The sequence below is a fragment of the Saccostrea echinata genome, unplaced genomic scaffold, assembly GCF_033153115.1.
Source record: "Saccostrea echinata isolate AGI-Se365-2 ecotype Australia unplaced genomic scaffold, CSIRO_AGI_Sech_v1 ptg000027l, whole genome shotgun sequence".
Taxonomy (NCBI): domain Eukaryota; kingdom Metazoa; phylum Mollusca; class Bivalvia; order Ostreida; family Ostreidae; genus Saccostrea; species Saccostrea echinata.
In genome coordinates, this window is record NW_026889776.1 from 12,994,639 (window position 1) to 13,066,727 (window position 72,089).

A 72,089-nucleotide genomic window follows, 5' to 3' on the forward strand; every position below is an offset into this window, starting at 1 on the left:
CAGTAGCCTAAGTATCTTTTGTAAGATGATTGGTCGTGTCCTGTAGACGAGCAATAAGGTTTCAGAATTTGCATTTTCATCTGCTGGTCAAATGAGGCGCGAACAATGGTGTTTGAAGTATTAATGTCAAAGAACTCATGAGTTATGGTCTGGGTTTTTTTTTATTCTGACCATGAATGAAGAAGGGGTCAAGGTAAGAAAAATGATGCAGCAAATCTTGTATCATTGTCTTCTATCCATGTTCCAAATTTGAATTAATAATGTCAAAGGTTTCTCAGATTATGCTTTGAATTATAATTTCAAGTAAAAGATTGACACTGACTTTATAAATGGGTCAAGGTAAAAAAAAAATGTTGGCATGCACCCTTTCTCCATACAACCTCTCCATGTTCCAAGTTGAAGTTTTAATGTCAAAGGGTTCTTAAGGTTTGAAGGTGTTTTTCTCAAGTTGTCCTTGAATGAAGAAAGGAGTCAAGGTCAAAATTTTGGTGCAATGCATCCTGTAAATTTCTTCTTTCTATGTTACAAGTTTGAAATCCTAATGTCAAAGGGTTCTCAGGTTATAGCCTAGACTATATTTTGATGTAAAGAATGACCTTGACCTTTCAATAGGTCAAGGTCAAACAAGTTTGATAGCCTAAACTCCACTTCCATACCGCCTCTCCATGTTCCAAGTCTTGATGTCAAATGGTTGTCAAGTTACGGCTTGGACATGTACAAAATTTGATGAAGAAGAAAACCGACAAAAAGGTCATGATTTTGACAAAGTTGAATATACACTAAGTAAATTCTTATCTCCCCTTGAAAAAAGGTTTGACCCTTCATTTGAACAATTGTTTTACACAAGAAAGAATATTTTGTATGAGAAATAAAACTCTTTGTGTTTCTAAATATTTCCTCACACCTCTAGTGTGTTTCTTTTTATTTTAACTAAGAAAATGGTGAAAATAATGATGATTAAATCCTGACTGTTCAATTTTGTACAGGCCTATGTATGATAATTATACCCTTAGGGGTATGTTTACCTGTCTTCAACAAGTCAGGTGATTGTTTACAGTGAGTACCTTTCAGCATTATTAATGGACTTCGTGTCTGCCTACTGAATATATTGATCTTGAGCAATGGGAGTTCCATGTAAAATTTGTAACAAACCACGTTTAAAGACTTCTGGCTGTGTCCTTCTGTAGTTATAGATATACATCAAAGACAAGATAGTGAATTTTTTTTTTTTTTACATATCTGGGAGGGATATCATTCTAGCTGCAGTATGAATTACACAGTGTAAAATCCTTAAAAGTCATCAATTTAAAAAATAAAAAAAAACTTTCTTATAATTCCATTTTAATTTTTGGCCCAAGTATATGTTAGAAAGAGAGAAAGAGGAGAGAGAGAGATTACCCCAGGTATATAGCCCCATGCAAAACTTTATAAACTTGTGATAGCAAATGCTCAGGAGACACAATATTTGAACAGTAATGTTTTTCATGCATTTTATTTCAGAAAACTCAAAGCTGAAAATTTAAAATTTATACCCATGTCAACAGAGTGCAGCTTTTATCCATATTGATAAAAATGTACATTTTAAAAAAAATGATTAAATAGTTTAATCAAAGTGTTTTGAATAGCAAAATCAAGCTATACCAGTATAGCTAAATCAACTACAGAGCTTAATCAATTTTAAGAGATTGTGTAAGAGCTGTATTAATTCTTAATCATTCTTAAAATATCTATATCACCATTCCTGATTCAAAGGAGAGCTAGGCATATGACCAAAAAGTCCATGATCTATTGATTTAATAAATATATATGTTTAGAAGATCAGTAAATAATGATGACAAGTGGGAAACTGCCGGGTTAATATTCACAAATTTAGGAGTTGTCAATATTTAAGACCATGCAGACATAACTCCTTTCCCTTTCCCCCCTTCCCATCCCCCGGGTCGTTCATGTATACAAATTATTTATAACTTGTTTTGGTATAAAATAAATTGTGAGTAATACAAAAATATACATGTACACAAAGCTTAATGAGGGGTCTCTGAATGATTTTCATTTTCTAATTCTAGGAGGGTGGGCCGACCCTAAGGAATCATGAATAAAATGTCAAGCAGATTTTCACTAACACACTTTTGACGCAGGTCATATTGTGATCATTTCCAGTTTCAGGGTGAGGATGACTTCAAGGGGGTCATAATCTTTATATCATGCAATGCATAATGACTCAAGGGAACAATATCATGTATGGCTAAGGGGAGAAGTTTTCAACCATTTCCAAGATATATAATCATTTTAAGATTTAGGGGTTGGGAATGACGTCCGGGGGTCATGAACCCTTATATCCTATTGTGTGTAATAATACAAAGACCACTTAAGGGCTTTTGCTTTAATGAAAGCTATTTAATTGTTTCCGGTTCCAAAGAGTGGGAATGATCCCCGGGATTTGCTTCAATGTTTAATTTGCATGTGGCATTCCAATGATCTTTGACCCTTTTCAAACTATAGGCCCCTAACCAATTTCATTTCTGATTATTTTACCCCGTTCCAGGCCCGTAGCAACGGTTGGAAAAGTGGGGGGGGGGCAACCAAAAAATCCGACAAGCCAAAAAAACCCCTAATTAACTGTCTAAATCCTGGAATTTGCCAGTGCTCGATCATAAGCAACCAAAAGTGATAGATAAAGGAATATAAAGGGAAATTATAATGATAGGCATATAAAGGAAACTTTACCATAGCAAAATACTATACTCAGAAAAAGTGAGATCCTCCTTGTCGTTCTACGGGCCTGCGTTCTATACTAAACTTTTATATTTATAATGTAATTTCCGAACACACACAATGAATATTCCTACTGGTAATAATGATGTACAGATAACAGTAAAAGTAGTGCTCGTGATGTGACGTAATTCCAACGCCATGCACGGGTCTAGAAGTTTTCCAAAAAGGTGTACATTTGTAAAATTTATATAATAATTACATACAATGTTTTTTTAAAATAAGTTTGTATTTATTTATCTCTTCCAAATATGACAGGAAAACAAGTGAATCGTGGGTGGGAATTGATTTTTGACAAAGTTGATCGGGTGTAGGTTTGGAAAGGGGATTTCCTTTCCTAACACTGATAAAAATTTGCACAAGTTGTCATTTTGGCCTCTACTTTTTTTTATTTCAACAAAAAAGGTATGCACGAAAATTATAGTATTTTGTTTTTGACGATAAATTCAACAAGTTCCAATTATGGACCAAAAATTAACCCCCCCTCTTCTTTTTTTTACACAAATCTTTCAAAAATTCTCTCTTTAACAGAATTTACATTACTAATTAATTAATTTTGTAATATCAAACTGGTTATGAAATATTTACATAAGAGGCCTATGTGGGTTGCATGTTCACTTGAGCATTTTATGCTTGATTTAAATGTGTGCTTAACTCTTCCCTGGTTACTGGAATGGAAGGAGAGCGCATTTAGAGGCAAACACCTTAGTGCTGGTATAACTGTCTTATGACAGCATCTATTTTTAAATATTTGATAATATTTAATAATGTACACTTTTTATTTATTTCAGGATAATCGTTTCTGTGTCTGCAATTTTTTTTTTTTTTTTTTTTTTGCGTGGAACAAACAAACGTCACATGAAATTGATTTTTTTAAAAAAATTTCAGGATCAACCACAAAAAGAAGTAAGGATCGGAACAATTATAAATCTCCTGATATAAACATGATAAAAGAAACAACTAAGAGAGGTCCACCAACGAAGAAACTGATTCCAATAAAGAATCTGCAAGCTATCATCGCAAAAATGACGGCTGCTGAAAATGCTGGTTTTAAACATGAATATCATGTACGATAATTGGCAATTCGAAACTAAGTGTAGGGAATATTCCTTGGTTATTTACAATTCAGAACATATAGCATAAGCACAAATAAGCTTTGGACATGTTAAAATGCACTGAATTATTTGTTGTTGTTTTTCTTTTACTGTGCATTTATGCTTTGTGCAGTCAAGTTAACATCTGATGAATTCTTTAACAAATGTTCAACAATAATTATAAATCAATGTATTGAACTAAAACTATTCTTTTTGAATATGATAGGAAATTCCTAGAGGTGAAAAGTTTCCCTGTGAAGAAGCCAAAAAGCCTGAAAATAAACCTAAAAATAGATACACGACCACATTTCCATGTAGGTTTTACAATTATAGCACATTTCAAAAGATTTTACTTTTTGTTTGAGGAAAAACAAGTTATTATATCTCTAAAGGTGAAAAATTGTTTTTAGTTTACTCAATGCAAATGACATTTTCTTAGAGTGTGAAATAATATCAAAGTAGCATTTTATCACTGTGTGAACAAATATTAGATGTGCGACTTTCCTTTACTGCGAAGAAAGTTGTAAGAGAAACTCCCTTGCCTGTTATGAGATTGAGTAAATAAACCATCCTGTAAAAGAAAGAAACTACCAAAGTCCCCCCAATATATATATATATATATATATATATATATATATATATATATATATATATATATATATATATATATATATATATATATATATATATATATATAGATATATAGATATATATATATATATATATATATATATATATATATATATATATATTAATTCCATGTTTACACTGTTTTCAATCTCACGAAGGCAAGTTTGACGACTCAGCTGCTCAAATATGACATTGCAGCCTGTGAAATTGTCTTTCGAAAAGACCAAGGAAAAAGGAATTCAAAGAAAATGTAGTAAACTGATAGTCAATATTTTTTTAGTTGAATATATAATTTATTTTACTGAAAAGACCGCATTCTTTGAAATTTTCACTCGTCCTTTGCACTTAAGAAAATCTAAAAAAAAAATATGTGCCACTCGTTTAATGAATTCCATATTCAACTACGAAACATCGAATATCTCCTATATCCTATAAACTATATATTGTTTTCATGCAATGATACAGATGACCACTCGAGGGTTGTTTTGAAAACCCCATCTGCAAACGAAAATGACTACATCAATGCTAATTACATCGAGGCAAGTACATTTTTTTCATTGCCATGTTTAAGCACTTAATCGAACAAAACAAAACAAAAAAGGTGATGAAAGTGAGAATTTAACAATAACGGGAATTTAAGTTAAAGATGAAAAAAATGACAAGAAAATTGTTGGTGCATTGACCTTCGTGCAAGATTAAACAAATATCACCTTTTCTATGCCTTTAAGGCTTTTTCTTCTCAGAATACTTAAAAATGTCTCCTGAAATTATTTTGATGATTTTTCCATATTAGAAAAAAAATTTAGATGTTCGATAAAGCTTTATTTTTTTTTTTACATTCATCTTTTTACTAGGATACACAGAGTAAACGAAATTACATTGCAACTCAAGGTATGTTTTTCGACGATTTGAGAAGTGTATATAAACCGAACATATATATTTTGTCAATTTATTTGCACAATGTGGTGGTGATGTTATTTCAATATATATATATATAAATATATATATATATATATATATATATATATATATATATATATATATATATATATATATATATATACAGTGAAACCTGTCTTATCCGACATGTACTGGGAGACGGATTTTGTGTCGGAATAGACAGGGTGTCGGATTGCACAGTGTAGAAAACATGGAAAATAGTAAAATGGGAATGAAATTTAACGTCGGATTTCACAGTGTGACGGATTGCACAGGTGTCGGATTAGACAGTTTTCACTGTATATATATATATATATATATATATATATATATATATATATATATATATATATATATATATATATATATTTGCAGGTCCAAAACCAAAAACAGTGGTTGACTTCTGGAGGATGGTATGGCAGGAATGTGTAACTACCGTTGTTTGTCTGACAAATCTTAAAGAAGGGACAAAGGTTTGATGATTAATGATGAATTGTAACTAAATCACTTTAACGCTTTATTGTAATGTTTTGGTTTCCTTGAAGTTATTTTAATAACTTCCTGTCGGTATGAATTAAGAAAAAAAGAATGCTTTCATTGCCACTGCCAGTTATGTCATAAACTTAAAAGGAAGTTTACGTCTTTACAAGAGGCCCTTGGGCCTTAATGGTCACCTGAGTATCATGAGGTTTTTAGGCTATATCCACTTCGAGCCCACCTGGAACTGGCTAAATAGACTTATATCACATACATTTAACAGTTTGATTAGAACTCTGTAATCGTTATCAAATTTATACACCTTGTCTCTTATAAATTGATGAGTAAATGAAATAAACATTGTACATGTATAATAGATTTAAATACATGACACCCTCTAAAAAAATTGAAGATTTTCTCCTACCCCTACGTAAAATTTGATCCCCAATCGTCCCCCATCCCCACCTCCTACTATGATTAGAAAAAAAAAAACTTGAATCTGCATAACCTGAGAATTTATGCTGGCATTTCATGACCCAGCATAAATCCTCTGTTCTAAACGAGCAGAATTTGATGATTTTTTTCGTAGTATATATTCCCATGTAAATATTTTTTAATCCTTTATTGTGGCCCCATTCCCAGGGTCAAGATTTGAAGAAAATTTAATCTGGCATTCTGCACTACTGAGGATGCTTCCATATAAATATGATCGTCGATGATTCTATTGTTCTTGAGAAGAAGACTTTTAAAGGTTTTGTCCTATAAACTCCTATATTTAACCTTGATCTCCCATTGTGGCACCACCCTACCCCCAGGGGTCATAAATACAAACATGAATCTGCACTACCTGAGGAAGTTTCCATATAAATATGACCATCTGTGGCTTGCTGTTTTTGAGAAAAAGATTTTTAATGATTTTACCTACATATTACTCTGTAAAACTTTGATCCTCCATTGTGGCCCCACCCTTCCCCATGAGGTCTTAATTTAAACAAACAAGAATCTACACTACCCGAGGAACCTTCCATATAAATATGACCATCTATAGCTCTGCTGTTCTTGAGATTTTTTGAAATTTTTCCTATATATATATATATATATATATATATATATATATATATATATATATATATATATATATATATATATATATATATATATATTCTTATGTTAAACTTGATCCTCCATTGTGGCCCCACCCTTACCCGGGAATCCCGATATTTGAACAAACGTAAATCTATACTACCTGAGGATGCTTCCATATAAATATGACAATCTATGGCTTTGTTGTTCTTGGGAAGATTTTTAAAGATTTTACTAAATATAGTGCTATGTAAGACTTTAATCACCCATTATGGCCCCACCCTATCCCCAGGGGCCATAATTTGAATAAACCTGAATTTCAACTAGGTCAGGAAGCTTTCATATAAGTTTGGTTCTTGAGAAGAAGATTTTTAAATGACCCCAACCTATTTTTGCCTTTTCTTGATTATCTCCCCTTTGAAGGGGGTGCTGCCCTTCATTTGGACAAATCTAAATTCCCTTCAGCCAAGGATACTTTTTGGCAAGTTTGATTGCAATTGGTCCAGTGGTTCTTGAGGACTTAAAAAATGTGAAAAGTTTACGCACGACGCACGCCCACACACCCACACGACGACGGACGAAAACAGATAGCAAAAGGTCACCTGAGTAACTCAGGTTTTTAACAGCTGACATTTTATATTTTGGAGCTCAAACATTTTTATCATAATATATTTTTCTTCTTTTATAAAATATACCTACAGGTTAGGAAATGTGTTATACAGTGTACCTAACCTTCTGTACTCCTGAATCTTTAAGTGCACGCTGCATGAATATGATAATGACCATATAATAATGATAAAAATCAGCCGTTAAAACATGTCCAAAAGGAAGTTTATATCCGCTGCTCGAGGACTTATCTCATAATGTGTTCTATATTGTGTCTCAGAGTTATACCAAAACTAATAAAATAAAACGCCTATGGGCATCGGTGAAAAAAAATACAATGTGTTCAGGGGTCTTTAACCATTATCGTGTAATTTTACCACCATTATGCAATGTGGATAAGCGCTTATGTCATACTTTAGAGTAATCTAGGGTTGAGCGTTGTTACCAATTAAACAATTTGTTTTTCTTGTAGATTAAATGTACACAATATTGGCCCAATCTTAGCGACAAAGTGCAGCATGGTATTTTTATAGTAAGAAACCTAGAAGAGAAGATATACGCGAATTACACGTCAAGACGCTTCAAAGTGTACAACAATCTGGTAAGAAGGAAGTATATATTATAATAGACTAATATCAACCTAAATCTATAACACAGTACATGCGAGTTTTTGTAAACAGTTTCCATTCCTATATATACTACTAGAAAAGCTTGCTGTTAAAGTTTGATGCTATTTGCTTATGCTTGAAATTCAAAATCCTATTTTAATCTGATAATGTTTGAAATATTTAAATTACAGAAAGAGCTCTTTTTTTTTTAATTTATTTGTTTTGTTTTTTATTTAATTTTCGTATTAAACATAGAGTGGTATAACTTTCAATGCACATACAAATGCAACAATCAAATACATTTTGTACAATACAGTGAGCAAAATTGCTGTGTACTTTTCTCTAAATTGATTAACATGTATTTTCCCACATTGTAGTAAATTAACCTTATAGAAAGTTTATCTGGTTCACCACCATTCTCGGACAGGCCAAAAGTTGAATCTGTTTTTGCTGTTACACATGCAGTGCAAATACTCTCCAAATTGATTGCAAAACACGTATGCTTTGAAAATAAAGATCAAATAAAAACATGAGAAATATTGAATTATTATTATATAAAACAAAAAAGACGTCAAAAATGTGATCGTTCTCAACAAACAAGTAAAATCAACATACCCCTCTTTAACATGTTCCTACTTTCTGAAATATCAGTCTCCCACGGAATTTTTATATAATTTTCATTGACAAACAGAGTGTTACATTGACACCATTTGCAAAAATTCCTCGTATAATGGTGTTGTTAAATCCAAATAGACAAATATCCGCTGTTTGACCAATACTCAGTTAAATCAGCCTGTTACTATTAGAATAACACAATTGGAAGAAATGAAAATAGTAGTTCGAACGAACGATATCGCAATAAAATGCTTGGTCCAAAAAACGATATTCACTCTAACACACTTCTTATATACTCCCTGTGGAAGGGAAGATGCCATTTTACAATAAATGCGCATGATCAGAATTATTCTTATTGGATGAAATGTAAATCGATTCAAAACTTTCATTGATACCTTTAAAACTGTCTCGAACTCTCAGCGATTCCAATTATCTTAAACTTAAATGTATTTTTACTGCATTTAATGCATGATAATAAGCACATAACGTGTAGTTTACGTTTAATTTAAAACCATCGTATATATATATATATATATATATATATATATATATATATATATATATATATATATATATATATATATATATATATATATATATATATATATATATGATGCAGAATGTTAGGCATTGCAAAATGTATAATCGTCTTTCGTTCATAAAATTTTGCCTGCGTTCAAGATCGGAGAAGCTAGGCTTCACTTAGTCTATATTCTTAGCAGCTAGACTAGCAGATCGTTTTATACCACAGCTCTCTGTACATAGCGCTGCATAGCTACTACGATCATGAAAGCACCCTATGATATCAGAATTATACGTCAAATTTGAAATTACCTGTGATCATCATATGGGTAATACTATTATTAAAGAGAAGTGTGGGAATGCGGGGACTGATTCAAGGAATGCATTACTAATCAAAATTATACTTTTGAGAAATCAAGCTCATTTTTCTGAATAGTTTTTATGAATAGTCCTGATATACCTGTGTGCAAAGATTTTTTTTTTTTAAAAATATATGAATAAAACAGAAATATAGGTTAGTGAGAATCCCTAGCTAGATTACAGAAAGTATGTCAAACGAGCATGAAATTTGTTGATTTAGTTTTCCCTAGCTTTAATTATTTAGGGCCTGAACCGAAGTAAATTTCTATATTTCTATATTTGTTTTATTTTTTCTATTTTAACAATATCATGTTTCTATTATAGAGTAGTATCTCATAAATCTAAACATTGTTACGTCATACTCATTGTGACATCACAGTTACAAATATGCAGCACATTTAAGGCTATAAAAAGGAGACGGGGCATAATTTTTACAAGAAATATTTACTTGACACGAAAATAACAATTCCTCAAATTACCTGAAAATAAAATGATCTGCGATTTTAAACTTTCGAAGCTTTAAACTACATCAAAACTTAATATAGCATGCAGTTCTGTATTTAAATATATCCCACACAGTACGGTACAAACAATTTACTGATCGCAATGCACTTGTTAATGTAATGTCATATCGTAAAATTTGACGCAGATTGTATGCAGTGTCAGGCGGATTAAGTAATATTTTCTCAATGAATAAGCGCATTTTGAAATGAAATAAAACATGTAAGAGGCCATAAACTTCGATGCGATGCCTGTTTCATGATTTTATTCATGTATTTTCCGTATATTCCCTAGTCAAGTGATACTGCCGAATATTTGTATGCAGATTCATTGGAGAGTAATAGAAGATTGTATGCTGTTTTACGTCCCATTGGAGATTTTTAACTCATATAGAGAGGTCTGTTGCCACCACTATTGAAATAGTTCACTATTGAAATAATTATTTCAAAAGTAGTTGAGATTGCATTTCAAATCCACACACAGGTTGTAACCACTATTGAAATAACGTTCACTATGGAAATAATTATCTCAATACAGGGATGGGGTCAATAACATAGGAAAGTAATTAATTAAATTACAATTACTTGCCCAAAACCTTCAATTAAATTACCATTACCATTACAAGGATTTTGAAATGTAATTAATTAAATTATAATTACTTTGCAAATGTAATTAATTAAATTACATATTACATTAAGAAAAAACACATAAAAATAAACAATGATAAATAATCATGAACGTTCATTTATATTCATACAGATTCAGTTACTATTTTTCATATTATTAAGTAAACATTGTTTAGATGTTAATGAAATTTTAAAATACTGTGTCCCCTAACCTACATCTATCAGGTTTTTCTGCCACAATGAAGATATTTTACACAGTGGAGCATTTGTGACAGAAATAAATACTGACTAATATACAAATTTCAGGGCTTAATTGACCGTTTTCGGTACAGGGTCCTGTACCCTTCTAATTGTAAAATTTTAATCGAAAAAGTGGCAAAATTGGGAAATGTTGTTGACATAGATTTATTTGTTGATTAAAGAGTTAAATAGTGGACTTGTTCCCCATATACACATGATATGTATCTTTAAAAATGATGTTATTTCTCTATATAAACAGCATAAAAAATGAATTTGGTCATCAGTGGGGAATTATTACCTGAATTTGGGGGGGAAAAAGAGCCAATTTTCAACTGGGACATGGCCCTTTTTCAGGACCTGGATGCTGTTTTCCATTAATTCATGTGTCCGTTTTTAAGCATTCTGATACATTTATGCAAAACAATGAATGCTTTTTTCCTTGTTACATGCTTTTTTCATCATCCTAAGTTATACATCTCAAAATGTTATAGTATTTGACATATTATGTGTTAAACTACTGTCTTCCCACAATATTTTTGGAAAATAGAAAAATTGGTGTTATAACACCAAATTATATATTTAAAAAAAAAGATTTGTTGGAAGACATAGTCAATGTATGTGTATAAAACTACCATTAGGTAAAGTCAGATTGAGTGTTAAATCTCTATTTAAGTTAAGTATATATTGTCAATATGTACATGACCCTAGGGCACTAATTAGCACCTGTTAATCACTTCTTACACAAGCTGTAGGTATGGCAAATGGTGAACCATAGCAAACAAAGGATTAGAAGCCATTGGACTAGATATTTTAAGTGTCAATTAATTCATAAACAACTTAATTGAAATTATTAATTTTATTTGATATATTTATAAACAAGGAGATAAATAATATGAAAAAGTTTTGAAGAAAATGCATTTTAAAGAGGAAACAGCAATTCACTAAATAAAGAAAATGTATATTTTTTAAAATATATTATAGAACAATTTTTCCTAAAAATCAGTTAACCTTTCTTGAATAAAAGTTTAGGATTTGAAAAAAAAAAGGGAGGGGGTTATTTCCCATTTATTAAACACCAGTGTAATTGAATGTAATTGAAAAGTAATTGTGAATTACATGCTTTTCTCAAAAGTAAATAATTAAATTACTCACAAGTAATTGAAAATCGGGCCAATTACACATTACTTTCAATTACATCGAAATTTGTAATTAATTACTGTCAATTACCATTACACATTACCACTACCCCATCCCTGTTTCAATAGTGGTTGAAAGTGCATTTCAAAACCGAACACAAGTTGCAACTCCTATTGAAATAACGTTTACTTTTGAAACAATGATTTTAAAAGAGGTATTAAAAACATTTAAAAACCTAAAAAAGGTTGCAACCACTATTGAAATAACGTTCAGTATTAAATAAAGATTTCAAATAATGATTTCAATACTGATTGAAATAAGTATTTTAAGAGTTGCTGACAATGTTTTCAATACCAAAACTACATTGCAAGCCTTACTGAAATACCCCCACTTTTAAAAAAAAAATATAAGAATTAATTGCTCATTATGTTTTCCAACATAAAAAATTAATTTATTGAGTTTCAAATATGATTTTCCTTTCTTTTCTAGAAATTACTTTTAATACACGGACATCTTTGATTTAACTGATGTACCTCAAATTCAAATAAAATATGCAAATGTTACAGTACCAACCAGACCCAACCTGACGCCTAAGCAGTTCCAGAAAGCAGTCCCCGGGACTGCTTTGGGACCGCTCTGGAACTGCTGTGGGACTGCTCTAGAAAGCAGACTCAGCAGTCCCAGCAGTCCACGGGACTGCTTTCTGGGACTGCTTTGTTCACTCATGCGTGAAAAATGTTTTGACTGACATGATAGCTCCGCCCATTGTGCATTCTGAATTTGCAGGCTTCCTGTTGTTGTTTTCTTTACTTTCAGCAGAGAGGTGTTTAAGATAAAGAATTTAAAAAAAAAACAAGGATTTCTTACAAAATGTTAACAAGTAGAGATAAATATACATGTAATTACTATATGTCTCCAGGGACTCTAAATTTACAGAATTGTGGTCTAGAATTAATTTTTTAAAAAAGAAAAGTAGTTAAAAAGGACGTCAGGAGATGATTTTTATCCCCTAAATTAAACTTTAATGCAGGTTTTTTAAGCAAACATATGTAGGCCTATTTAATTAATTAATGCTATCAAATTATGTACTCAAAAGTTTGCATTAGCACTATTTAAAAAAAAAACGTGTTTTTACAGTAAGATATTCAGAAGGACGTACTGTTCTGGATTTTTTTTAATTGAAAAAGCTAAAACCATGCTTAAAAAAAGCGCATTCTATGCTATTTTTAACGCCCTCAAATAAAACCTAATAATTTATTAAATGATCACTAAATAAAATTATTCTACCATTCTTCCGTCATATAAACAATGTCAACAAGTATTGGGGGTTATTTATGAATTTGTTTTTAATTTATAAACAAGTAATTAAAAAGGTACAATTTTTTAAAAAAATAAACATTTGAAAATATCGGGAATTGTGTGGTCTCAACATTTGAGGTTTCAATCGCCTTTGGGCATGATTAGCAGAAAGTCAATGAATGGTATCAGTGTTTTACACGTCACTGAACATGCTGGTCAACAATGACACTATTTTCAATCTATGTACTACAAAAAAATTTTTGTTACAATAAATGTGTATAGATTAATTAATTCTAACATAATCTGAGGATCCCATTCGCGTGATTTACAAATGTACACTCCAACGTTCATATAATAAAACACTTAAAACTGAGTGTTATTGTTTTCTGTTACATAGAAAATCTAACGATAATCAAATTGGCAAGTCAGTGAAAATAATCATGACTGAAATATAATACACGGCAAAATTTAACAGAGAATTTTTAGGTCACCTGAGTCACTCAGGTGACCTATTGCTATCTCTTTTCGTCCGTCGTCGTCCGTCGTCCGTCGGTCGTAAACTTTTGAACATTTTCAGCTTCCTCTCTGGAACCAGCAAACCAATTTCAACCAATTTTGGCATATAGCATCTATAGGTTAAGGGGAACAAAAATTGTGAAATTCGTGGCCCCTGCCCCCCTGAGGCCTGAGGGATGGGGCCAAAACCATCAAAATTAATGCAATCTTTAAAAATCTTCTTCTTTACTCCTGGACATCAAGCAGTTAAACTGTTGGCATGATTGTAATAAGCATTGAGCCCTCTACCAAAATTGTGAAATTCATGGCCCCAGGCTCAGGGGTTCTGGTGCTAGGGCGGGGCTATATAGATCATATAGTGAAAGTGCATGATTTCTTTGAAAATCTTCTTCTCTACTCCTGGGTATTATTGAAACAAATTGAATACATAGTTATGATTAGCAAGAGTGACTCTACCAAAATTGTGAAATTCATAGCCCCAGGGTCAGGGGTTCTGGTGCTAGGGCGGGGCTATATAGATCATATAGTGAAAGTGCATTATTTCTTAAAAAATCTTCTCTACTCCTGGGTATTATTGATACAAATTGAATACATAGTTATGATAAGCAAGGGTGACTCTACCAAAATTGTGAAATTCATGGCCCCAGGGTCAGGGGTTCTGGTGCTAGGGCGGGACTATATAGATCATATAGTGAAAGTGCATTATTTCTTAAAAAATCTTCTTCTCTACTCCTGGGTATTATTGAAACAAATTGAATACATAGTTATGATAGGCAAGGGTGACTCTACCAAAATTGTGAAATTCATGACCCCTGGATCAGAGGTTCTGATATTAGGGAGGGCTCTATTTATTATATAGTGAAAATGCATTAATGCTTTAAAAATCTTCTCTGCACCTGGGCATATCAGAGGCAAAAAGAGTAAAAGTTTTAATAAGGAAGGGTTTTTTTTACCAGATTTTTGAACATCAGACCCATTTGATCAAGTGTTCTGGTCTAGGCCAGGGCTCTATTAATTTGTATTCTACTGAGAGGAGTTATTCCCCTTTGCCATTTACTTGTGATAATTAATCACTGTAAATAATGTACTTGAAAGGTTAATAGAATAAGAGAATTATGCAAGAATTTTTATTGTATAAAACAAAAAGAACTTTCATAGTTTTAATGATCAGGTAGACTTGTAAGTAACAGATAAATAAAAATGAGACAAAAATAACTTGTCTTATTAAATGTTCATCAAAGACCAAGAGAGGCCAATGTAAGAGATTTCAACAAGGAATTAAAAGAGTACAGAAGCACTGATTATAAGTTTGTTTATATACTGTCTGGTGAGAGTGATAAATGGGGAACAGATTAGAACCTAAATTTATGTGCTGTTAATGAACACTAGACTAATTATTTTGTTTATCCTGATCACCCTATTTTTCTTGCTTTTGGGCAACAAAGCTTCACCTTTCAGTTCATTTTATACTCTTTGGATCCTCTAAATTGTTGTATTATACTCAGGTGACCGTTAAGGCCCTTGGGCCTCTTGTTCAAAAGCCCCAGTACTTTCCAGTAAGGAAAATGCATTCAGGGAATAGTATGGGACTGCTCTGGGACCGCTGTGGGACTGCTTAAGCAGTCCCAGAAAGCAGTCCCCGGGACTGCTATGGGACTGCTTTGTGTCAGGTTGGGTATGGTAGGTATACTGTATATGCAAGCTTCCGCTGAATCTGGCCGCCTCGGCAAAAGCCAACAGACAATCAATCAATATATTCAAGTTTCAAATACTTTCGTCATATAATGTTCTTCTTTGCTATTGATTGTGAAAAGTAGAAGATTATGAATACAGATAATTGTAGAAATTAGAATATCTACATTAAAAAGAAGAAAGAAGACTGATATCTATCTTTACAAACTTTCTGATGAAAATATGTTTATTTTTAAATAAAAGGATATAGAATAGAAAAATTTCTTCCTTATATCCATTGGCTTGCCAACACTTAAAACGTGGATAGTAAATCCAATGTTCCTACTCGTCAAGACATTGAAAACAACATTAAAACTAGCTATTTCCCTGAGAAGATACTATTTCCCTCATCTGAGGACTACTCCCTGGGACTACTCCCTCATGAATATCTATTAATAATTTAATTTTGTTTGTATTCTAGCCTCTGATTGGTTAATATTCAAAAAGGAACACAAATTATTTCTGTATAACCTGGTTTGGTATGGGGACAACAACCCCCCCCCCCCCCCCCACAACCAGCTGAATCATCTGTATCCATACGATCCTCTCATTTTCAGTCCTCGGGATTCATGGAAAATTCTAGATTTAATAAATGTACCTTTAACTTCAAACAATAATTCGATCTTACCACATGTAAACAAACAACAAGGCTGCTAAGCCCATGCATCAGTTTTTACCTCCCCTCGCTTCCCATCACTTCCGTTACTACGGTTGTATTATTGAGCGGCAAATTTGAACTAATAAAAAGCAACGAAATTTTACACCCATAGTTATTTAATGATTTTAAAATTAAATTATAAGGAATGACTCTAATTCTTGGCCAAATTATTCGAGTATAACCTGGTTTGGGTCAGTTTACGCTGTTTTATAATCCGCTTCGCGGATTATAAAGCGTAAACTGGCCCAAACCAGGTTATACTCGAATAATTTGGCCAAGAATTAGAGTCATTCCTAAAATAATTTTAACTAATTAAAATGAACAGTGGGCGGAGCGATCAAGGAATCTCGAGTTTGTGACGTCATGTTATTAGCGATGTAACTATGACGTCAAAACATTTCGACATGCGATGTCAAAATCATACTGGAATTCTAGCAAAATGAAGACAACGATAATCCTTTGAAGTGTCCGTGAAATTATTTTATATTTTTTTTTTTTAAATTTTATTATCCTCGGTATTGATTCATTAGTTATCTTACAACATTTTTAATCACTTGCATTTGGGATTATTTAAATGCCTCTATATTGTTTTAAAAATGTGTGAGTCTCTAGTTTAATAAATCTCCCATGATTGTTTGGGTATAATAAAACTGTTGTGGAATGTGTACTCGGGAAATATCAAATTTATGATTCCCCTCGGCAGGAAACTGTTTCCCTCGGCGTCTGTCTGTAGATATGATTTTGTCCGGACCTGTTCTCGGAGACTATTGCATGGATTTGTCTGAAAATTTGTACACATTATTCACCATAAGAAAGTGTGCACCAGGTGTTTTCATCATGATTGAATTATTTTTCTGCATTTTAGGTGGGTTTTTTTTTTTATCAATTCTATTGACTTAGGCATTTTGGGTTCAAGGAGGTTTGAGATAAAGAATCTATAACTACAAAGTTGTGCATATGTACAGAAATGTGAAATGTAGCTTAAAACCACTCATTAAAACTAAAAAAAAATCAACAAGTGTTTTGGTAGATAGTCCCTACAAATCTAAGAGTCATGCAGTTACCTTATTAATAAATGTTGCATCAAGATAACACAGTTCTTCTTTTCTCATTATATAAAACTTTGTAACAAATTTAAGAAATAAAAAAATCTTTGTTTTAAACAGAATGACATGAATATGCATTTCTTTTACAGACTCACAGGGCATTACATAGCAGATAGTGTAAATCCATTTGTCTCTTGGGAGTAATGAGTGGCCATGTTTCCACTTAACGATTAATGAATGAGTTCAATGTGGGAACCTTTTAGAGCATCTCTGACCTAGCAGTTGTTATCTATGTTTCCAGGAATTGGGCAGAAGAATTAAAGATCTCTGTTCTCTCTCTTAATTGCAAATAATTTATAGTCTGTCAAATTAAAATACATAATTAATGGATGAACAGCCTTTTATTTTTAAAATGAATTTGGTATAGAGTTATATCAAGATTAATTAGATTTTGTAAAATGTGTGATTTTTTTCAACAAACAGATGGCAGAGAATGTCTGACAAAGATGACAGATAGTTGCAATTTTCTTTTTCAATCTAATAAAAAAAAACCCAAAAAACAATATAGTTAGTATTCATGTTTTATAAGACTGCGCCTTAGTTCATCATTCATTAAAAATATAACGAGAGATAAAATTTTCACTAAATGTTTCAACAAATTGTGAACACCTCTTAGATCCACAAAATATGTTTAGTAACTTGGTGCCTTTTCAGAAAAATCCAGCGGGGGTATTTGTCTATTTTAGACAGTTCTAGTTTTTATCGACTTAGGTCAGTCGCGACCTTGGTTCGATTCCACGACCTTCCTATCACGGAGCGAGCGCTCTACTGACTTAGCTACCGTGACGGTTGAACCTGTGAAAGGATCATTAACAAAATATAGGGCAAACCTGAAAATCACCATCTCATGGTCGACTAATAGAAGGGTCTTAATAAATCGAGATATTGCAAAGACATACATTTAATGAATCATGCCAAGCTTTTACACATAATTTCAAGAAGTATTAAACCATTTTTGTAAGTGCCGCAAACCTGATAAAATTGTGCAAATGAATTAATTATTTCAATATTTAATGCAGTTTACCATCAAAATATTCAACGTGCGGTCTAAAACAAATGTAGTAATTAGATAATAGAATCTACATGTATATAGGTTCACAGCCCTTTAAAAAAAATACTCAGAGTGTTGAAATATTTACAAATTAAACTTATATATTTAACTTGGTTATGCTCTATCAATTTATAGTTAACCTAAATTCTGCAAGTATATTTGCTAAAATCACTTGAGTGCTACATCACATGACAAGTCTAAATAAAAAATCTAATCGTCCTCAGAGTTGCTTTTAACATATTACCATATTACATTTGTCGATATAAGTAGACCACTGAAAAAAGTAATCATCCTTGTAAAGAATGTATTTTTGTCTTTAAAAATCGCCGATATTTCTACTGGGTACCTTAACTGAGTTGCATAAGATTTGAAGTATCTGTTTTTAGAAACATCCAGGTAATATCAACTAATATCATCTCTAATGGTGTTCCTTGTCACAATTAAGTGAAATAACAGATCAAGAACATATTTTCCTGATCTAATCAATGATATGAAATCATTAAAGATTAATTAAAATTTATATTTCAAAATCTCCAGAACCTTTCAAAAGCCCTCCGTTATAAAATTTAAACACTTAGGGGTGTTTACACATACTTCTGCGATAGAAGTCTGGAGAAATGTTGTAATAATGCACTTTAAGATACTAGACAAGTACAATCCCCCTTCCTTTCGGGTCTGTCAACAAAATCTTTAAACAACCGATGCATATGCTTCTTCCTGAAGTTCTAAAACATCTTTAACCTGATATTTTCCCCCTCCTATTTACTGTTGTCAACTTAAACTAGATGCTGTCATGAGACAGTAATACCCGCACTAAGGTGTTTGCCTCTAAATGCACACTCCTTCATATTGGGCTTACCAAGGAAAAAGTTCAAATAATTCTATAATTTACACAGTACATGTATTCGTCAAATCGAGCATAAAATGCTCAGGTGACCATGTGACCCATGAACCTCTTATACGCATTTCATATACTTAATTCATTACCAGTCTGAAATAACAGAATTTAATTAATGATGTAAATTAGGTTTTGATAAAAGGGGGGGGGATATAAATTTTTGGCCCATAATTGAAACTTTTTAAATTTATTTTCTCAACAACAAATAATATTATTTTAGTACAAAGCTTTTTTGATGAATTTGTCAAAATGTGCAAACTTTTTTTAGTATTTGATTAGGCAAAAACCTCCTTGAAAAGCCATACCCAATCAATTTTGTCACCCCCCCCCCCAACACACACACACACACACAATTTGCCTGTTTTTGAAAATAGGCCTAGATGGCAAAGCTATGTTAAAACATCGTTTCTTATGATAATTTAAAATTTGTTCTTGTACTGTACATGTATGTGAACACCTTTTTGAAAATTTCTACATCACATTGGGCTTGCGTCACCCTACCAGTACTAGTACTAGTTTTACCATTATCATTTTAGATTGCACATGCCATGTGACATGGTGCAGTGTTACATGTAGATCTATATCAGTGGAAATTAATTCATTTTGTGTTTTAAGTGGATTATATTTCATGAAGTTGACAGGACCTATGACAGTCGGTAAGTACAAGTTTAAGTATAGATTGGGGAAAAATAAACCGAAATGCAAATGGTTAGGTTAAAGTTTAAAAAGGATCAAAGATCATCGGCAATCTCCTATGCAGAGTTGTCGTTCGTTTCTCTCTCAGACACTGAATGTATGAGCCGATGGTAGAGAGTGGATCATCGAATGCCACAATAGACGAATTTCACATTCTGAAGAGTTATCTCCCGTTGTCGACATTACATTCAGTTACAGGCACAGATCCGGGAATTTTTTTCCGGGGGGGGGGGGGTCCACACCTCGGTCCAAAAAAATTCCAGCCCAGAATTTCCTGAGGAGCAAAAAAAAAACAACAAACAAACAAACAAAATAAAAACAATGATGGTGGGGCCCATGTTTTTAAAGGGGGAGGGCATCCAATGTCCTTTTTTATTTGCTTCTGTAAATCAGTATATAAATATAGTCCTATTTAAATAACTCTGAAAATTCCAGGGGGGGGGGGGGTCCAATCTCCCTAGCAGCTCCCTGTCCCTGAAATGACAAATGATCATGTGACTCCTAAATAGTAGAAAACTTTTCCATTTGACTATACATAATTTTGTTTCTTGTGTTATTATGTTATGTACATCTAATGGTTTAAGGTTATGAACCCCTGGAGGTCATCCCCACTCTCTTAATGAACTGGAAATGTTCATAATATGACTACATCAAATTAAATAAAAGTGCATCAATGATAAGATTACTTGACATTTCATTCATGAATTTGGGTCAACCCATGTACCCTCCTAGAATTAGGAATGAAAATCATTCAAAGAGATGAACCATTAAACTATTTGTATATATATTCACATTTTTTTTATGTCAAACCACAGTATTAGACTAGTTTGCATACATGAACAAACAGGGGTCTGGGAAGGGGAAGGGGCGAGGGGAAGGAGTTATCTCTTTACGTCTTAATTGTTGAAAATTCCTAAAATGAATGTTAACCTCAAATCCGACTTGTACGTCTTCATTATTTTTAAGTGGTGGTGTCTCCGTATGAGTGAAAAATTCCCAAGAGGGACATTTAACAACAAACAAACATTAATGACTTAAAAAACACAATATACATGTACATGTTTATTAGTCAATGGATATACATCTGATCATATCTCTAGTTCTCCCTTGAATCAGAAATGATGATATAAATATTTTAAGAATGATTAAGAGTTGAAAAGGTTGTGCATTTTAAAATTCACTAAGCTCTGTGGTTGAATTAGCTATACCAGTTTAGCTTATTTTGCTACTCAAAGCACCTTGATAAACTATTTTTAATCATACTGTTTTCTGAAATGTGAAGTTTTTTCAACATGGATACATGTACAAGTCATACCTTTTCAGCTTCTGAAAACAATGCATGAAAAAAAAACTGCTTTTCAAATACTGTAACTCTTTCCAAGTACTTGTGATCATCAGTTTTTAGCTCACTTGAGTTTTTCTGGTTTTCTGATCACATTTTGTTTGTCATCCATCTGTCCGCCTGTAAACTTTTCACATTTTTGTCTTCTTCACTAGAACCGCTAGGCCGATTTCAACCAACCCTGCCACAAAGCATCTTCTGGTAAAGGGGATTCAAGTTTGTTCAAGTGAAGGGTCACAACCTCTTTCAAGGGGGGATAATCAAGAATTAGTGAAAATTTGGTGGTATCATTTTAAAAAAGTCTTATCAAGAACCACTGACTGGGCCCAAAAAGTTGAAACTTTCTTTACATAGACAGTGTAGCTTCAAATTTGTTAAAATTATGACCCACTGGGGTAGGGTGGGGCCACATATGGGGATCCAATGATTTACATAGAAAAATGCAGGGGATTTTTTCCATCATAAATCTTCTTCTCATGAACAGCAAGGGCATTATTGTCGTCCGTTTTCACAAAAGGGACCTAGGGGACATTAAATCTCATTTGTCTGTCAGTCTGTCCGTTTGTCAGTCTGTCTGTCTGTCACAATAAATTTAACTTTGGTCATAACTTCTGAATAATAAGAGATAGGGCTTTCATATTTCACATGTACATTACCTACAAGAACTTTCTAAACATATCATGATTTTTGAACCCATGACCTTGACCTTGAAGTTTGACCTACTTTTCAAAAAATTTAACATTATTTAAAATGATCATTTTGAAAGAGAAAAGATATTGCGTTCATATTATACATGTATATTACCTGTGGCAAGACCTTTCTAAATATATCATGACTTTTGACTCTGTGACATTGACCTTGAAGTTTAACCTACTTTTCAAAAATGTTATATTTCCTTATAACTTTTGATTGAGAAGAGATAGGACTTTTATATTTGACATGTACATTACCTGTAACAAGATGTTTCCAAGCATGCTATGATTTTTTTACCCCTTGACCTTGATGTTTTACCTAATTTTCAAAAAATTTTAACTTTGGTGATTACTTTTGAATGACATATGATAAGGCCTGCATATTTGAAACAATATGTCATAAATAATGGCATCCCATCCACTAGGACATGGAAAGCAGGGGACTATAATTCTTTGAATTTGCTTGTTAGTCATTTTGATATGGAAACATCCTCATATAGTGTAGATTCAAGTTTTTTATGCCCTGCCATGAATATGGCTGAGGCATATAGTGTTTGTCATGTCCGACTTCAATAAAACGTCATATGCTGATACATACTGATGTAAGCTTTTCAACTGCATCGAAATTTTTGACCTTGACTTTTCATATGACCTTGACCTTACTTTTCTTAAATTAGTGTCTAGATCAGTTTTGAATAAACAATTCAAGATATATTTATCAAACTTCATATGCTGATATATACTGCTGAGAGATATCAATTGCATCAACTTTTTTGACCTTGATTTTTCCTTTGACCTTGACCTCACTTTTTTAAATGTTTATCTACGTTTTAAATAAACCATTTCTGATATTTTTATTGAACTTCTATGCTAATAGTAAAGACATACTGATATAAGCTTTTCAACTGCATCAACATTTTGACCTCAACCTTTCCTTTGACCTTGACCTCTGTTTTCTCAAATAAGTGTTAAGCTCAGTTTTAAATAAATCATTTAAGATATTTTTATCAAACTTCATATGCTGATATGTATTAGTGAGAGCTATTCAACTGCATAGAAAACTTTTCACCTTGCACTTTCCTGTGACCTTGACCTCCCTTCTCTTTAATTTGTATTTTGCTTATTTTTAAAGAAACAATCTTAGATATTTTTTTATGTAACCATGCACTTATACATAATTTTGTGAGAATTTATCATCTATATCCATTTTTTTTAGATTTTAGTTTCAATTTTAAAGAAACTGTTAAAGATATTCTCATCAAACTTCATACACTCATACAAATTTTCATGTTGCATTAGTAATATACATTCGGCTGGGCATTTATGTCCTATGGACATATTTCTCGTTTTCAAATCATGACCTCCGAGGATAGGGTCAGGCCACAATAAGGGATCAAAGTTTTATAGAGATTTAAAAGGAAAAAAAATCTTCAAAATTCTTCTTTTTAAGAACAACAAAAAGTATGATTAATATGGAAACATTCCCAAGAAGTGTAGATTCAAGTTTGTACAAATCATGACCCCATGGGTTAGGGAGGGGCCATTTTTTTCCTGCCCCTATTTGCTATCCACATGGAAATGCAAATTTTAAAACCATTTTACACATCCACAGGACAAAATCAATCATCTTCCAAAAGATCATGATTTAAGGCTAGTGCATAAAATATAAGGGAAGTTCTGGGAACCAGGATGTCTAAACATGTTAAATATTTTTAAAAAAAAAAAATTGATCCCCATTTGACCCCCAGGGGGAAATAAGAATTCTGAAACCTTACTGCACATCTATAGGACACCACCAACCATCTCCCAAAAGATGATTAGGCTACTGTGTAAAATGTAAGAGGAGTTCTGGGAACCAGGGGCTTTTTGCATAAAAAACGCTATTTTTCGACCCCTATTTGAACCCATCGTGAAAATGAAAATCCCGAAACCTAACTGCACATCAACATGACACCACCAACCATCTCCCAAAAGACGATTAGGCTACTGTGTAAAATGTAAGAGGAGTTCTGGGAACCAGGGGCTTTTTGCATAAAAAACATCATTTTTCGACCCCCATTTGACCCCCAGGGTGAAAATGAAAATTCCAAAACGTTACTGCACATCTGCAGGACACCACTAACCATCCCCTAAAAGATGATTAGGCTACTGTGTAAAATGTAAGAGGAGTTCAGGGAACCAGGGGCTTTTTGCATAAAAAACGTCATTTTTCGACCCCCATTTGACCCCCAGGGTGAAAATGAAAATTCCGAAACCTTACTGCACATCTACATGACACCACCAACCATCTCCCAAAAGATGATTAGGCTACTGTGTAAAATGTAAGAGGAGTTCAGGGAACCAGGGGCTTTTTGCATAAAAAACGTCATTTTTCGACCCTCTTTTGACCCCCAGGGTGAAAATGAAAATTCCGAAACCTTACTGCACATCTGCAGGACACCACCAACCATCTCCCAAAAGACGATTAGGCTACTGTGTAAAATGTAAGAGGAGTTCTGGGAACCAGGGGCTTTTTGCATAAAAAAACGTCATTTTTCAGCCCCCATTTGACACCCAGGTGAAAATGAAAATACCGAAACTTTACTGCACATCTACATGACACCAGCAAACATCTCCCAAAAGATGATTAGGCCACTGTGTAAAATCCCTAACAAAAAAATACTATAGTAAATCAAAGTTCCAAAGTTTTTACTATAGTAAATCAAAGTTCCAAAGTTTTTACCATAGTAAATCAAAGTTCCAAAGTTTTTACTATAGTAAATCAAAGTTCCAAAGTTTTTACTATAGTAAATCAAAGTTCCAAAGTTTTCACTATAGTAAATCAAAGTTCCAAAGTTTTCACTATAGTAAATCAAAGTTCCAAAGTTTTTCTATAGTAAATCAAAGTTCCAAAGTTTTCACTATAGTAAATCAAAGTTCCAAAGTTTTTACTATAGTTAATTAAAGTTTCAAAGTTTTCCGTATACTTAATCAAAGTTTCAAAGTTTTTTCATTAGTTTAACAACTTATGTATTTTTATTATTTTTTTTTATTATTTAGCCGTTTTAGGGGAGGGGTGGATATGGGGTTGGTTGGGGCTGGTTTTTGTTGTACATCTTTATTTAAATATACAAAGTAGTTAATTCAAATGCAATATTTACATTTATAAATTTAAAAAAATACATGTTGACTGAAGTTGATGAAGCAGATATTTTGATTCTAAATGACACAATAATATATTATTTTTTCTCCATAAATAAGACTTACGTTACATCTGCATAACATCAAAATTAAATGCATTGAAATAAATATTGCTTATTTATCGGCGCAAGCGACAACCTTTACATTAAAATGCATATCTTGTACATTATTCTTTTAGGGGAGGGGTCGGGTTTTAAAAATGTTCTCTAAAGCTTTTATGAATCTTAAACTTGAAATATCATAAAATGTAAAGAATGGGAATCAAAAACATAATTCCACAGGATTTATCGTACTTAATCAAAGTTTCAAAGTTTTTACTATAGTAAATCAAAGTTCCAAAGTTTTTACTATAGTAAATCAAAGTTCCAAAGTTTTCACTGAAGTAAATCAAATTTCCAAAGTTTTAACTACAGTAGATCAAAGTTCCAAAGTTTTCACTATAGTAAATCAAAGTTCCAAAGTTTTCACTATAGTAAATCAAAGTTCCAAAGTTTTCACTATAGTAAATCAAAGTTCCAAAGTTTTCACTATAGTAAATCAAAGTTCCAAAGTTTTAACTATAGTAAATCAAAGTTCCAAAGTTTTTACTTTGGTACTATAGTTAACTATAGTAAACTATAGTTAACTATAGTTTACTATAGTATTTTTTTGTTAGGGATGTAAGAGGAGTTCAGGGAACCAGGGGCTTTTTGCATAAAAAACGTCATTTTTCGACCCCCATTTGACCCCCAGGGTGAAAATGAAAATTCTGAAACTTTACTGCACATCTACATGACACCACCAACCATCTCCCAAAAGATGATTAGGCTACTGTGTAAAATGTAAGAGGAGTTCAGGGAATCAGGGGCTTTTTGCAAAAAAAACGTCATTTTTCGACCCTCTTTTGACCCCCAGGGTGAAAATGAAAATTCAGAAACCTTACTGCACATCTGCAGGACACCACCAACCATCTCCCAAAAGACGATTAGACTACTGTGTAAAATGTAAGAGGAGTTCTGGGAACCAGGGGCTTTTTGCATTAAAAACGTCATTTTTCGACCCCCATTTGACCCCCAGGGTGAAAATGAAAATACCGAAACTTTACTGCACATCTACATGACACCAGCAAACATCTCCCAAAAGATGATTAGGCTACTGTGTAAAATGTAAGAGGTGTTTGAGAAATAAGAGTGTGACAGACGGACGGACGGACGGACGGACAGACATGAGTAACAACAATATACCCGAACTTTCTTTAGAAAGTGTGGGTATAATTAGGATATTTGTGATATATGACACTTGCCTTTCTGTTTATATTATTGGACTCGTGTGTATATGCATGATGTTTTCTTACACACCAACCCCCAGTTGTCTTTGCCAACTAAGTTGGAAAACGGTTATGCTTTTACCCTCGTATTTGTTTGTCCGTTTTGCTGTCTACCTGTCTGTTCACAAGAGGGAAGAATTAGTATTAGTTGAGCTGGAATGTGGAGTTTTGAATATTTTCAAAAAGAAAAATGAAATGAACAAATGCCAGTGGAATTAGGAAGGAAATGAGAGGATTTCTAGGACATCCCATGAAGGATTTTGTTTTCATTTTTTTAAAGCACATTAAAAATTGGATCTCACACAGAGAAAATATAAATATATATATACTTAGACGGCTTGCAGAGGCTTGTTCTTTAATACTGGCATTTATTGTTTTTAATAATGCATGCAATAAAAAGTATAGCATGTTTTTGAAATTGTCCAGTATATTACAGTGTATGCACATCTATCGATCTGGATTTCTACAAAGGTAACATTTGTATGCAATGAAAAAATGGATAAAAATGTAAGTCAGATCAATAGAAATCAATAATGAGGCACGGTAAGGAGCATAACAAAATTTCTAATTTATAGGAAAGAAAAGACCGTGAGGTGATGATGTTTCATTACACAAGGTGGCCTGACCATGGAGTTCCTGATCCACTCAGTCTGGTTGTGTTCCATCGTCACGTGATGAAAACGTCATCGAAAACTGGAAAATATACGCTGGTTCACTGCAGGTTATATTGTAATATCTTACTATTGAATTTTTTTTTAATACATAGATTCTCTCTCTAGCTCTCTCTCTCTCTCCTGTAAAAAAATGTTGTTCTCGAAACATGCTTTTGCGCACCTAATCCAATGGAAGACTTGAATCCCATATACAGGTGAAAATGATATATTACTACATCTATTGGAAAAGATGATGTTAGAAAAGCTGAAGTCATCCTACTTGTTGTATAGCTTGGATGTAAGTTGGCCATTAAAAGCTGAACACTACTCGTAAAAGGCAATGTCCGCCATATCTCTCGTTCATCACCGCTATCCCCTAAAACCCCTATATAAGCCGCAGGCCTCTAAACAGTTCAAGGTATTTCGCTGTAGAGGTCTGACGAGTATAGACGTACATCTTCCACTACCGTGTTAATCGGACTATATCGAGTTGACATATTGAAAATATCTATCATTAATTGATAAAACGTCGTCCGCATAGTGACATGATGAATTGAAAGCCACAGTAAGACTTTTCCCCTTCATCTCATGTAAAAGGTTTTGACTCAATTCTGATTCGCAAGAATATAAGAACAGGTTAATTGATAAGGGAACACAATTATTGCCTATAAAAATATTTCACATGACTATTGGAAGACACCCCCCTTCAAAGACTGCATAGATATTTTCAATGAAAAACTATCATAAGAATGTATATAAACACCATGTGAAATTGAACACTTAATTGACATTTCAGAAACCTGGTAAGCACTATATAGAGAAATTACTATTAAACCATTACTGAATAAAAGAGATGCTCTGTTTATGCAGTAAAAGACGTTGATGAAACCTTACGGATTAACCTTAGGGTAATTCTAAATAAGGCCTTGGTCAAAAGACTCAAAGCGTCAAGCTTTTACATGACGTACCTTGGTAAAATGGAAGATTAATTCCAGTGGTTTTTTTCATAATCTTGCAAAAAGATACGCCAACAAGAACTGAAAGTTATAATTTATTATCAAATTTATAACTCATACCTTGTTTACATGTTGAGAAATGTACTCGTGCATATTTACTCATGCGCAAATTTGCTACAGAGTGCAAAAGTATATTTACTTCGCGTTTTGCGTGCGATTTATTTTTATTGTACTGTGAGTAAATTCCTACGAATTCTACTGAACCATTATTTTTTAGTTCATGACTTCCAAAAGAATGGTTTCATACTGCATGGAGAAAATGTATTAAGCATTTGGATTACAGTTTTTGTACGATGTTTCATTGAGTTTAAAATGAGTACTGATTAGGCAAAAAAACTGCAAACTTTATTTATTGCAGATTCCCTATTAATCAAACAAACAAAAGAGATATTATTTCGCTTGTTTAATTTGGCGCTTCTGGCCGCGGTGATCAATTTGCTGGGGCTACCACAGGGCTGCCCCACAATCAACAATCAATACAACAAATGTGACGACAGAAATCGGGCGGATCATGCACTGGGTAGGTCACAAGTGCATGAACGTCGCCAATTCAATTATTAATCAAGTTCAATCAATCAATCGTCAATCAATCAAGTTCAATCAATCAATCAATCAATCAATTCAATATCAATCAAGTCAACTGCTTGTCAATTACAAGCCAATGCACAAATTCAAATCCTGAATTTCAATTTACATGTGCAATAGTACAAACAATGGAATGAGCGTAAGAATATGTGTTGCACTCCTCCAGTTGCGTTGAGGTGCGACCGAATACGCAAACACACAGAATTACCACCGCGACATCGGCTGAAGTGGACGCTGTACCCAGAAGGCAGTCATCACGGAATACGTAAACACACAGAATTCACCACCTTGACATAGACTGATGTGGACGCTGGACCAATCAAGCTGTATTTACGGAATATGCAAACACACACAATTCACCATTGCAACATAGGCTGATGTAGGTGCTGGACCAAGCTAGTTGTCTTCACCGGATATGCGAACACCCGTAATTCACCACCGCGACATAGGCTGTTGTGGAAGCTGGACCAAGCAGGCAGTCCTCAGCTACAATGACATAACAAAAAACAGCAGTATTTGTTCTAAAAACAGGAGGAGGGTGGGTGGGTAAATTTTAAAACATTGCCACAATTTAACTCCAAAAACTTTTCCATGACCTTACCGTTTAATCGATTCTTCGTGAAAGAAGGTAGAAAAGAACTTATTGTTAGACTATATACAAATGGACCTAAATTATCCGGAATGATAGCTTGTGACTAGGGGTGAAAAATATATCCGAATGCACGTAACTTATCCGGAATAGATAAATATTACTAGGGTTACTGAAATAAACTCACTTATCCGAGACCAGGCTCGTATAAGTGGTAATAGTAGCAGACTTGATTTATATATTTATTTCTTCTCTTTTTCGACATCTTTCAAATTTGCATAGCAGATAACTTAAGATATAATCAATTAATTGGTATTGTTAAATTTAAAAGGCGAAGGCATGTTACTGAATCATTTTAATAAAATTATTGCAGGAAATTATTTGCAAAATGTAGAGTAAAGCTATTTTTTTCTTCTTATAGTCCATTTTAATATTATTCTTAACTTTAACAAAATAAGAACGATATTCAGTCTTTCAAATGAATACAGTCAAACACTTAATAGCAAACTTCGAGTATTTTCGAAATCGGCTTATAAAAACTGACAATTTTCACACAAAAAAGGGAAAATATTGCAATTTTAACTGGGTATAGCAAAGCTTGTATCACTCAGCTGAAACGTAATTATTTCGAGTTTTACAATAAACCTGATAAAATAAAATTCAATAGCAATTCATCGGCGTATCTAACATTCAATAGATTAATTAAAATCAAAATGGAAACCTAGAGTAAGTTTTTACTTGGTAAAATCAAATAAAATATTAAAGGTTGATGAACTGTTGAAGATCATTATTCCCTCTCCCTTTTATTTAATAATTTGACTCAATGCTATATCTACATGTACATAGTGAATAAAATGCATTACCGTGTGAAGGACAAGTTGGTTTCATAATGTACCCCATCGTGAATTCATTGTTTATTTTAAGTCCAAAAAACCTTATTACAAGAGCGAGATTGATATAAACTTGTTTGCAAATACAGCCTATCGTTTGGTCGTATTTTGTCTGATATATTTCATACCAATAGTTAGGTCATTGTTTTATAGTAATTTTGACTACAGACTAATTTCTCTAGTCAATACAAAGGGCTCAGGGTGTTCGAAAGGTGATGGTTACTCCTCCTAGTCACCTGAATCCTCCTGTGGTGTTTCCGGGGGTCCGTGTTTTTCCCCTGATCGCTTGTCGTATACTTTTCTGGATTCATTATGTTGATCACTGTTTGATACCTTCATATTAACATAGATAAAACTACGAAAAATATTGTGATGAAGCCTTAATGATATATTCAGATGATATATTTTTTCCAGTGCTGGAATCGGGAGAACCGGAACTTACTTAGCTTTGGACGCCCTCTACCGGGAGGGGAAGAGAAATGGTAAAGTTAATGTACCGATGTACGTCAGGACCATGAGAAAAGACAGAATGAACATGATACAAGGCGATGTAATTTTATTATTTTTGTTTCCGTTTATTTTTCTGAATTCTATGCAAAAACCATGTGTTTTTTTTAACATTATTTTACCAAATTTAAAAGTATCAGTCTCATATAAAATTTGTTGAAATAATAGAGGTTGGTCCCAATATCTGATCTTTTAAACAGAAAAGTTTCTTTAACATTTGTTGTTTCTAACATGGGATTTTCCGTAAGTACTTGCATGGATAAAAATCAGCGTATACACAAAGAATATATTAATAAAGAGGCGCTTCTATGGTTATTCTTAATTCCTGTCCGTCCATACTCTACAAGGATATGCACAATATTTTCCGCATTCTATGTCTTAAACGCAACAGGGAAGCATTATTTAGTTACATAATATGGCTTGGTCTCCTGGATACAAAAGCTCTCATAACATAAATGTATGATGCATAATTTTCTTTCATTTAGTTTAAAACACACTGACAGTAATATATTTCCTTTTAAATCACCTGGCAGAAGAAGTTTTAAGCGTAATTAGCTATAAAAATTTCCTCATTCCACCGTGCTTAAATTCTTATGTTGTATTTCTCCCCGAACCCTTCCTCAATTAAAAAAAAAGAAACTAAAGGTTAATAATCTTTTCCAATCGTTTCACTGTTGTCATGCAAAGATATTTCCCTGTATGACTTGTTCAAATATTTCCCTGTTTGTACAGCTTTCTCAAAAGAAGAATTAAACCATCCTCAATCTGATTTGTTAGGAAGTTTCGAAATTAAAGAAAAGGTTTCATACTGAAACATGCCGTACTTAAATGTAAATATTCTATTAAAGCCTTAACATAAATAACTATTTGAACAAGAAAAAGAATCTCGTTTTGAATTGCAATTAAAAAAAAGAAAGGTTGGTTTTTCCAGAAAGTGTTAGCTTTAGATGTTGATATAATTCCTTTTTCAAAAGCAAGACATATTTGTATATTTCTTTCTCGTAGTTACCAACTACGTTTTATGAATGTATGATATACATTAGCATCATCAGAAAAAAACGTAACTATGTTGTTACTGTTATAAGAATCAGTACGCAGCATCCCGCAACGAATCTGAAGCATATCATAAAATCGCATATTTTCAAGAGGTCACATTTTAGAGGTTTGAGGATAAAACATCGGTTCAAGGGGATTCGACTTCGTGGTTGAAAGATTGCAAAGTCATTACACATTTAATACTTAACAGTTCATGGAGGACATAAATTCGATGGTCTCGCCACATTAAAGTTCAAATCTCCACCAAAATTAGTAATTTCACGCTAAGCAGTTTTCCTGACATTTCACAAGCATTCAAATCCTTTGTAAACACTTTTTCCCAATATAAGTATTTCAGCAAACATTTTCAGGTTAGAAAAAAAAACTAGGATAATCTACTTTTCAGTCAGACAATTGTTAGTAATATATGTAAATGGATAGTAAATAACATGGTGTTAACGGCTTAGATCTCCAATGCTGAAATGCAATATATCTTTTTTTTTTTTTTTTTTTTTTTTTTTTTTTTTTTTTTTTTTTTACATTTCCAGTATTAATGTTACTTCTATTAGCATTTGCCTTGATAAATAAACATAGGATCAGTATAGCTGGTAACTAAGTATGTAATTACCATAAGAACAAATTGATGTTGGCAAATAAAACATCCAAGAAAATAAGAAATAATGATATACGAGAAAAAAAAATCGATTAAATGGAACATTCTGTTAATTCTCTATATCTTCTATAAATCGATAAAATGTTCACGTACGACTTGTCAGAATATGAGACAGAAGGGTAATTAAACCCTTTATTATACTTTCATATATAATTGTGGAATCTGATTTGTTGGGAGATTAAGATTGGTACCCTCTGAGAAAAGAGACCACGCGCTTTGGGTGATATTATCTAGCAAAGGGACACATTACTTGACAATGGCTAGTATTATAAAATTGAAATAGTGTATATGCATTCACTTCCCCGTAGATTTTTACAGACGGTTGTGTGTAACAGGCAAAAAAAAAACATATATTGCATATAGCTGGAGGAGAGAACAGTCCGAGAAAACAAAGCCGGCAGCTAGGGTTTGGTGTCTCTTTGATCTCTTGCCCAGGAAAATGTTGGGATTTTTTTTTTCACTCCTCGAAAACGTTGGTTAACAATGATTTCTCGTGGTGTAAAATTTTAACATTATACCGTAAACTTCTACCAATTAATATTTATAGAAAGGAGTAAGTTTTTTTTTTTTTTTTTTTTTTTTTTGGGGGGGGGGGGGGTTGTAGCACTAAGGATTTGTATAACATATTTCTGTAAGTGGGTAACTCGATTCTCGTAAGCATATTTTATATCTGTACATGCTTATATTTTTATATAAAAGATTGAATTCGATTCTGTATTATAAAACATACAACTTTCTCATCAATCAGGACCAGTACAGAGTTGTTTATCTTGCCCTTTGTGAATCATTCAGTGGGAGGTCTAGATGTTTGACAGCTGATACACTCTCACAACAATCTCAAGATAGATCTTGCTACACAAATTATGGGGAAGTTTCAAGTACAACTTCCCTGTCTTCAGACTTCCAGGTAAATTCAACGCACTTTACAATAGCAAAATGCACGTTTCTTCATTTTATTATCAAATCAAGAACATGTTATTTGATTTATTTACGGTTATTACCTAACGAAATGATTCACAAGTTAATAATGATTGTACTATTTTTTAATACAACTTTAGATGATACCAGTAATAATTAAAAAAAGATGTGTTTGTGAAAAACTGATGCCCCTGTATGGCAGCTTATGGCGAAAGTTAAAGTTTCTCAAATGCAAGTCAAACTCAAGGTTAAGAGATAAAAAATGTTGGTACCCAATGAAAGGCCTTGTCTTGAGGAATATACATGTGAAATATGAAAGCCCTAGCACCAACCGTTGAAAAGTTATGGCGAAGGTTAAAGTTTTTTAAAAAGTTAGTAAAACGTCAGCTCAAATTGTGCCAGAGGAAAGGTCTTGTCACAAGTGTTACACATGATCGTGAAATGTGAAAGCCCTAGAACCAAACGTTCAAATTTTGTGGTCAAGGTTAAAATTTCTTCAAAGTAGGTCAAACTCTAAGGTCAAGGTCAGTGCCAAAATTATTGGTATCCAAAGGAAGGCCCTGTCACAAGGAATGCATATATGAAGTATGAAAGCCCTGGCAAGCCCTGAAAGCCCTGTTTGAAAGTGATGACAAAGGTTATAGTTTTTCAAAAGTAGGTCAAACTCAAGGGTTTATGTCAAAGGTGTTGGTATTCAAAGGAAGGTCTTGTCACAAGGAATATACATGTGAAGTATGAAAGCCATATTACAAAATGTTCTCATGTTATGGCCAAGGTTAAAGTTTTTTTCCACCAGTAGGTTAAACTTTAAGGACAAGGTCTAAGTTGTTAGTATCCAAAGAAAGGTCTTGTCACAAGGAATACACATATGAAGTTTGAAACCAGAGCACCAACTGTTCGAAAGTTATGGGCAAGGTTAAAGTCTTTGCGGACAGACTGACAGACGACCAGGGCAAAAACTATATGCCCCCGAATTTAATTTAATCTAACTGTGCAGTGAATATATTTGTTCATTCGTAATTGTTGTAGACTCTACAGTCTCTTCGGATAAATTATGCTGAGAAAGATTGTGAATCTGGACATACAAACAAATCAGCCAACTATACACAGAGTGTTTTACCGGGTAAACTTCAGTATTCTCTACATCAATGTCTAATTCCGTGTGTTTAAATCAAATTGGAATTTTTAGTAGTAATAATTCGGTCGAAGGAAACTAAAAAAAAAAATGATTGATTGTAAATTTTGTGGAGGTTTTTGTACTATCGGCTAACTATACAGAGATCGTTTTGCAGGTCATAATACTTTTTACATCAATATTTAGTTATCTCCCTCATGTTGGAATTGTTAGTAGAAATTGTTTGCAAAAAAGAAAAAAAAAATGCAAATAATATCAGTTATTTAACTCATGTCAGTAGATATAGTTTGAAAAAAATCTTGCAAATAACATGTGATTGTAAATTTCTACAGTTTTTCCCCTAATATTTTAACCCTTTTCATAAATGTATTTCAGTTGAAAAATTCCTGTGTTATTTGTCCTATACAAAGGGAAGAAACAACTACTACAACGCTGTTCTACTACAGGTCGGATTTTTATAAGTATTACATCGTGATATTGCCCTTAAATGTAATGCTTTCCTAGTAAGTAGATTTACCATTTCATCTTCCGTATGGATAAAGTGGTTCATCCAAAAGATAAGATGAAAGAATACTTTATATCTTAATTAAAGATGACAATGGTTCCTCGAAGTCTGTTAATTAAACCAGAAAATAAATAATTTAAATTTTACATAATTATACGTATATAATTATTTTTAATTTTTCATTGGAAAATCCAATTGAGATTGTACTGTGAGATTACTCATTTGCATCTCTATACTCGTTCTTAAGGGAAAAAAAGGAAAATCAATTACATAATAATTATATTTTGATAGTCCTTCACTGAAAATGACTGTCTAATCAGCGCTCAGTACCCACTTCCTGAATACACTGAAGACCTTTTGAGACTCATCAGAGATTTTGATGCTCGTGTTGTGGTTTTCCTAGGTCCTTTGAAGGAAATAAAATCCGTAAGATAACTATATATATCATTGAAAGATGTAATAAGAAAGAAATATGAGTCCATTTGATTTTTTTATGAAAATATAACATAAATAAAGGAAAACATGTAAGTAATATCATTTCGTGAAAAAAGTGGTTTTCGTACTATACACGCATAACAATCTTGCTTAAAATAAATATATTTGTCTCATTTTACCAGTCAACTCTTTGGGTTCCATCAAAATCCGAGAACAAAACCTGTGGCAGTTTTGTACTTAATCTGGCAACATCAACAAATTCTGCAAACTTTACAACCAGGAATATAGTTTTGCAGCCAAAGGTTTGTTATGTTTATACGTCATAGGTACCATTAAATAGTTCTTTTTAACTTCGTGTATGAAAGGCATGCGCTTCATGAAACACACTCGTTTTATTTTGTAGGGAGGTAGCGACATGAGAATAACTGTGTTGGAATGCAAGACCTGGAAAGAAGGGAGGTCCCTTGTAGACAAAAGAGTGCTACTTGACGTGGTCAAAGAAGCAAAATCAGAGAAAGATAAGGATGAAGAAAAAATACTTATTTTGTCCAGGTATGTTTCAGCTCTGTGTGATTTTGGGCAATTTTCTAATGAAAATCTGCTCTTGATATCAGTAACATCAGTCTGAGCCTTTTAACAACTAATCCTAGCACGTTTTATCGACATCAATATACCGATCTATATTTAGTTGATTTATTGCATGTGTCTGTTAGTGATGGAGCGACACGATGTGGGGCGTTTGCTGTTGTCTATAACGCCCTGGAACAACTCTCAATGGATAAAGAAGTGGACATCTTCACCATCACTAGGCAACTTCAGATTCGTAGACCTGAGTTTGTTTCTACCCTGGTGAGAACTTTTGCCCTTTAAGTGTGTGTAAGGTTTAACGTTGGATAAGTGTGATCATTGCTTACCCTTTTGATTACGTTTGGGAATTTTAATTTCAAAACACTTTTGTTTTTTGCATGAAAAATGTAAAGTGAATATCTCTGGAAATCTTGTTTATCAGGTTTTACACAGAGTTATTGTATTATTATAATGAAGCTTACAAAACATAGCTTAATCATTTAATGATTGATTATAATTGTCGTCTAATGAATAGGCGCGTAACTTATCCAATCCCGTGATGGACATTTTCCCGAAGTAACAGTTATGCTAAGTATTTCTTGACGATATGGATACATTTAACTTCTGCATTGCACGTACATGTAATTAGGCATATGACAAAAATTCATTTGATATTTATATGAATTAAATTTGAAATAAAGCTGTGTATAAATGTAAAGTTAAGGTACACTGAACTCGCTAATAGTTCAACTAAAAACTACAAAAAAATATGGGTAACTTTGATTTCAAAGCAAAGACTCTAATGAAGAGTTTATTGTTCATTCTGAGTGCCAGCCTGCTGCTGTTTGCATTGAATTGTTTTAGCAGTCTGAGATGAAATTATTCTATACATTTGTTAAAAGTGCTACTTCACATTGTATCTACATGTAGTTCATACAAATCAGGAATCTGCATTATAACATGTATAAGGTGACATAAAAACAGTTATCATCAGATGAAATGAGAGCATTGTATACCATATTTCCTATATTTTCAGGAGGAATACCAGCTTTGTTATGATGTTGTCGCTGAATACATGCAGAATGACAGTGTTTACGCGAATTGTTAGACAAAGGGAGGAAACTTGAATAATTATCAAAGAAAGACTTCAGTGAAAACTCTCTGATAATAATAATGGATGTTTTACCCTATGAGTGCCATCACTTCGTGTGAATTTAAAATACATTAAGTATAATGAACAGCAAAATATTTTTTATATACATTATATCTATGCAAATCCAACCCCAACCCCCATACCCTCAATTTAGAAGAGCTTGAAACTTACTTATTGAAATGGAACTGCATATTTATTCATCTTTAGTTTGTTTCACGACCCTTGATCCTTTTTAGATTAAAGTAAAACTTATTGGTGATAAATTTTCTCCCAATGTTTGCTTTTAAGCTTTTATTTATTCACCACTTTGCATTTTTAGTTTTTTAACAATGAAATACTGTAGTTAAATGTTATTTTTATGCCTTTGATTTTTAGATTTACATGAACTTATAAATTAAGAAGAGTTTAATACCCGCTTTTATTTATTTCATGGTTTGTATTTTGTTAAATATAACATTAATATTTTGAAATATTGATTTTAAATGATTTTGATATCCCAATGATTCGAAGTAATCTTAGGTAAAACGTTTTTTTTTAAAGTTTAAGAACACTTTAATGAAAACTATTACTTTAATGATATTGTACTGACTTCAAAATACTTTCTAACACTAATCACGGGACATGAGAAGGCCTAATTGTACAGTTAATATTTTGTCAATTATTTATCCATTCCTTTTTTTCTAATTTACTTTGCTTTTCAATTTGTATTTGTCGTGTATGCATAAAATGTATTTCATAAGCTATCTATTTCTTTGTTTCATATTTTAATTTACGACAAAGCCTCAATGTATAAGGTGAAGATAACGAATAGTGACCGAACTAAAAAAAAAAAAATCTATAAGCAATGCAAATCTGATAACCTTTGTTTTTTACGCTCCTTATAAATTGTATACATACCAACTGCATAGAATTAATTTTAGCGCATCAGACCAAGAACTTTTTGATAACCACTCATACAACAAGCATTCCTTTTATTTATTTTCTACGAATGAAAACGAAAGAAAATACTACATCTACTTTTCTTGAGGTTTTGAATATATATGTAAAACATTGTCAGGGTACACAATAGAATACAAAAGAAAAAAATAAAACATTGCATGGCTTTTGTATGATGCTGAAATTTATTATTGGGGAGACAACGTTCGGGCCTTTCTCCTTACAAACTTGGACATTCAACAAAAACCAAACAGACGGGTTATGTTTTAAACCAAAAATTTTTCAGATTTATTTACAGTTATTTGGAATGGAATTACTCCCAAAATAATGGTTTCTTAATTCTATAATATATAAACACATCACTCATCAACTTCAAGCAAAGATAAAACTAAAATCTTTCTCTCTAACGCACCCCAAAAATAAATATTACGACAAAAGTTACTTTTTGTGAGTAGATTTAACTTGATAATTTGATACATGTATAAATAAGGGAAAATGTAATACAGTTCACATGAACGTCACTTTTATAATTAAAGTTTAGTAACGCTTAAAGTGCTTATCTATATCAACCAATAAAATTGTTATATAATGAATAAGCAAGTGTATAAGGCCAAATAATAGCCATGATTGTCCACGGAATCCATTTAATCCTTTGTGTCTTAGCAAAGCATGTATTTGTTCTTCTGAGGCATTCATGACTAGATAAAAAATATTTCGTTTTCCATTTTTATTTAACATAGCTGAAGCTGTTAATAAAGATATTTATTTTTGGTATTTCAATTTAACATTGGAATACATGTATATAGCAAAACTTCTGTAAAAATTTTCGTCTCAGGAAGACTGCTGAAGTCATGAGTATAGGAGTATCCATCCCGTCATATGGATTAAAGTCTTTAGGGTTGTTAGGATTTTTCTAACGAAACTAACCATGCTGTTATCTTCGATAAGCGTCCCGTTATCAGCATATTTATATTTTTGTATTCATACAAAGCGGGATTCAATCAAAAACTTCTACATTCAAAGAATGAAATATAGAGAAAACGAACATATTTCAAGCTCAAAATCTATTTAAATAATGCAAATCTGTAGCAGGGTAAATACAGACCTCCAAAAACATCAGAGGTGGGATCAGACGCCATGCAGGATTGAGCATCTCCTTGCCGACGGTCGGTCACACATACCGTGTGCCCCTTGTCATGATCGGGAAAACGGAGAAGTCCGTAGACAATTCAGTGTGTAAATAATACCCCAACAATAAGCATGAGAAACGTCAGTCAACATTAGTCATTAAGATAGGTTGTGTTTGTATCTACCGTGAAATTTGAAACTTGCGGAATGATGACCTCAAACGAGAATGTTGATATTCTTGTTTCATCAACTTGTTTGTCATTTGCTTGCCTCGTTTTCAAAATTTTTCATACGTATAGCAAGAAGTCTCATGCTATGGCCTTCAAAACATTAAGTTATATCGACGACGTTTTATCTATAAACAATATTCATTTTCACTCCTACGTTGATTCGATATTCCCTCTGAACTCGAGATAAAAGATACCACAGAGTCTGACAGGTCTATTTCATATTTGGATATTTTACTAAAAAGACGTTACTGGTACAAGTACAACAAAACTTAATGGCTTTAGCTTTTCCATCATCACCTTTCCTTATTTATGTACCAATATACTGTTAACACCTGAATATAGAGGTTATGTCTCCCAGTTGATTCGATACGCAATAGCATGGTCTAGCTGCGACTTATTTCTAAACGTTAACGAGGCGAACTACCGATAAATAAGTAGAAGAAACAAGGATATCAACAGTCTCTTCAAATATAACATTCTGCAAGTTCTTTGGTCGATATAATGACCTTGTCGGCAAATACAATCTATAATTAAGTCGAATTTTGACTGATGTTTTTCATACAAATAGTAGAGGCATTATTATCACATTGATTTTTTTTTTTATTTTTTCCCGTTTACTCTATCATGACAAGGAGCACACGGTGAATTTGACGGGTCGACAGGGGATGCTTACTCCTCGGCACCCGATCCCACCTCTGATGATTTTAGAGGTCTTGTTTGTTCTGCTTCTGATTAGTATTGTTTCAATGGACTAATGTGCATGGCTACTGTTCGTTATCTTCTGACTTCATTCTGATCTTAAACACAAGAAATAACATTGAACAATGTTGAGACATTAATTTATTACCTAATGGGACACCTTTTTGTCCTTTTTGAAACATATTATCGTTATGTCTTGAAAGAATCCCAGTTCAACGTATACATACATCAAAAACTTGTATGTTCATGTACAAACTGGAGTTATGTCTCTTAATATGAGACGTGATGTAATTGGGTTCTGTATATAACTAGTCCTTGAGGCCATTTATTAAAAAAAAATGTTTATATGCCGTCTCCCGACCGACTGGCTAAAAATGGCCCGACTCAAAACTTTTTTCCTCCAGGAAACGATATTTTTTATTCATTCAGGAATTCTTCATCCCGTCAACAACTATTTTAATTGTTTTAATACCTTCTATTTTAACAGAATTTGAAATCTCAGCATTGATGTTGAAAATTTTTGTTGAAAATAATTCCCCACCTACCGAAATACCCAATATTTTTATCCTGAGTCGAGAGAGGGCAAACAAACATCATTTTAAAGGTGGCCTGAATTATTGACTGAATACAGAAAGTATCTTTAATCAGACCCACATCATATGTTTATCATTTTTTTCTCATCCTAGAGTCATTCCTTGTATTTCACCATATTCTGATGTTGGTTATTTTGCATGATATTTGAACAGCCAGAAAAAATGAAGTAAAACACGTACATTGTACTTGCGTTCCTTCATAAATGAACAGAAAAAAAATGTATCATAACATACCAAAAAACAAAACATATTTCATCTCTCTCTGGGAGACGTACATTTGAAAAAAAAGCCTAAACATTCTTTTGGATCTTCAAGTGCTTCAAATGCATGTCTGTCTAATTTGAGGGGGAAAAACAACAGTACACTTCTTTGTATTTGAAATACTTGTTAATTTCAGCCTTTTTCGACTATCTAAAAATAATTACAAATACAACATGTTTATCTTACAAGAATGCCACAAGGAAAATAATGTGCATTGCAGTAGTGCATCCAAAGCACAATTATCTGCTAAAAGTGGAAACGGAAAGAAGAGTACTTGTATTCACCAGGAAGTAACTGTTTTGAGATTAAGTTTGTGATAATGCACTGAAACTGAGATTTCCTTGATACTTAACATGTATTTACTGCCATTATGCGTTGCCCAAATTGAATTGAGAATGTCGCAGCTATGTTAAGGCTTCCCGAAGCTTTAAAATGCGCTCAAAACATTATATGTCATTGCGAGGTCGGTTTTGGTTTTAATTTATAAGTATTGAACTTTAGTACTTCCAATTTATATAAAGGGTTTCCTCTGCTATATATTAGCATATTTGTTATGATATCACATGACTTTGTTGATCACGTGACGGTCATTTATAATTTTTTGAAGTGTTTCATATAAATCGCTTCGGCGCAGCTGATTAACACAATAATTATTAACATTTTGTTATATAAATAAACTCATCGTATCCTTGTGTATCCGAAATGTGCTTGGGAAAAGTCATAGTATTACTTGGGTACAAATTATTTCCTGAGAAATTCAACTTACCTACAAATTTGAGGGTATTTTCCACACAATATCGTAATCTGTATTAAAACAAAGCCAACACACATTTTTTCCAAGCAAGATTCAGTTAGAGAACAACCTTTTCTTACAGATTTCCACAAAAATTCTCAGATTAATCCTCATTAATTACCTGCGCCAGACTCTTTTATACACACAAAATAAATTCTACCTCCTACCACGGGCATAAAACAGAGTACATTTCAAAAGTATATTTTTCATAAGCATTTTGAACATGATGAATTTCAATCAAGGGTAGGTAAGCGGTGTACTTTTAAAATATTCGGACATATAAGACTTAAAAAACTTTTAACGACCCGTGAATTTTGCAATAGCTATCTATCATTTTACATGCAGTTTGAAATAAAGTGTAAAGTTCATGACACTCTCCCCGTCAAAACACCTCAGGTTTGCAGTGACCTGACGTCATTTTCCATTATGACGTCATATTTTGGTAGTTCAGAGATGTGAAGGCACAGAGTGCACTGTCATATTCTACGGGAAGCCTTAACCTACCTGCGGTAAAGCAGTACTGTTGTTACAATGTAGGTATTTAGATGTATTCTATTTAAAGCACAAAATCAACAAGACATTGGAAAATATATTAGTAAATAAATAATTTTACAGGATTTACATAAAGAATCTAATCAGTGATCTTTCTTTTAATCTACTATTTCATGCAAATATTATCCCATTTTTTGCGAATTTAATTTTTTTTATTTAACACAAAATTCTTCGGGTTCTCTAAAGATTGAAAAATTACTTACGATTGTATGAAAATGAAAGGACTTACGTACAAAATACAAATATGTTTATTCATTGTTTGTAAGGAGTAATTCAGAACATTGGTTTTAGAAATTAACTTTGTCTAAAATGTCTCACCATAGGAAGAGTTTTTAAAGCATTTATAACTTCCTGGACACGAAAGTTTACATGTTAAAAAAAAGAAATGGAGCACCTTAGAGAGTTTATGTTGCTTTTGATTGGAATCTCTGTTTCCTCAGGATACGGTATGTATGAAAAAATCGACTGAAAATCCAGTGTGCCTTGCTAATTCTTTGAATTTTCTAAAACTTTTTTACTTTACCTTCTCTTTATTATAGGTAAAATTCGTGTAAGGTGTACGGTTTTCACTCTAAAATAAATATGCTGTAAATTTTATTATAACTATGCATCACTTCAAACTTATGGAATTTCATACCTTTTAGGCTTGGTATATTATCTGAAACTGACGTATCTAATAGACATCCTCATTCCATGACGTATCTAATAGACATCCTCATTCCATATAAAACACGTACCCACACAAGTATCCTCTCATGGAGATACCCTCCCATGGAGACTCTTTTACAAAAACCAGAAGTCTCTGATGAGACTGTAGCTCTACTGGTTTGTACTTTGCAACAGTAATAAATAGAATAGTGATCCCTGGTTTAGTCTCTTTTTGGTGCAACATTTATCGCAAAAAAGTAAAACAGTAGGTAGAGTGGCCTTTTGACAGAATTTAACAGAAATTTCTAATTTAGTAACCATGACAACACCATTCATCGAAATTAAAAACCGATAAATGGAATCATGCATCTTAGTGTTGTTTACTTGTATGCCAAGTTATACTGAAATCAGACCAAAAATATATTAGTGGCATTTTGAATGTATTTCACATAAATGTCTAATTTTAGTAACCATGACAACACTGTTCTTCGAAATCAAAAACCGATATACAGAATTATGTATCTTAGATCGTCTACTTGTGTGCCAAGTTATATTGGAATCAGACCAAAACTGTGAATATTTAATGATTTACTCTGAAATCACATGAGTTTTCCTTTCACTCTTTCAGATGGAAAGTCTTAAATGTACATGTATATACAAAATTAATTTCTCAATACGTGTGTCTTACAATACAGTTAAAACATTTTTTTTATTTGCTCTTATACATTTTATATTTTATATTAAAAAAATGTTTGTATCTTTTCAAGTGGATTTGTCGTTCAATAAACCAACAAATCAGTCCTTAACAAGACCATGCCAAGTTACGGCATGTAAAAACTTTTTATCTCAAGTAATGCAGTGGATAGAGACGAAAGTACATGTGCAGGTAGCAGTGTGATCGGTGGATCGTACGCAGTAGAAAAGTCAGTTTGGTGGAAAGTGGATATGGGCGATATTTACAGTATTTACAGCATCAATATACTGTTTAAAGACGTGACTGGTTACGGTAGGAATTTACATTAAACAAGTTCTTAATGAATGCATTTCAAACCCTGTAATTATAGTATGTGTATGTAAGTACTTCAATTTTGGAAATTGTGATACAGATACATTTACGAAATCGACGAATTACTGAAACAATGACTGTTTTTTTTAACTTACAAATTAATCGTTCTTGTAAAACGTGCTCTTGATGATATCCAGTTATCAACTCCAACAATGAAAAAAAATATCTAAGAGGAGGGCAAACACGGACTCCTGATAGTGGTTGGCTCAGGTGCCTAGAAGGCATCCACTGCCCATTGGTAATAAACGGAGCCCTAAGGAGAAAAACTACATAGTACAATGTATACTTCACTATAGTTTACTAAAAATAGTTAACTATAGTTTCAAACTATTGTATCAAAGATTTTAATATAGTATATATAGTTTTACTGAATAAAGTATATAAAGTATTTTGACTATTCAACTTACTGCAATTTATTATTCCACTGTATCAGAGTAAAACGATATATTTTGCTGGTTCCCTGAAAGGCACCGTAAAAAAGACTGATTACCTGCAAAAAGATGCGGCAGTTTGATGAACTTTTATACACCTAGCAATATCTTTAAATCATACGAAAATGCCAAAAAGTTCCAAATAAAATCATGAATAGTCATAAGGAGCTCAGTTAAAATTGAATATAAGGAGGCAGGATCTAACACACATAATTCTGCTTTACCTCAGGAAATAGGCTTGGTCTTTAGGAACTGGATACACTTTAACTTTATTTTATTTTTGCATGTCTTAGATGATTTTTTAATATTAAAAAAAATATTTTATATATATATTAGATCACATTCTGAATTTTACATCAATTACGTGACATTTGAGAAATGTTAAAGCCCTAAATCACAAAAGAATGTACAGTTAAGTTTCTTAGTAAACCAAAGTATCAAAGAATTTATTATATTTAATTGCGGTAAACTTTTGTAAATTATAGTAATTACTGTAAGGGAGTAATCCATTTAAATTCAAGGTGAACTACTATTTGTTTGAAAAAACGTAAGAATTATTTCGCACCATTTATGTATGCATAGATGATTTTGAGTACTTTGAACTATATATGTAATGACAATTGATAGGTTAGCAATGTATTAGTTATAAACTAAGATTAATTAACCCTAAGGGGCATAAGTAATCCCTTTTTAAAAAAAAAAACACCTCTGTATGAAAAGTGTTTATTAGCACGTAACGATGTAGATACTACCACTGTCCCGTTTATGCACAATTTTTAAGGCGACAGGATTAAACACAAAATAAAAAATGTTTTGCAGTATTAACATTGATATTCATCAACAAAACAAAACAAAATATTTAAATAGAATAAGGTTTGAGATATGGAGCGAGGCTTACGTTTTGAAAGTCTAACCCTGTTAGGAAGAAATTTGACACAGTAGATAGAAAGAGAACTACTTTATTATCACAACATAAAATTAAACATATGAGGTTTGTTTAATTATAATAGTGTCATACATTTTATCCATATAAGAAAACATAATGAAGCGATGCTATACAAGTCAGAATATCATGTCGTTTATATATGCTTGTAAAAAAAAATGTGTCCAACTGCAAGAGTTATGTTTCTTTAAACTTTTCCTTTTTTCTAAAGAAAAATATACTACCAATAAAAATACCGATTACCTCTCATAATACCTTGTACATTAAACAATTTTTTGGTCTTATAGAAAAATAGAAAATGTATTAATTTGTAAGAGGAGAATAAATTAGGTGTAAATGTTAGAAAGTTAGAAAAATATACAGTACCACTTCATACATTAGTAAAAGAAAATTCAAGAAAATGTTAGAAACGAAGATGTTTTTAACTCAAAGAACAGTTGCAATTTCAGAGAAATGAGTATTTTTAGTAAAAGCGTAGTAACTTATGGCACCAAAAATTACATGTGCAATTACTGGAAGTGTGTAGAAATGGCTTATGTTTAAAGTCCAGTGGAGTCTGGAGAATAGTTAATACAAACCAAACAGTGGGCCCAAATTAGAGTACATTTACGGTTAAGCATTTTGAAACTGTATATTAAAAATAGTATATGGTTTAAAGGTTTATTTTGAGATTTATAAATTTATATATTTATCTTTTTGGTCAACAATGATCAAACCGTGGCGCTAATATTTTACTGTGGCGGAACTATGGCGCTAAATGTTTAACTGTGGCGCTGAGGAATTTAACTGTGGCCGGACCGCCATATTAAACGCACCATGGAGTGGAGAACCCTGGTGTTATAGCCCTGTAGGAATATTACAGTTAATCAAGTAAATATGTAAATAAATAACAAATGATGAAACGAATTATTGGATATTTTCAGATTCAATTTCTTGTGAAGTCACTTTCTGATGAGAGAGACACTGGATCTTAAATCATCATCTCAAGATTAATGCATGACGCAGCTATGTTAAGGCTTCCCGAAGCTTTTAAATGCGCTCAAAACATAATATGTCGTTGCGAGGTCGGTTTTGGTTTTAATTTATAAGTACTGAACTTAAGTACTTCCAATTTAGATAGTGGGTTTCCTCGGCTATATATTAACATATTTGTTATGATATCACATGACTTTGTTGATCACGTGACGGTCATTTATAATTTTTTGAAGTGTTTCATATAAATCGCTTCGGCGCAGCTGATTAACACAATAATTATTAACATTTTGTTATATAAATAAACTCATCTTATCCTCGTGTATCCGAAATGTGCTTGGGAAAAGTCATAGTATTACTTAGATACAAAATATTTCCTGAGAAATTCAACTTTCCACAAAAATTCTTAGATTAATCCTCATGAATCACCTGCGCCAGACTCTTTTATACACACACAATAAATTCTACCTCCAACCACGGGTATAAAACAGAGTACATTTCAAAAGTATATTTTTCATAAGCATTTTGAACATGTTGAATTTCAATCAAGGGTAGGTAAGCAGTGTATTTTTAAAATATTCGGACATATAAGACTTAAAAAACCTTAAACGACCGGTGAATTTTGCAATAGCTATCTAGCATTTTACATGCAGTTTAAAATTAAGTGTAAAGTTCATGACACTCTCCCCGTCATAACACCTCAAGTTTGCAGTAACTTGACGTCATTTTCCATTATGACGTCATATTTTGGTAGTTCAGAGATGTGAAGGCACAGAGTGCACTGTGATATTCTACGGGAAGCCTTAACCTACCTGCGGACTTTTTATTTAAATTTTAATTTAATTTCTAAAAACGAAGAAAATGGACCCGTCAGTATCTTCTAGTAATCATGTTTTAGCTATAAAACCTTACCATATCATATTTTTCCAGAATATCGACAAAGAGGCCGCTTTGCCGGCTTCTCTCTGTACTTATCAGAGTCCAGTGATAGAGACAACGCCTCTCTTTGTTACAAAGATGGACCAGAGTTACCTCCATTGAATTTTACGACAACTTGTTTGGGATACGGATGTTATGTAATCTTTTACAATGAAAGATTGAATGGAGTTGTTTATCCTGATGGATACGAAATTAAGTCATATACTGATTTGTGTGAAGTGAAAGTCAAAGGTTCCACTTATCATATATTTTGTTATATTAAGAAAAAGGTCTTTTGCAAGTTTTCGCTAATTGGCATGGCAAAAAATAAGATGATAGTTGACCTAGCCATTAGTTTTCAAAGAATAAGATTTCTGAACCGTTAATTTGTATTGTTGAGTAGTTAAATTTTTAATAGGTAGACAACATGTCGTTGTTTCAGAGGACTTGTCCCTTTTTTTAGATTACCTGCACCGAAGATTCAACTGAACTTCACTGATTATCTGTTGTTCATTTTATCTCTCTGACTCTACATTTTTGACCCGGGCCAATTCAAGAAAGCTTGATTTACATATAAAGCGTCCTTGTTTGATGGGAAGTCCAATTTTTTCTAAAGAGAGCAAAGGCAGCCTTTAAGCGCGAAAAATTTAGAAATGTCAAAAAGGTTGAGAGTATATACAAATATTTGCATTTACTGTGTTTGTAATATGTAATTTCATGTCGGAAACGTAAAACGTAAAAGCTTTCTGAGAACCTTTCCTAAACAAGTGCTACAAAAAAAAAACTAAAACAAAACAAATCAAACAAAAAAAAAAACGGAGAGAATGAATGAATTTCTGACCTTTTCTTTTTGACCTCAAAATCAAGGGATCTTTTTAGGACATCGGGGTTGTGAATTAAAATTTCATTGTAAATGGTCAAAGGCTTTTTGATAAATTGTCAGTAAACAAGTGGTACACACACACAGAATGTATGATATTATGACCTTCACCTTTTGACATCAAAATCATTATTATTATCAAGTTTCCTTTAAATTTTAAGGTATTGAGAGTTTTGGCATACAATTTCATTGAAAAGCTCAAAAGAAGCTAAAGTAATCATCCTGAAATAATTTTTGCAATGTATGAAATTCTGTACTTGACCCTTTGGACCCACAAATCAATGGAGATCTTCTTTAGGTCATATTGAGTTTTGATAATAGAAAATTACATTGCAAAAGCTCAATGAATTTTCAGAAATGATAGTGTAACATACAGAAAACATTTATGAATTTCTTACATTCATATTTGATAATTTTTATGCAACCAAATTTAGAATGAATCAAACAATTTCTATTCAAAATTTGCATTTAAGACTCTTCTTATAAATGTCAAATATCAGTTATTATATTCATTAAAGTAAAGATTCCGTTAAGTGGATAAGAGGAAGATTATTTCAAATTAACAGTATGATCCAATTTCGAATTTTTTTTTGTTTTTCTTTCTCATCAGGTTGCAGTAGAAATTTTTATGGAAGAAATTGTGATCAAAAATGCTCAGTCAACTGTGAAGACCAAAGATGCAACATCATAAATGGAACATGCTTGAGATGCACGCGTGGTTGGATAGGACAATTATGTGAAAATAGTATGAACATTGCGATTTTCTACAAATTTAACATTCATTTTTATTAATTTCAAGTATTTGGAAATATATCGACAAACGTATTACATTGTATCAATTAACAGTTATTTCCACTCTTATGTCCACTTGATATATTCCAGTTAACTCTAAATAAAAGATACCACCGTGTCTGACACATCTATTTCATATTTTACTGAAAAAAGTAATTGGAAACCTAACAACGAAACTTTATTATAAACGATATGACTTCAACTCTATCGTCAACTTCCCTTATTTATGTAGCAATATGTATGTAGCAATATATCATTTTTCACCTATATTTGGAGTATGTGTCTCCCAGTTGATGTGATACGCAAGAGCATGCTCTAGGTACGAACAATTTCTAAAACGAGGCAAGCTATTGACAAACAAGGATATCAACAGTCTCGTTTAAAGTCAAAATTTCGGAAGTTCTATTGTCGATACAATTACCTGTAAGCAACCACAATCCATCACTAAGTCGAATGCGGTTTAAAGTTTTTCATACAAATTGTCCGGCCATATTTTACACACTGAATTGTCTATGGAATTTTTTTTCGTTTGTAATATCATGACAGTAAGCACACGGCGGGTGTGACCGGTCAACGGGGATGCTCACTCCTCCATGGCACCTGACCCCACCTCTGATGTTTTTGGAGGTCCGTGTTTGCTCTGCTCCCGATTTGTATTGTTTCAATAGACTTTTGAGCTTGATTACTGTTCGTTTTCTCCATATTTCATGCAAAACCATCCTACATTATAAAGTTGCTGTATATTAACGACAAATACATAGCAGCATTTCTTAAACTAGAGTGTGTCAGAGGATGGTATGGTCTTGATTGTAAACAAAAATGTTCTGGCCATTGTATAAAAAATGAGGTCTGCAACCACGTGACCGGTCGTTGTGAAAATGGATGTGCTGACGGATGGAAAGGAATAAATTGCCAAGAACGTAAATATGACATGCTTCTATTTTTATCCTTAAATTATATACTGAAGACAAATTACAACTCACTCATACATGTAGAAATGAATGGTAATTCATTTTAGCTCTACTGTTCAGAGACCAGAAGAGCTTATGTAATATATAGGTGTCCGTCGTCCGTCCGTCCGCCTGTCTGTCTGTCCGTCCATCTGTATTTTCTTTCAAAACAACGCTACTCATCCTACAGTTTTCGTCTAATTTCAACATAACTTTTAACACAAATATACTACACTAAGATACAAAATTTAATTCATCTGTTTTTGATTTTGATGAACAATGTTGCCGTGGTTACTTAAAAAAAGAAATTTGTGAAATTCCTTTAAAACGCTACTCCTACGGTTTTGGTCTGATTTCAATATAACTTGGAACACAAGTAGACTACACACTAAGATACATAATTTAGTGCATCTGTTTTTGATTTTGATGAACGATGGTGTCGTGGTTACTAAAAATAAAAAAAATTCTGTGAAATTCCTTTAAAATACTTTCAAAATGCTACTCCTCCTACAGTTTTGGTCTGATTTCAGTATAACTTGGCACACAAGTAGACTACACTAAGATACATTATTCTTTTTATCGATTTATTTACTTATTTATTTATTTATTTATTTATTTATTTTTAGCGTTGTTGTTATGGTTATTTAACATTGGAATTTCTGTGAAATACTTTAAAAATCCTACTTCTCCTACAGTTTTGATTTGATTTCAATGTAATATTGCAGCAAGTAGACTATACTGAGATACATAATTTTATTTTATGCCATGTTTACTAAAAATAGCAACTTCGGTGAAATACATCCAAATACGTCCAGAAGGCTACTCTTCGAACAGTTTTCATCTGATTGCAATAAATCTTTCCACAAAGAGACTAAATCAAGGACCATAATTCTATCTATTGCTGTTGCATAGTTTCAAGTGGAAGTGCTACTTTTCATTTCCTTTGTTATAAATACAAACCAGTAGAGCTACAGTTTCATCAGAGACATCTGGTTTATATTACTGTAAGTATTCTTTTTTTTTATTTCCTAAGCACGATTAGCTTTTACTCTTTTACTTAAAATTTTAAAGAAAATGTTAAAAGATATATGATTAATGATTACTGTTGATAATCTTTCGAATATGAAAATATTTTAAAAATGATTATGAATGAAACTTATTTATTCAATTTATGGTTTGACACTTGTTGTGCATGGAAATTGTTTACAGCATGTAAAGGTGGAAACTACGGCCCCTCTTGTATATATAACTGCAGTGGTCACTGTCTCAATAATGTCTTCTGTAACAAACAAACTGGACACTGCGACACAGGGTGCAAACCGGGATATATAGGGAATTTGTGTTACGCAGGTAAATGATAGGATAAAACAATCTAAAAGGTCAAGCTGACTTTACGATTTTTTTCATACTGCAAGTATCTTAAAAAAAAATATTCTCCTCATAATTCAAAAGCATGCAGATTTGGATACTTCGGAAACCAATGCAAGGGAATTTGCAGTCAGAATTGTTGGAATAATATCTGTAATCACATAGACGGAGTTTGTACAAATGGCTGCAAGGATGGATATATTGGAGAAATATGTAACAAATGTAAGGAAAAATTTGTAGTACATATAATATTTATTTTGACACTGCTTTAGAAGTTGATAATGACTATTTTCATTTATGTAAAAATGGCTGTAAGGACAGATCTATAATATTGGAGAGAGATACAAGAAATGTGAGCCAAACTGCATTTGTTATAATCTACGTTATCCTTGGATAAGATTAAAAATATATTTTTGACGATTCAATGCACCTCAATTTGCCATTAAGACACCTAGCAGTTGATATTTATATTCAAGATTTATGATGTGGCTTTAAATCAATGTAGAAATAAACAAAATATAAGGAAATTATACATGTACAAGAAATCAAAATAATATAAAATTAAAAGTTGTAAGGAGTTTGACACAACAATATTTGTTTATGCATATGATTTCAGCATAAATATAACCGGTAAAAAGCTCTTCAGAGCTAATGTTTCTTGTCGATTTACCCGACTTTCAATAAAAATTATTTTTTCTTAGTATGGCATTGCCATTGATAGTACTTTGCTATACTAAATAATTCATGTGGATTTTTATTATGAATACTTTTTTACCATAAACAGTGGTATGCATTTAACTTGTAAATTTATAACATAAGATTAAGGACAACATTAACTCAGGTATGAGAATACCAATATAGTAGATATCATTAATTTTAAACTATACACCTACATGTATAAAGTAAAAATCCAGCACAGTATGCTCTACTTGTATTTATCTAGATTGGTTTTAAATTGCAACAGATATTTTCTTCGTAAACAAAATCTTAAAGAGTTTGACTTATTTAGCGATTTTAATTAAATATTTACATATAAACTGAGAGAACAATGATGATAAAAGCCAACACTCCACTTTAAATAAAAAAAAATATCTACTATATTGTCCCGAAAAAAGTCTTTTTTGGATTATGCCAAAGTGGTTCTTTCTAAAAAATGATATAGTTTGTCACTGTTGCCACAGAACGAATTTCTTAAGAAAAGGTGAGGTCACATTACCGTTGTGTATAGACATGTATATGTATATATTGACCTAGATTTTTGAGACTTGACATAGATTGAATATTATCTTGCAAGTATCGGATCATATCAAATGCCATCTTCATTTATTCAATGATGTTAAAAATTGCCTTTGAGATTACATTGCGTCACATTCAAGAAACAAAATGAAGTCAAAGAACATAACAAAGTCATGTTTGAATCCACTGCCATAGAATTAGACAATCTTAGCCGGGAAAGACTTTCGTAAAATATAAATAACTACTTGTATTTTTAATTAATATGAAATTGAAGGAGACAAACTAGTCATGAAGGGTTTCTTTTCTTCTCAGGAATAAATATCAAGGTTTTGTTCTATTTCAGCTTGTCAGGAGGGATATTTCGGACAAAACTGCTCTGGTATTTGCTCTGAGAAATGTATTAGTACATGTAAACTCACAGATGGATATTGTGACTGTGTCCCTGGTTGGAGGGGCTTAAATTGCAGTGAAGGTACATAATAGTTAGCTACAATATTTTTAATTGCATTAATTCTTAAATTTTTATGCATGAGATATGTAGATAACGAACAGTATTCAGAGTCAAAAGTATATTCAAACAGCATAAATCAGGAGCAGAATAAACATGGAAACATGGACCTCATAAAACGTCAGAGGTGGGATCAGGTGCCATGGAAGAGTGAACATCCCCTGCTTCTTGCTTGACTAATTGAGAGCTCGATGAAAATCTATGCTTTCTTTTGATTATGCATGTGAAAACGATAGCTGCATGATATATTATATAGATCAGTATGTGTCCTCGTGAACATGTCATAGGTGATATATGACATCTCGTTATCAGATGACTGAAGGTTTTTTGTGCAAAATCCTAAATGATAATTTTATGGTTTCATGGATATTTCTGACTTATCCATAATAATATTAATTAGGCTAAATGAGCATTTTTTTTTCAAAATTCCCTTTAAATCTGCGAATTTCTCTCTAACTTAGCTTGTGATTAGGAGACCCGGGATTCATTCTCGTGCGCCGCTCTGTGTCAAACTTCAGACCTAAATAACATAGTTACTGTTCCTTAGCCAAAGGCGGCACTAGAAGTGAAAGTCACGGGTCTTTCGGTTTAGACCTTAAAAGCCGAGGTCCAGTGCGACGGTAGGCATTGGCACGATAACGGTGCTCCCCAATTGGGCCGAATATAGGTCTAAATTTGAAGTCATTCACCAGTATATATTGAAGTATGTATATAAGCAAAAAATTCTCGAATGGGACGTAAAACAACATGCAATCAATCAACCTTAATAACGTATATTGTAGTATTAAGTTTCATTACAATCTAAGCTTTAGAATCTACATAAAATCATGGATATATTTCACATACAGTGTATATGGATATCATTTACAGCAGATGTCAATGCTTCAAATCTTGGTTTAGGATATGTGAACCTGACGATTTTAAACATACCAAACAACTCGCACTGTTCAAGATTGGGACAATGTCGTGATCATGCTTAGAGCGTTTGGTTTTGCTATAAAACTAATTTAAAGGATGGTAAACACCGAATTCCCTGTATAATAAATACAAATTAAATAAATATTGCATACATTTAATAAAGTTTGCCTTTTTGCTTGTTCTTCCGACCTCCGAGAATTTATGGCATACCCTCGCCGTTTTGCGACACCACGTTGTTAGAGAGGGACTCAAGGATACAACAGTTGATTGATTAATTGTATGTTGTTTTACGTCCCGTTTAAGAATATTTCACTCATATAGAGACCTCACCAAATTCCGGTGAAGGGCTTCAAATTTAGACCTTTACTCGCACTCAGGGCCATTGAGCAGTGGGGATTCTTTATCAAGCTAACGCCTACCGTGAAACGGGGCCTTGCAGTTTTTTAAAGTCTCACCCAAAGGACCCACAACTTTCACTTTAAAGTGCCGAGCGCTTGCAAAGCTGCTACCTATTTCTTAGGTCAGTCGCGGCCGTGATGCAAACACACGACCTTCCGATTACGGAGCTAGAGCTTTACCGACAGAGCTACCGTGACGGTTTGATACAACAGTATATATACCAGTAAACGGTTATATTATGGCAAGAAATATAGAGGCTGATGCTGTTAGGTTTCATGCAACAACTTCCCAAGCGATATCACCCCTGAATACAATACTAAGATGAACTACATAGTTTTCACGTAAGTAAAAATAAACTACAGTGTAAAAGAATAAACATGCACCAACAGTATAGATAATTACTTGACACCTTATGTATCATTCTTTGGTTGTAATTAATATCATTATGGCATCATCGACATTCATTCTGATACTTAGCGGAATTAACATTATTCACATCAGTTTAAACTTTTTAGATTTAATCTTGAAAATTGCAGAAAATATCCCCAATTTTTCTATATAGTTACATATAGATATCTCGCTCATAAATTCAAACAGATGGGAAAAATTAACATCTAGCATGACATCAATGAGCTATAAATATGAACTTGTGTTTTTCAGACTTGTAAATATACAGCTGCTCTGTTTTCTCTGTGGTTTCAAAATTTTCATTCAATCATAAATATGGAATTATAATATAGTCTGAAGCGACATTTCTAAGACAAACATTGTAATTTTTATAAGTAGTGTCAAACTATCAAATTACACTTCACTAGCCAAGTGGCAAACTTCATGATAAACAATAAGTAAGATGTGTGTCTATGTAATGCAAGATATGACTTATTAAAAAATGATGGGTTATGTAATTAGCATAAGAAATGGCACAATGTGGAAAAAAGACATGATCAAACGCTGCTCATATTTCTTTTAAGACAGCAACGTAATCAAGACTCCTGTTCATTGGTTTTTGTTGTTGGTTATGGATGCTTGTGTGCTACATAATTCTTTAAGAATATTGGAATTTTATGAAAATTTTAATAAATAATAATTAGTACTTTTTATTATATCAATTTCAGATAAAGGAAGATGTTTTAGAGAGATATGTAAATCCCAAAATAAAGTGATATTACAGATTATGGAAGATCGCTGGGCATTATGACAAACTCAGGTCTGATCGAACATTAAATTTCTTTTTTGCTTTTCATTCATTTCCATACAATTTAACTTTAAGTCCTATGGATTTGGATCTATTCTAAAATAAGTTTTAGCAAAATTAATGAATAATTATATTCTTTAAATAGCAGATGTAAAAGTTAAAACTAGCCAGTTTTTATACTCGTCTTAAGTATTAAGCTTTAAAGATGCATATATTGTCATTATAATGTTACAATATATATATATATAAGTGTCATATGTCTACTTGTACTTATTTATATGTAGGTGTGTCTGTAAATGATCTCTTTTTTTCACCTATATTTTAGGCCTTTTCCTTAGATTTTTTATGGTGCTGAAATCAATGTAAGTAATGTCTCTGAATCAACCGTCCACTCGCGTATTATTGTTCTCGCCATTTGACGTTAAAGAGCCATGTTTGCGATAATTACTCGCGAAAAATAAATCTACAGTAACGAATTGACATTCATTGTACATATTCAAAGAATAACTATAAAAGAGCTAAATCCACGAAGGGGCTAAATCGGCCTATTTTTTTCAGGAAAATTAAACTGAGGGGAAGAAGAAAATTAACAATAGAAATATTATCCTTGGGTATCAAACTTAAATAGTTTATGTCAATTTTTTTATTTGATGACGTCATATTTGTACAGAAAACGTCTAAACACGTGCAATTTCCTAGTTTTTATCAAAATAAAGCATTTTTTTCGTCTTTGGTACAAATTTTTGCTGTGGCCACACCCTTCGAAAAAAAAAATTATACCATTGAAAAGAGGATTAAAATATGAATAAATAAAGTTTATTTTTATTTTGTTCGAAGGGTGTGGCCACATCGAAATTAATACTTTTCGTTCGATTCAAATATCTTAGCACCGACTCACACAGTGAAATTAGGGGGATCATCCTACATTAATAGAACAGAAAAATATTCTATATTGTTTTTGTAAATATTAAAAAGTTTCGAAAAGCGATTATTATATTTATTATAAGTTATTTTGTGTTGTGGTGCAAAAAGTACGAAAAACTCTCGCTAAGCATGACAGCATGTAGATGCAATAATGTCGACATTTTGTGTACTACGTGCCTCAGTCCTGACCCAAGACTTTTCTTCAAGTAGCTGATCTATATTTAACTCATCATTATGCTGAAATGTTAAAATAAAATAATGTGTTCTCTTTTCCTCTGACAGCCTATTTATTTATGCTTTGAATTTGTTTTCCAACTCCCGGCTCCTCGTCACCATGGTCACTATGTAATCAAAGGGAGATCACCTAAGAAAAATTTAATTTACATCTTTATTTTCTCCTGAGTGGCCGTGTCGGAAAAGCCTAGAATATTAAACAAATTACATCGGATGCAACTACCAAGACATATTTATAACGATTGTTTTGCCACCTTACAAAACATCAATGTCGTGAAGTCTGCATCGACAGCATACAAATGGTTAATGTTACGCAATAGAGTCTATTATAACTACATGTATTATAATTATAACCCATACCCATGATACCCAACATGCGTTTCAGAAATCGCCAGTGGCATTTTAAGACAAAAGATTAATTCATATTTATTAGTGAAAACCTTTACTGATCCGAGACCTCTTAACATAAATTGTGTTACGAAGTACTGAAAATAGAAAATTCGAGTTGACAAATCAAATAAACAATAGATTGATTTGACAGATTGCGTGTAATTTTTGTGATAGGCCTCCATAAGAAAAATGTCCTATATTGTATAAACGAATAACTTACTACCAAGGAAGTGACTTCTCTTTAAGGTTTAAAGTAATTTCAGTATCGCATGCATGCTGTGACCTAGCCAACGCATGAAAAAAATGTCAAAAGGAGGCTACTTGCCATCTGTTTCTATTTGGAGTTACTCCGCTTTAATGTAACAGGCCCAAGGGAGAGAGGGAAACCAAGATTACATGTAGTAGTGTAAATTCATAAAGGGGGGATCCGAGCATTGATATAAAATAAGAAGCAAAAAAAAAAAACTATTACATTTACAAAAAAAAAAAGACAGGGGTTTTTGGGGGAGGTGGTTTCGGGATTCCCACCCTCACTCATTAAATACGTAGGACAGTTCGACCAATTACTGCTGCCATTTAAATAAGAAAGTATTAAAGTTAATAAATAACATTGCCGATTATATTCGTCCTTGTATATAAAGTATAAAAAATAAATTCAATAGCAGTTTTCATTTTTTTTTTCAATCTCCTTGATAAAAATTTATTTAAAAAACGATTGATTTTTCGTGACTCGGTCATTGCATAAATTTATTATAGATCCCAGGCCTGTAGGTAGCAATTTCAGTTAGGGGGAGGGGAGGCACAGCCATACATTTCTCGTTCGGAACACTATCAACTACCAAATTTCTTGACAAGCAAAAAAAAAAGGGGGGACATCAGACGTTATTATTGACGGGACACAAGCATATAGTAGCTTTGTTTTATATAGTATTCTATATATCGTCAAAATTATTGGAGGGGCATGGCCACCCCCCCCCCCCCCGGTTCCTATGGCCATGTATCCTAAATGTATTATTATTATTATTAACGGATATAACTGCTACCGGTAATTTTGCCTGTCTATCATATTTGTCTTTTTTTGAAAGGATGTCTATATAGAATATAATAGAATAGAATAGAATAGAATAATGTCATTTACATTAGATACTGCTTATAAATGTTAATTTGAGTTTAAATAAAGGAAATTAGGACTGCAATTTTTAGGGGAAAAATGAACTAGATTCTGAAAACACTGTAATTTTACATAGGATTTAGATCCTTTTGTCCCATATTCTAGTACATTGTACATTCAATGGTTAAAGGTTTCTTATATGGGCATTTAATGATAATTTATTGTTCTTTTTATGTGCCATCATTCATAAAAAAAGTAATGTTTAAAGGAAAAATAGAAAATCGGGATGATAATTATCTTATTACTAAAGACTGATTCATAATTTTCTCTATTTTGTATGAATTTTAGTTTTTATTTTAATATGTTATATATATAAAATAAATTAAATATTTTTGTTAGATTTTTTAGAAATCATCACAGATAAATGTGCTTTAGGAATTAGTTTTAAAAAAAAATGTTAGAGAAAATTCAGGCTACCATATCTTTTTATCCATTTCATGTACGTACGAATTTTTTTCCTCTGTTATATAGCTATATATCACTTTTTTTAAAATAGAGTTGAAAAATGAAATATTCAGTTAAACCCAATGTGATTTTTAACCTGTTATTTTGTTAAGGTAAAGGAAAAATAGTCAAATTTTAAGAGGGCAAAGGGAATTCAGACTGTGATTGTGAGCTATATAAATATTATAGCTGTAAAAAAAAAAAAAAACTTATATAAATAAAGGTGTCCACAAACCTTTTATACATTTGCAAATAACTACTTCTAATTATATTTTGTTTCCATTTAATAGCCTTTATTACAGATAATCGTGCATCAGAAGTATTTTTTAAAGAGGTCAGAGAAAATTCAGGTTACCATATTTATTTATTTTTCCGACTCATGTACATACCAGCTCTATAATGCTTCTTTAAAATGGAATTTATTAAGATTAAGATTTTAATTATAATTAATGTGATTTTATATCCTTTTTTGAAGTCAAGGTAAAGGAAAAATATAATATTCAAATTTTAAGAGGACAGAGGAAATTCAGACTGTGATTGCCAGCTTTGTGAATATGATACCTATTAAAAAAACTTTACTACATTATGTTATTCATAAATCTTTAAGATAAATGCAAGAAATGAAATTCTAATTATACTTTATGAGATTTTTTTTTACTTTATTTAATTACAGTAGACATTACTTCATAGCTTTGTCGCCACTTTAGCTCAGCCGGTAGAGCGAATCAAACAATCAATCTTCATAGTTTTATTTTTTTTTAAACAAGAGCAAGATCAGAGGTTTTAGCCATGGAAACCAAGTCATGTACATATATCAAAATTGTTGTTTTTGAACAAGGGACTTACCCTCTATGTAATGAAACCTATTTTTTAAATTTCCAATTACTTTCATTTCAGGTTCACATATCCTTAAAAAGCAGATAATTGACACCAATATAAAAATAAATGTTGTCTTTCTAAGATAATTGTAAAGATTCCATTCTGGATGATAGATTTGTCCTCGACAACAAATATGGGTATTTCCTGTCCAGGACCCTATTTTGGAAGTTCATGCATTGTAAATTAAATCAAGTAAACAGAAGTAAGCTACTGTTAGCTATGATGTTTTCATAGTAATGCCAGATATAACTGCTAAATGTTTGTTTTTGATACGTGTCAATTAATCTACTATTGACTAAAAAAGATTTTTCTAACGTTAATGCTGATTAAAGAAACGAGAAAGGTCCTCATATATAAATATATATATATATATTATATATATATATATATATATATATATATATATATATATATATATATATATATATATATATATATATATATATATATATATATATATATATATATATATATATATAAAATAAACCATTGAAAACCATTAGATTAGACATGATAAAAATTAGTACACGAATGAGTTAATTGATCTGAAATATTTATCACTATTTTCTTCAGTCATTATTATTGTACGAGTCTCTTTATTATATATACCAAATATATGTATGCTGGAAAATGGAGCAATTTACAGGTCAAATTAAAATCTCAAATCTCAAAAGGTATCTTATGATTTTGTTTCAATCAAATAAATTTATTGTAGGTAAAAACTACTAATGATCATTAAAATTCAGTTACGTAACTATTATTTCAGTCGGAATACAACAAATTGATATATACTTGGATATACAAGACAATTTGCTAAAAACATATGTCTTTTTTATATTCGTAATATTTAATTTATATCTCAAATTTATGACCAATTAATGTGATTAACTAAAAATCTTATAATTTTGTTTGATGTTCTCCATCACAAAAATATTAATAAATTAAGTAGCTTGTTAACAAAATGAAATATAAAGATAGCGAACAGTATTCAACCTCAAAGTCCAATGAAACGATACAGATTTCGAGCAGAGCAAACACAGACCTCAAAATTTACAGATGGGATCAGATGCCATGGAGGAGTGAGCATCCCCTGCCAACCGGTCACACCCGCCTTGTGCTCCTTGTCATGATTAGGTAAAAAAACGGAAAAATCCGTACACAGTTCAGTGTATAAGTAATTGCCTAACAATTAGTATGAAAAACATCAGTCAGCATTTGACTTAATGATAGATTGTGTGTGCTGAGAAGGTCATTTTATCGACCATAAAACTTGCAAAATGATGACTTCAAACGAGATGTTGATATCCTTGTTTCATCAACTTGTTGTCAATAGTTTGCCTCGTTTTAGAAATTGTTCATACGTAGAGCCTGCTCTTGCGTATCGAATCAGCTGACAGATATAAACCTCATATGCAGGTGATAAGGTATATTGCTACATAAGTAAGGGAAGTTGACGATTGAAAAGTTGAAGTCATCATGTTTATCATAAAGCTTGGTTGTTAGGTTACCATTGACGGCTTTTTCTAGTAAAATATCTAAATATGAAATAGATGTTTCAGAATCTGTGGTATATTTTCTTCAAGCTCAATGGGATATATCGAACCAACATATGAATGAAAGTAACCATAGTTAATTGATAATACTGTAGCAAAGATTTAATCAAGATCGAATTATCCTTACGGTTCTCGGTAGCTGCATTGTGTTAACTTCCTGTTTCTTTGTGTTGTTACCTTCGGTCCTCAGCAGGTCACGTGACCTGAAAGGTATATATATATATATATATATATATATATATATATATATATATATATATATATATATATATATATATATATATATATATATATATATATATAGAGGCAGTCGGTTTGACTAGTCAGTTGGTAGATGACGGCTGTTAGGTGAAGACTGCCTAGATGAATAAAGAGCCAAACGTGGTAGGTGCTGTGTTTAATACCTGAATAAAGTCTTACGTGCCTGCAATAGGCTTTCGGGACTTTGTTAGTGTATATAGAATTATATAGACTGTATAACACGGTTTGGCTGAAGGTCAGAAGCGAATGCGCTTCAAGCCTTGGAAGGCGAGTGCGCTCCCGAGAAAAGACAGGGATATTTGTAAATATTGCTAATTCAAATCTGTTATTGAGATCTTTAAATTAACTTAATTATATTGTTCAGATAGTACAGCCAAATCCCATAAACGAACCCGGAAACGTTACATAAATTTGGTGGCAGCGCGGTGGGATTCGGCAAATAATAAAAGTTATAAATATTTTAAATTGATTAAAGTTTTGCGTTGTTTTTGCTTTGTAAATTATGAGCGCGATGGAAGAAATGCTCAATGAGGAGATATCTTTTCTTGAAAAGAGCTGTGAGCGATTGCGCCTTGAAATAGAAAAGCAATCTACACCTGTTGTTACAGATAGACCAGTGCGCGATTCTGGCATTCACTGCTTGAAAAAATAGCTTTACAAAACTTTACTTGCAAAGTAAATCTCATTAAAGGTGCTCCAAAAAGCAAGGTCATCTTTGTATTAACTTTACAAAAAGTAAAGGTGAAAAGTTAACCTTTACTTAAAAGAAAAGGTAATTAAATTTAACCTTTCACCTTTAATGCTGCATTAAAGTTGATATATATATATATATATATATATATATATATATATATATATATATATATATATATATATATATATATATATATATATATATATATATATATATGAAACTTTCTTAAATCCTTATTTAAATACTGGCCTTTGCTTAATACACTCGTACTTAAGATTTCAACAAATGGTTTTTGACTTTTAAAATAAATAGGTATCTGATGTGTCTTTTGTGTTACCCCCACCTCAATCTTACTAAAAATACACAAATTTTAAAGCGTTATATCAATTTCCAGTTTATTTAGTATTAGAGATTGTCATCTACAAAATATAAAAATTTATACTATTTTTGTATACTGTAGATGGACAATCAAAAATGTAAAAATGGTATCAGATATCAGAATATAGATATAATAAACTTTAAAATTCCCTATGACTTAACCTTTAACTCATCTGATTCGCTGATATCTGATAGATGGAGAACTCTTTTTTTATTTGCTTCTTGTGTAGATGTATTGAAACCTTTTCTGTTATAATTTCTGCTTCATAAATATCTACCAAAAACAGTTACAAACATTACAAGATTACATCTTTTACTTGAACAGGCAATAAAATGACAGAGAATAAAATTAAAAAAGGTTAAAATACAATACAATATTATTTATCCTTTATGGTGTATGTACATGTGTTAAAACTTTGCAGTTTAAATGGAACTAAAAATGCCATACTCAGTTATTACTCAAGATCACTGACGAGAAACTACACAACATAAATCAGGCAAAGTACAAGTATTTCCAACTAAAACTATTAAAGGCTATCTAATGAGTATTTATGTACAGGTTAATAATGTTGACATCTTGTAAGCATAATGGTGCAATTTACATTATTTACACAAAATTTCTTAAACACCTATTAGAATATAGGTTCAGATGTAGTTTTGCAAGATGCATAAGTAAATGCATGTGTCCAGCTTCACGCAGTGAGCCTGTTTGAGCTTGACTTTATACTTTGGACTAAATGTTATGTGTATTGCGTCTGTGGTAGGAGATTATGTTTGCATATGTGTCCATCTTCACACGCCTTGGAAAATATGTAATTGGTTGTGGTAGATGCTTGTGTGTTTGCATATGTGTCCAGCTTCACACATTTTCATGTATGTGCTCGACTTCACACGCCTTGGAAAATATGTAACTGGTGTTGTGGTAGATGCTTGTGTGTTTGCATATGTGTCCAGCTTCACACATTTTCATGTATGTGCTCGATTTCATACGCCCTGGAAAATATTTAACTGTGGTTGTGGTAAATGCTGGAGTGTATGCATATGTGTCATGCTTCGCACAGAGAGAAAAGTTTTGTGTGCTCTTTTCTAGAAGATAATGATTATTTAAATATACTCCGAATACATCCTCTAAAGAAATGGATAATCATAATGAGTTACATACTAAGTTCCTCAGTGCACAATATACACAATTTTACTGAAAATTAAACTTGTGCAAAAACTCTCTTGCTGAATGACTTTCATTATTATAAATGCTTGAATGTTCATCTATATATATTCTTGATCATGATGGCATCCATATTTGATTCCCCTCTCTGTCATCTTTTCTTGGTCACCAATTAATTCAACAGTAGGCTGGGTACTCAGATCTCTCAGGTGTTGGACAAAAGAAGTGCTAATAATAAACATAATCTTTAAAATTATAGAGAATAACATCCATTTCTTTTCCAGGTTTGCATTAATTAGTTATCTTTTGAAATTAAAGCACTTCTGCAATAACCTTGAAAACTTGCCAAGATACGTTAAATGTCTGTAGCATGCTTTAACTACTTTAATCTTATTTTTGGAAGTTTAGAATAATAGAAAAACAAGTTCAAAAATAAAATGTAAAAGATCTTAATAATGAAGATTCATTTACACAATGTGATAACACATTGAAGTCAATTCCTCACCTGACTCTCATAATTTATCTTCATAATGGAGTTGATTCTATGATGATCACTTTCAACCATTTAAGAGAACTTCTTCATCTCAAACTATCTGAAGGTCATCCATCTACCCAACTGCCACTCACCTAAAGTGTACCGAGACTTCTGACCTGTATAATATCAAAATTCAAGATTAAAATTTAAAAAAAATCTCTTCACCACACTGGTCTCTTTAAAAAATGTGAGAAAATAATTTAAATACTTTTCTGAAGATGAAATAATGTAGTGAGTATCTAACAATGTTTAAAAATATTTTGATCACTGTACAGTGATAATGTATGAAAAAAGTCATGTCCCTTGTATTTGAAAAAAATTCCATTCTTAAGGACATTACCCAATATGAAAATAATGCACATTTGTCTCTGGCACAACCAAACAACAAGAGACCTTTCCATACTTAGCACCATGCATTAGCTCTCCACTCTTTGTTTCTACAAAAGATAAATTATGAAAAGGTAATTTTTTGACAGCTAAGTCGGATTAATTATTTTCCAATCATTGATGAACAGAATATTTGATTTCCTTAATAATGAGGGACAGATTAGTCATGTTTATCTTAAATGAACAAAGTTTGACCCTCCCCCCATTACAAAAAGGAAAAAATAAACTGACTCAGAAACTCTTATTTCAGTGAGGTAAAGGGAATAATGGCATCAGACAAGGAAAGATTATTAATCATTTTTTTCAGTTGAAATGAGATTATATCTTTTAAACATTTTTGAGGTTAATATATTTTAACCCTCCCCCCCCCCCCGCATCAAACAAAAAATAGTCGCCCCTTTATTTAACTTTCCTAAATCTATAACAAAATTTTTATTATGATTTTTTCCATTTTAATTTATTATATCCAGACACTGATATCACCACTATATAGTAGATGCAACAACTTGAGAGGTGACCCCTCTTCTTCCCTCCCTCCCCTAGATGTTTCGTCTAAATGTTAAACGACTGTTGTTCAATATCTTGAAAGACAGAAAACAGTTATACACAAAAAATAAGCACATTTTCATTACCTTGCAGTCAGTGTCGAGTGACACACGTAAACAACATCTCGCAATCTCTTTGTTTATTTTTGGCGGAATTTTTGTTGCCTCGTAGACTGGTTCCCATACATTGCAAATGCCCTGAATAAGTCCTACGCTTATTAGTTTTGTTTATAAGAGGTAATATCAGTAATATATCCCGTTCATTTGACAACCTTTACTTTAAAATACTGAAATATATTTTATCATATATACAGATGTTTTCCACCTCAGTATTGTGTAATCCTCTTCATCCAAGTCTTCTCGAATACAAAACGAACGATCTACTTTTAACAGTAACCCAAATATGGCACTGTGTATAGCCTTTCCAAATAACGCCATCTTTGTCAAGAACGATAACTCTAATCTATTGCAGAACTTGTTCAGAGTCGGCCATCTTAACTTAGATGACTCGGAGTGAGTAAGTGTCTTTTGTTTTTTAATTAATTTAAAAAAGATAGGACCTTGACATAATAAAACTTAAGTAATGTTGATAAGTTTTGAGTAAGCATCATTCTTCAAAAATTTTTCTGTTTTAGGAAATTCACGTAAATCATGAATATTGGCATTTTATGATACACACGGATGTAATAAAAAAAAGAAAGAATTTTTTTTTGAAGGATAATAATAGAGTACGCTCAAGTTTCACACATTTTCATAAAGGATAGAGATGCTGTTTCAATATGTACAAGTACTGGAATTTTGGAATCTATGGATTTTTCTTGCTGATTTTTTAAAGAATAATTGCCCATGAATGGGACTAGAAAAATATTGAATACAATGGCAATTTGATGACATACGTTTTGTTTCCTACAAGAATTAATTGATATATGTAAACTTTGGATATAAAATATATATTTACGATAATTCAAGTTAAGGTTTGGTTTATTTACTTCATTTTATGCCTCCCAATAGTTTCATCAGTTATTACAATTGAGTTACCCCCCTTTCTTCATAGTCTGTTTCAATCAAGGAGTGTGAATATTGGGTTCTTTTCCCTTTTGCAGATAAATTTCACTTGTTGGAATGCTTTGAGTATGAACTGTAAATAGAAAAATCTTTGCTGGATAATCAAGGTAATAAGAATTTCATTGAATGAATGTCATATTGTTTACATACAATGATCTCCAATTTTATAACCTCTCAAGCATTAAAGCATTTTTTTTCCAGATTTCACTGATTACCTAGCCTGAGACATTGTGTATATATTCTTTCACCTGTTTGTTTATTCCTGTACATACAGTTAGTGTGGAAAGTTGAAGGTAATTTCTGTTCAATATAAAGAACAATACTAATGAACTCCGCTAGATATATAAAATGTAACATTTTATTAATATAATTCTTGGAAATTAATCATGTAAAATGTAATTTGGTTAAGTTTAAGTATATTATTAATTTTACTTTCAGATTCATCTTTCATTTTTCGTCATTGAGGATTTTTACCAAAGATATTAAAAAAATATAGAAAAAATTATTCTGTTGAGCTTTTAAGGTATGTACTTTTTGAATAATACACAGGGATCACTTATCATGGCACTTGTCCATCTGTCGGTCAGAAGAAAATAAATACAATTGCAGGCGACACTATCTCTATGAATTATGTATGTGTGTTATGTGTGTGTATTTGTCTAGTGTTTGTCTTGTTTTACTAACAGTATGATCATTTCTTTCAAAACAGCAAACATAGTATGTGTACATAGGGTAAATATATTTGTTTATAACTAACTATTCATAATCAGAATGTCCCTAACGAACAAATTAGTGATCGAAATATACGACAGATGCAAAGGAAACATTAATTCGATCCAGAGTGATATATGCAGTGTTATTGGTAAGAGTAGGGAAGAAATTGATAAAAAGTCACTTTATGTAAAAATTAAAAGAACTAAAGCAAAGATGGAACGGCTTAGAGGGAAAAAAATAGCGAATGTGATTACTTTTTGAAAAGTGTCTTTAAAATGCCAGTGAGAGATTCAGCATGTATAACATCCAAATCTGACCCACCACCACCACTGCAACCACCATCCCCTCCTCCAACAGATGAGAGTATCAAAATTATTCATTTACAAAAAAAAATAGTGCTGTTGAAAGATCACCTGCAGAAAATGAAGTCCAAAAGATATGAACAAGCAATACAAAGAAAAGACAGAATTATTAAAACATTAAGATCAAAATTACATGTAACAAGGAAAATGAAGAAAGAAAAGGAAGAGAAGATAGACAGGAAAGAAGACAAAAAAGTATGTGTTGAGAAAATTATGAAAGACAGAAGTGTTCAATGTAATTCCTTAAACGTAATTTTAAATGATTTAAAAAAAGAACTTGATATTTTACGTTGTGAGAGAGAGGAAGAACAGGAAGAGAGTGAGAAAGTGAAAGTTTTAGATTTTAGAGAAAATACTAGAGGCAGATCATATGACCATAGAATTAGGGAACTTATTTATTTTTTTAGATCACATAACATTGGCATTGAACATGTTGAGCTAGTAGTTAATGCTGTTTTATCTTTAGTGAATTTTAAAGTGAAAGAACTACCATCTAAGAGTACAAATGCAATTTTTAGTAATGAAATGGGTATTTTATGTAAAAAACAATTGAAAGAGAAGTTTTTAAATACACAGAATTTAACCATGCACAGAGATGCGACTACTAAAAAAGGTAGACATTTTTATGGTTTAAAAATAGCTACAGATGAAAATATTTTTACAGCTGGATTGAAAGAAGTAAGTGACGGCAAGGCTGATACTTACGTTCAAACTACTTTGAATATTTTAAATGAAATAACTGATGGTCAGTCTTGTGATATTTTAAATAATATTTCCAGTTTTATGACAGATCGTAGTGTTACAGAAGAGAAGGTGAATAATATTTTAATGAACAAATGCAGGGATGATTTTAATTGTGACAAAGATTTTTATTCTTTTAAATGCTCTGTACATGCTCTTTTACAGTTCTCAGACCAGTGTTTGAAAGACATTTTAAATTTGGAAAAAGATGTAAATATTACTTTTAACAATGTATCTTGTAAGATTAGAGAGTCTTATACTTTTTATCTTATTTCATGTGTATCAAAACTTTTTTTTAAAGATGGAACAGGCGATCCTTTTTTAACAACTACTTATATTAAGGAACAAGGTATTGATACAATTCCTCTGGTGAAAGTGAAAGGAAATAGATTTAATGTTTTGTTTTATAATTCCTTAGGAATTTTTTGTCTAAGGAAACATATTTTACAGTACTTGTTATCTTCAAAGGGCACTTTGAATTCTGTTACTGATTTTATTGTGTGTGGCTTACAAAATAATTATATTTTATGTATTTTAAGAGCACTTGGTATTTTATGCAAGTCCTTTACTGAACCTTATTGGTCAAAAGCAGAAGAGTTACCCAATGCTTTGTCTATGGGCAGTGTTTATAGAAGGGTAGTTGAATTTTTAGATCTTTGTATACAGGAACCCATTTTACTTTTTTCAAGGAAAATTACTCTGTTTTATGGTCCTTTCTTACCAAATGATGAATTTGAGGATGTTTTATATGATGATTTTAATAATGATATAACATGTTCAATTTTAAAAAAGTTTTGTGTATCTTTAAAAACCAAGTCATTAGCTCTTTTTAGTCCCTTTATACAAGAAACAGGAAAATTTTTTAATCCATCTGAAGATGTTTTAAATAAGTGCAGTAGTTGTGCCACCAATAATATTTCGGTGGAGAGACTTATGGGAAGACTGGACAAAAAAATGATAGACGCACCAACATCTACTGTTTTTAGTGTGGAAAATCACATCTTATTTTGTGATAACAATACAGATAAGTGGTTAAAGGAAAAGACAACATCAGAAAAAAAAGAACTCTTGTGTAATATTAGGAAGGAAGGAAGGGAAGCTTTATCAAAGAATAAATTGGAAAAAAAATTATTATTTCAAAACCATCTGAAAATTATTAAAGAACGACAACAGAATGTACAGGCCATTAGAGAGCGAAAAGAAAGAAAGGTGAACGAAGCCGTAGATTATATAACTGATGATGGATTATGGGATACTGAAAATAAAGTTGATAATGCCTTAGGTGAGATAAAGAAGAAGACAGAAAGAATAGCAGCAGTCAAAAAGCAATTAAATTTATACAAAACAGTATTTCCACTTGCAAAAGAACATAAAATTTTAACAAAATTTTCAGAGAAAGGAAAAATTTTTACCCTCGAGAAATTGGTAGACAACTTAAAGTGTATCATCAGACTGAAAAAGGAAGGGACTCAACATGAAGTAAACCCATCTACTTTAGTTAATAAACTTATTCTTCATGTGTGGACAAATAGTGATTTCGAAAACATTGAATGGAATGGAGAAATCATTGGTTATGAAAATGGAATATTCAAAGTAATTTATGATTATTTCAATATTAAGCGTTTAATATGAAGTTTACACTAAACCTGTTTTGAAATGGTATAGTGTGTTTGCATGTAAGTAAATCACATAATGAAAATTTGGTAAATCACTGTAACAATTCCACATCCCATGACCTATTTAAGATGTGTATTGTATTCATAAATGATAATTATGTATACAATGTCAAGTTATATTTGAAAATTTTCTTCATGTATAAATAATATTTTTAAGACAATTTTTCTATTTCATTCAATGAAAACAGGACAAGGAAGAAGACATATGTTATTAACATCATATTTTCATCATCTGACTTGACTTTGTAAACAATTCGATACCCTGTGTTAATGATTTTCAGTATGCCTGCATTACTGATTACTACTATATACTTTTCTTCCTTTCACATATGCTATATTTTCTGAAGTATTTATAACATATTGAAGGTGTTTAAAATTGGGCATGGAGTGATGAACAGTACTTAAAAAACATACACTTTATTTGAAAAGTAAAGTGTACAATAATTATCATGTGTAAACATTTTGAAGTTAAAAATTAGCAACATATTTTCATATCTTGTATTGTTTACATTTCCAGACAATTAATTGTTTATAATTTCCTATTTAAAACTATCTTCTCAAAACTCATCACAGTTCATTACCATGAAGCATAACATAACATGGTGTGAGGTTAATAAAATTTGAGCAATATAGTGTGCTTTAAATAAATATAAAAGATATCAAACTTTAATCTTCATGTCAACTCTATACCTATATATGTGTGTCTTGTATTTGTAATGTCTTACTTTGTGTACCTGTCTGTGTCTTTAAGCAAAGTAGATTTTAAAACAATTTCCCTCATTATAAACACGACTAACTTATACAAATATATTATAATAGGTGCAGTATTGGCTGGATGGTTGTGAGAAGGATGATGATGTTTACGAGTTAACAGAACAGGAATTTTATACAGATTTGAAGGAGGGAAATTTGTTCATCCTCAGTAAGTGCCTTTCACGATTACTGCTTAAAATCATTTTTTTTCTGGAATGTGTAATTTATTTGTTTGATTGAAATTTTAATATTATTTCATTATAACTATGTAACATACAAATATACAAATAATTCTTCCTTAAATGAGTATTTATTTCATTTTTAGATAGTACACAGTTGGATCACTGCTACACAAAGTTTTGAAAAAGACTATAAGGTTAATTGAATGTTTAGAGTTATCTTCCATAAAAATGCATTATCTTTCTTTGAAAGTACAGTCTTATATTTATTATTGGATTGCCTCCCTTTTTGAACAACTGTAATATTAAAAGAATTTTAAAGTACTTTTCATTTATTTATGATTTCTTTTTTCATACTCTGAATGACCCAAAATTTCTTGAAGTCTTAAGTATTGTTAGTAGAAACATATTTATAAGTCTTAAATTTTGTTTTTTTTAAGGTTTTACAATTTTAGGTGGAAAGGCTACTGTGTATTCCAACGAATAGCCAATCATTTCAAATCAAGTTGAGCGGGTCTCATCGGTATTTTCTGGGTATTTTTGACGAAAATATGCAACCAGTGATCAGTTGAATTGATACCTTTTCATCTACCAGAAGATTTAAGGAGGTTATTGCTTGGAAAACTGTTCGAGCTCCCGGGCTGGCATGCACTGCAGGTTTGTTTACGTTTTCCATCTGTTTTCAGCAAACATTGTGAAACATTGAAACTGATGAAAGTCAGGGAAAACTACGCTAAATATGTGTTTTTAGATAAGTAACTTGATAAACTGGGGATAATGTTCCATTTTTTTCTGTAAATGATCATGGATTAAACAAGACCAAGGAAAACAATTCTAGGTCACAATTTCAGAATGTTTAGCTGTTTACATTAGTGCTAGGAAAAAAATGTAGAAGCCAGGGTATGGCAATGTTTTTAATAGAGGACAAGTTAGGTTATATTTTATAGATATTATTTTGTATTCTAAACCATGTCTATTTTCAAAAACAGGTACAGTGAAATCAATTATGCAGGTTCTTGAAGAAAGTCATGGATGACAACAATGTATGATTTACCAGACCAAGGGATCCCAATGTTTTTTTGAAGGTACGTGTACATATTAGTTTTTAAAAAATCAATAAATAATATCATAAAAATGTTACTTAAACAATTATTTAAATTATCAATTGCTTGACTTTTTTGGGAGTCAGTATAATTATACATTTCTGTTTTCAAAAAATGTGTTATTACTTTTTCCAGGCTCCAACTACTCAGCTTACTGTAAGAGAGTTAACACCT

The 72,089-nt window shown here is 32.0% G+C and overlaps 2 protein-coding genes and 2 long non-coding RNA genes across 4 annotated transcripts; 3 read left to right on the forward strand and 1 right to left on the reverse strand.

The window, feature by feature from the left end:
• Positions 1 to 3,782: 3,782 nt before the first annotated feature.
• LOC133193063 (receptor-type tyrosine-protein phosphatase alpha-like) lies at positions 3,783 to 37,329 on the forward strand. Its single transcript, XM_061329050.1, has 16 exons — positions 3,783 to 3,839; positions 4,093 to 4,180; positions 4,962 to 5,035; positions 5,351 to 5,387; positions 5,811 to 5,908; positions 8,074 to 8,202; positions 27,261 to 27,406; positions 30,833 to 30,968; positions 33,382 to 33,540; positions 34,581 to 34,674; positions 35,062 to 35,132; positions 35,483 to 35,617; positions 35,809 to 35,928; positions 36,030 to 36,178; positions 36,340 to 36,475; positions 37,230 to 37,329. Exons 1-16 carry the CDS (start codon positions 3,798 to 3,800, stop codon positions 37,299 to 37,301), a joined length of 1,686 nt encoding a protein of 561 aa, XP_061185034.1. The 5' UTR covers positions 3,783 to 3,797; the 3' UTR covers positions 37,302 to 37,329.
• Positions 37,330 to 44,026: 6,697 nt separating this feature from the next.
• Positions 44,027 to 49,292, forward strand: LOC133193268 (uncharacterized; the record flags this gene model as incomplete). The annotated part of the gene is made up of 4 exons (XM_061329225.1): positions 44,027 to 44,192; positions 47,529 to 47,768; positions 49,007 to 49,141; positions 49,279 to 49,292. Coding segments are annotated over 4 exons (555 nt in total), but the record flags the coding sequence as incomplete, so codon positions are not given.
• On the forward strand, positions 49,091 to 51,614 carry LOC133193072 (uncharacterized). The gene is made up of 4 exons (XR_009721877.1): positions 49,091 to 49,141; positions 49,968 to 50,108; positions 51,348 to 51,488; positions 51,591 to 51,614. It is a non-coding gene; the product is annotated as an uncharacterized LOC133193072 (long non-coding RNA).
• A 12,818-nt stretch (positions 51,615 to 64,432) lies between these two features.
• On the reverse strand, positions 64,433 to 65,467 carry LOC133193074 (uncharacterized). The gene is made up of 3 exons (XR_009721879.1): positions 65,410 to 65,467; positions 64,784 to 64,827; positions 64,433 to 64,506 (listed from the first exon to the last, which is right to left on the reverse strand). It is a non-coding gene; the product is annotated as an uncharacterized LOC133193074 (long non-coding RNA).
• Positions 65,468 to 72,089: the final 6,622 nt, after the last annotated feature.

What these genes read in the sequence shown, in the direction of transcription:
- LOC133193063 (XM_061329050.1), top strand. Translation starts at nt 3,798, where the DNA reads ATGACGGCTGCTGAAAATGCTGGTTTTAAACATGAATATCAT. An exon ending in ATACACGACCACATTTCCAT is followed by an intron (nt 4,181 to 4,961) that starts GTAGGTTTTACA and finishes GCAATGATACAG; the next exon opens with ATGACCACTCGAGGGTTGTT. An exon ending in CTGAGTTTGTTTCTACCCTG is followed by an intron (nt 36,476 to 37,229) that starts GTGAGAACTTTT and finishes CTATATTTTCAG; the next exon opens with GAGGAATACCAGCTTTGTTA.